The 72089-nt window shown below is 38.7% G+C and overlaps 3 protein-coding genes across 7 annotated transcripts; all 3 read right to left on the bottom strand.

Annotated features, from left to right (window-relative positions):
- Positions 1-35893: 35893 nt before the first annotated feature.
- On the bottom strand, positions 35894-42245 carry znf326 (zinc finger protein 326). The gene is made up of 11 exons (XM_079460176.1): positions 41432-42245; positions 41228-41300; positions 40740-41091; positions 39924-40095; positions 38174-38200; positions 38015-38096; positions 37666-37813; positions 37476-37575; positions 37159-37289; positions 36976-37071; positions 35894-36889 (listed from the first exon to the last, which is right to left on the bottom strand). Exons 1-11 carry the CDS (start codon positions 41457-41459, stop codon positions 36782-36784), a joined length of 1317 nt encoding a protein of 438 aa, XP_079316302.1. The 5' UTR covers positions 41460-42245; the 3' UTR covers positions 35894-36781.
- Positions 42246-45260: 3015 nt separating this feature from the next.
- On the bottom strand, positions 45261-55973 carry lrrc8db (leucine rich repeat containing 8 VRAC subunit Db). Of its 4 annotated transcripts, none has more exons than XM_079460910.1 (2): positions 55854-55973; positions 45261-48145 (listed from the first exon to the last, which is right to left on the bottom strand). In XM_079460910.1, exon 2 carries the CDS (start codon positions 48141-48143, stop codon positions 45612-45614), a length of 2532 nt encoding a protein of 843 aa, XP_079317036.1. In that variant the 5' UTR covers positions 48144-48145; positions 55854-55973; the 3' UTR covers positions 45261-45611. The 4 variants fall into 4 exon arrangements, with proteins under 4 accessions (XP_079317036.1, XP_079317035.1, XP_079317037.1 ...); XM_079460909.1 differs by lacking the exon at positions 55854-55973 and adding an exon at positions 55282-55779; XM_079460911.1 differs by lacking the exon at positions 55854-55973 and adding an exon at positions 55690-55779.
- A 1959-nt stretch (positions 55974-57932) lies between these two features.
- On the bottom strand, positions 57933-69420 carry lrrc8c (leucine rich repeat containing 8 VRAC subunit C). Of its 2 annotated transcripts, XM_079460913.1 has the most exons (4): positions 69189-69307; positions 65852-65912; positions 64958-65099; positions 57940-62639 (listed from the first exon to the last, which is right to left on the bottom strand). In XM_079460913.1, exons 3-4 carry the CDS (start codon positions 65093-65095, stop codon positions 60399-60401), a joined length of 2379 nt encoding a protein of 792 aa, XP_079317039.1. In that variant the 5' UTR covers positions 65096-65099; positions 65852-65912; positions 69189-69307; the 3' UTR covers positions 57940-60398. The 2 variants fall into 2 exon arrangements, with proteins under 2 accessions (XP_079317038.1, XP_079317039.1); XM_079460912.1 differs by lacking the exon at positions 65852-65912 and having other exon boundaries at positions 57933-62639; positions 69189-69420.
- Between the last annotated feature and the right edge of the window lie 2669 nt (positions 69421-72089).

Here is a 72089-nt window from a genome sequence, read left to right as displayed (position 1 = left end):
TACTTATAACACACCTGTCTTTGGCGAATACTTGAGACAAAAAAAAACACGTACACTAACCCTCTTCTCTCAACAGGTAGTGGTCTAGCTTTTGTTGAAACTAGTAACTTCGTATTAGCACCTATTTTACTATTGCTCTCTGTATGACATATCGCTTATACTCTTTGTAAGTCCATTTGGATAAAAGCGTCTGCTCAATGACTAAATGTAAATGAGTAGACTAATCCTGGACTAAAATAAATGGGCTGTCTTAAATTCTTATATCTTAAAGGGGTCATATGGCGCAAACACGTGTTTTGATGTGTCTTTGGTGTGTTACAAGTTGCCCATGCATGTTTTAACACGTAAAATTGCAAAGATTCTATCTAAAAGCGAATGCTCACGCAGACCAGCCTGAAATGGCTCGTGTAACCCCCACAAATCTACGTCACTTTGTGGTATGATTTGTCCGCCCAAATGTATGTTCCAAATATGGCAATAGGCATCACACGTTTGTAATATTCGACCAATGACTACGCACTGGTTTACTGGCCAATCATAGCACACCTCGCTTTTCAGAGCGATGAGCTTTGTAAATAATCTGCTCTTTTCAGAGAGGCAGGGCAAAGAGGAGATACAAACATACACGGTATGTGGAAAATACAGCGTTTTTTTACCTTAAATCGTGGATCCACATTGCATTACATCTAAAAAAATGATAATATTCGTTTTAGCCGTGTCATATGACCCCTTTAAAAAATAGCAGTCATAAAATGCAGCCAAGTTATGTTTTTTTGTAAGCAACATTTGTAAAAACTACTTAAATGCCATATTTTAACTAGACCTAGTTCTGGCTTAATTAAATCCCTTTCCAAGAAACCGCCCCTAATAGTACACTAGCAAATCGACTCCCATTAGTAAAAACCCCTGTTTTATTTCTATTTTAGGAAACTTGTCCATGACAGTCAATAAATGTGAAAAACAGGAAAATTGTTGAGATATCTTCAATGTGCAAATGTGCGACTTTCAGTATATAATCAGTAGATTGCCATGAATTTTTACAAAGACCTCACGATAGTTAAGTCATTTCTGTTTGATGTTTTAACAGGTAGGGACAGAAGCGTAGATCTCATTATGTACTTGCTATCAAAGCTTTCCTGTGTAAATGCAGCCTCAAGCTGTCAGAGCCTCAACTTTGACAGCTCAATTAGGTTCAGAAAATGACTGCAGGTGACGTTAATTATCAAGAGTTAACACACGCGCGAACACACCTCCCATCACAACCTCATTATAATATAACACAATGGACAATCTAACTTTTGGAGTTGAAGACAGTGATAATACTTGTAATTATTACAACAAAAGATCGTAAACACTGCCATAAACAAGCCATAAACAAGTACAGAATTTAATCTCAAGAAATCATGTTGGGATGTGATGATCTGTGGTCAGATCATTCATGAGCTCAGCTGTCACTCCCATTCTCATCCTCTGCTCCCAGAGAAGAAGCCAGCATCAGTCCTCATCCACACCTACAGTATTGTTAATGGGTGCCATCGCGGTAATGAGCCGGCTCGCACACTGTATAAACAATGAGCCGGTGTGCGGCCCGGTTTGAGCGACAGGGTCGCGTACCTTGCCTTTAGCTGAATTAAAAGAGGATCGCCAATGACGACTCGCAATATTGCAATGCCCGTTTGCATATGCGCAGTGATATTAAAAGGGATCAGCTTTTCCCAGTGAGACACAACAATCAACGTAAAGGGAACAGCATGGTTTAATATCCCAAATTACTCCCAGGGAGTGACCTCCTCACATTGAGCTTGATTGCAGAGCCTTAATTAGGTGGCACTCCCAACTCTCTCCAGCTCACAGCTTTTTCCTTCTTTTTTTCCGCTTATGTAGAACTGGGGGTTTAGTCACAAATTCAATATTTACCTTGCACTACAGTGCTTGTACTAAGTCAGGTGGGGGGAGCGGGTGGGCAGGAGGTTGGGGGAGATAAAATTAATCAAATCTGCTCTTCAGGATTCAGGTGCAAACCAATTTACAAGCTGGCATTTAAAGGACTTTAATTAATATTTTGTCACAATCCATTCCTCACCCATCTCTGAAACCAAAGTGCTCAATACATTTACCACCGAAACCAGTTCAGTTAGAAATCATTCCCAAAAAGATCAAAATACTCACTTTAAATTGACGTTGTAAACAATATTAAAGACTTTATTATTATTTTAGTAATGTAAATTTTCTTCAATGACACGTTTTCTGATTTTGTGGTCTTTAAACAAAGCATTTGTCACAAGTAGGAATTGCTTCGACAGAACCTCATAGCCCAGTTTTGTAGGCCTCAGAGTTTCTCCAACCCCAGCAAGTAAAATGAAGTCAGACGCAAGCATATGACCTGCATGGCCGAATGCTGTTGTGGATTTTTTCACCTTCTGCGGCTCTCCAGGGTGAAAGGTCAACTGTCACAGGGGCCAGGGAGGTTCCCCTTAGGGCATGCTGCCTGGAGAACTTCTCTTGAAGCTGAGACACCTCTGCCTGGTTTCATAGCGCTGCCCCAAACTGCCCTGGGGCATGAATGCAATTCGGTATTTATGGGACTGCTGGACTATCGCTGGACGTACAAACCGCAATCCCGGTCTCTGTCCCAGAGGAAAAAGCTGCTGAGGCCTGACCTAAAGTCCAGAGCTTTATCAACATCCTGACTCTCTGTGATGAGTCCACCCTAAATATTGATAGGTGAGGGGGAAAATACCTTTTTTATATGGGGTCATTATTTAATAATAGCTTAGGCCACAGGATGTGATTCTCGCTACAGCAGCACTGTAATTCCAAACCACAACTGAAACCGTGGTTTGTCTCACCACTTAGATAATTTGTTGTGGTGCGGAACTCCATTATACTCTCCTGTTCGCTACAGATTCACCAGACTGCTGTGTTCACCCATTTCCCGAGCAACTTTAACTTTATCTGCTCAGTCTGATTAATAAACAATCCTTTCAGTCCAGTTTTATGAACAGGATTAAACGGATTCCATGGAAGAATCTGTCTATAAATTGGACTTCTCTCAGGACAGGAAGTTTCGTGATCAAGAGATAAGGAGAGCTAAGGTGAATGTTATGATTTTATGCGATTAACACTTATTCCCACACAATTTCAAATTGATCCTCAAATAAACCAACAGAAAATGTATAATTGGTCATTTTGTATATCAACGTAAAAAAACAGCCGAATTATATCCTCTTTCAGACTAAATTGTGTTACGTTTTACACCCATTTGATTAATGAACCGATCCAGCAAAACTGTTTGCTCTGTTTCTGCTTAGGGAAAAGCATATTAGCAAAAATAAATGTTGGTGAGCGCTACAAGAGGCCGTTTACATATGTCTCGGGCAAATTGGTGGTAATGAGTCAAGAGACTGAGCCGCTTCACATATATTAAAACAGCGATCATTAAGGCATTTGGGCTTAGATTAATCCTGTTAATGACATACCGGTGCCACTGGGAATAAAAGGGCGGCCCCAGATGTCGAGCTGTGGCTCAACTCGACACACTGCAAATCTCTGCTCTCCGTCTCGCATACTCTTCTCTCACTCTCTCCTGCAGCAGGCAGGGATGGACACTACCGCCACTTCAAATGCAAACGAGGGGACAGCATCGCAGAAGACTACTAATGAGAGCAATACGAGAAGAGGGGGTGGTGGTTAAGATGAATAAATTTTAAAAAGCGATCTGAACCGCAGATAAGAAACGGCGGCAGGAACCCTGATGTCCCCAATTAGGAGGGATGTCACCCTCTGTCCACAGAGCTGTAATAAAACCCTCACTCTGTATTCACCATCACACGGCTCCAACACTGTTAACATTCTAATGTCCTGGGCGTGCATGGTAACACTAATTACTTAGCCATTTGGCTGACTCCAGAATCCTCCAAATGGAAGTCTGATCTCCAGCTTAAGACCGTTACATTAAGAAATAATAAGTCATATTTACTGATCCAGCCAGTAGTCTTATTTCTGATTCAACCAGTTCACTCTTCTTATTGACTGATGGGATATACGCCTATGAAAGGAAATGACTGGGTGAATTTTAACAAGAACATGATCCCCGGATTTTTTTTTATTTCCTTTTCGTTCCATTATTCCCCCCACACTTTCCCCATATAAAGCTGCTGTTTGAGAGAGCTGTTTGAGAATCTATGCAAATCCTCCCATTCCAATCTTAACAGGCAAATCCAATCATTTAAAGCAATCTCCAAAAACCATTTCTGCCAATATTAAAATTTATGGTCACTTGAAGATTTTATTTGGGGGGGGGAATCCCATCATCTGTTGCCATTCCCTCTGCCTGACTTCTGCTCGGGGATAAAAACACCTTGTTTCCAAAGAAGCGTCACATTTGAAATTACACAGAAATGAACATGCTGTGGTTCCACCCTCGCCAAATAAAAATATCTCTTGAGTTCTGAAGACACTGTTTTGTTTTCAGGGCTAGGTGTACCCCAAAAAGAAAGGGTAAACTCGTTTTTTTGTTTTTGAATGCAAACAGGAGATGCATATTGTTTAGGGGCAGCAATACAAGAGGAAGCTTTCGATAAAGTGAAAAGATGACATTGTATCCTCGCATCTGAAGCGGGCAGCACCAGCAGCGTGAGACAGAAAAGAAGAGGAGCCAATGTAATGGTTGTATTACCGTGCTCAGTCATGTATTATTAATGTTAACGTGATCAAGGCAGGTGGACGAGCCCAGGAGACAACGCTGCCTAATGAACACAGCCGTCTTTCTCTCTGTGGAACAGGCCCTGGCAGCTGTTACTGTTTCACAGCAAGTTGTTAGCCTCTGTACCTGAGTGGGCCCAACCACCCCACACACACATTTAATTTACAAATAATCTACAGCCACCCACAATTGACACAGTTCATATTGAAGTTCTGGTGTCTGCTAGGTGACCATCACATAATGCATTTTTAATGAATAAATGACTTCCCAGGAGATTCCTATGACATACAACAACACATCCTACTCTATTTTATATTGAATTTGTTTATTTTAGCTTCATAAAAATAAGAGTAAAATCTTGCTTGATTTATTCATATTAAAAAAGTGATGTTACATACACAGATGTGTTATGAATATATCGTATGATGTGTTTAAATATAAATGTTTGTTAATCCCTGCTCTAAAGATATGTCAATAATCAATATCTGGCCCCAAAGAAAGCTATATTTAGACGTCCTTTTGGAGCATCTGATGCATTTTACAGGTTGCCGTTACTTAAACAATGTCCACCACTTTCTAGGAGAGTAGTAAACAAGTTTATTCTTAGAGTCAGAAGACACTGGAACTTTGGAACGCTCAATTATTTATGTGTGGGCCGTACACAATTTATAAAGCTTAAAAGGTAGCCATGAAAAACTGTGCAGCGCAGCATCCTTTGTCAAGGCCTTGAACAAATGTCGAATAGAAGCCTGCGTGTTTTACCTGCAGTAACTTGCACGAGCTTACATCATTAGTTGAGCGTGAAGCAAACACACACATGGGAGAAAGAGAAGTGTTCAAATCAATTCCGGCCAGACCATATCGGAATATGGCACAAATGGTCACTTTAAACTGTCCGGGACTGCAGAGGTTGGCCCTGTCTTTTCGGTTCTGCATTTCTGCTACAGTTTAAAGACAAAGCTCTGTCAGGGTTTGTTTTTAGGTCACATACTGCCCCCTGGTGCATGGAAAGATGATGGCAGTAATAAATCAGTGCAGAGTATACATCATTTATGGATTTTTTAAATTATTTTTCAACCAAGGAAAATAATAGAAATAAGTATATATGGGTCAAAGACATTAAGATTTCCCCATCAAAAGAAACGTAAGAAAGGGATTTATGTCCATAAAAACCACATTAAATGTACGTAAAATGGTCAAAATTTGGTTGAAATGATGTTACAGTGTCATTCAGTGTAACACAATATGTATGTACAAATTCAAACAACATGCTTATTCTGACTTATACATATTAAAAGAATGAGGAAGCATATTACATTGTATTGTGCTTTAAATGGGGAAAAATTTAACCTAACAAAACCTAAAATGGCAAATTTTAATGAATATTTTACAATGACAACTAATTAGTATTTGGGGTGAAAGTAATTAGTCTTTTAATGTGTCATAAATTGATTTTTGTTGTAAATATGGCGGACAAGATTGTTACACTGAATGACATTTTAGTGGGTGTATTCAGTAAATCAGGGAAATATATGATATAAATTTTTTGCTCAGAAACACCAAAATGTAATTAAATTTAACAGAAAACTTTTTTTAACAACAACAGTTTAAAGTAGTATAATACTTTTTTCGTCTTTGACCCATATATAAATTATATACATCATAATTAAATGCGAACAGGCAAACAAGGTTCAAGAATATCATTGCTGGAATTTAGTAGATCTTTGCTTAGATACTCATGTCCAAAAGTCCAGTATGCATTAGGATTAAAAATCCTTGTCAATAACATGGTTTATTTGATTTGTAATTTCCAGGAACTGCTGCCATTTGGTGGGTAAGTGTGGGCCTGCAACAAGATATACAATGTTGTTACATTACTTAAATTCATTTAAAAATATTGTTTTTCATTTGCATAGCAGCCGATACGAATGTTTATTCATCAGCATTATATTTTATTTGCTAAAATATAATGGTTAAATAAAATGCAGACCCATTCTAAGCTTTCATTATTAAAAATGTCATTCTTTCACAGTCTGTAACGTTTGTTGTCTCTAACATCATTTTTAAGAACATTATATCATTATATTTTAGTGTTATATTGATAAAATATCACACTAATGAAACATATAAATTGGTATATATATAAATTGGTTTCAAAATTCAGAATTGCATTCTGTAGCTTATGAATCAGTAGTTATAGTAATGTTCTTAAATAAAATATAATCCTGCATTTGGCAGATGTCATTCTGTCCTAAGAGCTTGTCAGTGATGGTTGTCTTTGTATTACATAATATTGAAATCAAGAACTGCCTACTGAAAGCATAACTCCTCTGCTTTAGACATCCTCATATTTTAGAGTGTCTTTTCCAACCATATAATAAAGGAACTGAGCACTTAAAATGTAAGGTTGAGCAGCTCAATAACATTTGCCTGGCTTATGTATAATAGGATGCAAGTGTATTGAGATGGCCTCCAAAGTAACCAAGTACCATTGTAACAAGTGCCATTGTAACTATTTTGTTTGTGGACAGGCTTATAGTAAACAACTAAAACACCTAAAATCCAAATGTATTGTCAAATAAACTAAATCATTACCTAATTGCAGAAATGTTTGTTTGATGATTAGGTTATGGGTGAGGGTTATGGGACAGAATATGCAGTTTTGTCTATGAAAAATTTCCACAATATCTTACATAAAACAAACATGTGTGTGTTTGAGTGTTAAACATGGGAAGCTTGTCTCTAAAGAGAGATCCCTTTGTAATAGCTCAAATATGGCTGTTTCTATCAACAATACTATATTGCATCAGTTATAAAACCAACCATGGAGTAATTACAGATCTCGCTGAATTCAGGTCAAACTATAACAGTTGCACTGCTGAGATGTTATATGATTGCAATCATCTGATCATACATTGTTAAAAACCAAAACTAATTCTCAGACTTATTTGCAGCCAAGTCTCAAACAGAGACAGAAGAATCAAACAGACGCCCTCATTCGCACAAGCACAGGAGGAGAATCTTATTATCTGCTTCACAGACTTTGTGCCAACAATTGAAATGTCACTTGATCCCTGTCATTACCTCCCAATAAATCAAATATGAAATGTTGCCATGAGCGTGCGATGGTGTTGGATTTTTGTAGCATTAAATTAAATTGTATGCATTCCATTCTGTTGTCTACACAGTTTCATGTTTACTTTTTTGGCGTGTTGTTTGCCAGCATGTAATGTCTTTCATGCATCACTTGTCTGGATAAAGCATAAATCTTTTCAATAAACTTGGCTGTAAATAAAAGTTCCTTCTAGCACAGTGTATTCAAGGGCCTTTCTAGCAGTTCAGAATCACATATCACACATCGCGCTTCTGTTGGACTAAGGCTAAGCAGATACAATAGATATCAGCAAAAAAAGGCAGTGGAATATAAACACAAAAATTGTCAGGCCTCCTAGGGAAATATAATCTGATTGAACCAAAGCAATTTTGATGTGATAAACAAAAAGTTCATTTTGACCAGCTTCAAGGCAGCATTGAGTTTTTTATGTTTGTCTCCATGTTTGTGCGGTGGTGGCAATAGTGAGGTCACTTGACACTGGGCAGCAGTTAGTTGCTATATAGATATTTTGATCATATTGATATACTGTCTTGTTATGTGTGTATGTCAGATCAGTGGAATACAAAGCACATGCACCCGATGTCTTGCTATGTCACACCATAGGACACATGTGCGTATATTTGTCAACTTCCCAAGTGTGTGTACGTGCACGTTTACATACATACGATTCATTTTTGGGCATTTTTCTGGCTCTATATAATATGTATTACATGATTCATATATTGAAAGTTAATATAAAGACAAATACATTGTCTTCACTTAAGGGGACGTACTTTTAAAAGTTGCCATTTAACATAGTGTGAACCAGGGTCGGTGCTAGGGGTCGGAACTGAACTGAAGCCCAGAGAGTTTTTTATGTAAAGCTCAGAATGTTTAATTACCATGCCATGAGCGAATCGCTTAGGGGCCGTTTACATTTTGCATCTTTTGCACGTGTGCCCATGGGCAAATGTGAGTGGGTCCTTCTCTGTAAAAAATGTAGAGTGTAAAAACAACGGAACTTCCCAGCAGCTTCTGTGGTGTAGTCAGTAAGACGATATGATCTAATATGAGTGCAAGATCAAATCTACCTTTTGCCAAACTACATGTACACCACATATTAGATCATAGAGACATTTATTTTCAACAACATGAAAATATTTGAAAATGGCTAACAGGTGTTCAATAATAAAGTGTATGGTGAGGTTAAGGGTAGTAGAAAGTTCTTTATTGTCCCAATTAGTTGCATCTTCTTAATAATTCGAATATATATAATCATTCACACTCTTATTATTATTGTATAATGTACAACATTATTTTGTTTACCTTGCTGTGTCAGAACGGAATGAAGTTCAATTTGAATGGACTCTGCACGGCCTCTGAATTCAATCTAATTGAGATGGCCAAACAAATGAAGGAAGGCGGGATTTGCAATGGACAGAAGCCAGGTTAAGAGCAATAAATTACTCACCATCTGTATGATCTTCATTTTTCCCCAAAACACAAATGAAGGTAGTTTTTAGAAGCTTTCTGACTCGTCCTTAGATTGCAACGCAACCAATCTACAAAGCTCTAAAGTGCTAAGTGCGTGAAGAAATTGTAAAATTGTCCACGCGACTCCGGGGGCTACTGACTATATTCAAAAGCTTCCTGATTTGAGTGTTGGCATTTTTTGAGGCAGTTGTTAAACTACTTGAGTGTGAGTAATTAATGGCAGAATTATCATTTTGGGCCGGAGTGCCCCTTTAAGGTCTGTTTTAACTATGAAGAGCCAGAGCGATGTAAGTAGATAAATGTTTAAGGTTTGACAACTGTTTTATCATTGAAATGTTATGGCTGCTCACATGTAAAAACGCTGACTGTCGCTTTTTCCCTCTTTCTGGCGCTTGGGAGTTTACGCTCCCTTGGGGTCTGCCGTTACTATTTGAGCGCGTTTGACGCGCATCAACATTTAAATAGCAAACCTGCGAAAACACACGGAGGTTTCCTGTTAAAAGTTTTTGCATATGACTTGTTACGCAACTTTATTCGAACACGTATGTGGAGGTCTCTGCGCCAAGCCCAGGATATCCACTCACCTTCGAACCGCCCCTGGTGTGAACACTAATTGAATTATAACAAATATTATACATGTTACTTCAGTTTGTCTTTACCTTTTTTTGTATCGTAAATCCTGTAATACAAAGAGACGAACTAACATCTACTATAACTTAAGTAGAGTGGTGTCATGTTAGATGGTAATTTCACCCTTCCAGCGAATTCGTAAACGGATGGTTTTACAATTCACCACAAGTTACGTTTTCCATATTTCTTAATGTTTTAAACATCGTTGTTTATGTTGTCACACAGCTAGCAAGGTTTTCTCCACAGTTCTACAGCATCTCACGGCCCAGCTTTTATCTATCGATGAAAGGCAAAGCAGAGCATCTATTTGAAGAAAGCCACCTGATCAGCCAGGAGCTCCCCACTCGATAATTGCTGTTCTTATCATAACAGGAAAACGTAAAAGCTTTTCAAAACCCCAAAAGCCCAAACGCAAGATGTTTAGCTCGGTGTGACTTCTGTGTGCAAACAACAATCATGTCTCACACCCTGCTCAGGGCCCCAGTTGTCATGAGGAGAAGAGTTGTCACTGACAAAACCAAGCAGGGGAGCAGCATCTGTGAAATCCCTCTTTTCTCCAACGCTATTCTCTCCCTAATCAATATCAAGAGCAACAACATGCAGAAAGGCAGAGGGAGGAAAGCAAACATTGTGTTTTCAGTGGGGGAAGAAAATTAGCGTGCGACGAGATTCTTCAACGCACCTGTCATCATCTGCTCTGGCTCTTAATGAGAGCACTTCTATTCCTGATCACATCGTATTTGTTTTATTCCAGTCCCTTTGAACAGCTAGGAGATATTGCGCTTTCTTTGATCATCGCATCTTTCGGAATTCAAAATAAGAAATGAGTTTTTCTCTTTGTCCCATTGTAACTGCACAACCTCCTCCCTTGCTGTGAATACTTTGTTTGTTTACCACACAAGACCTATTGCTAGAATTAGCTGGAGACGAGAAAGAGTAAAATAATGATAGAATTAAAGATGAAAAAGAAAAAAGAAGAAGGGAAAAGAAGAGAGGTACGGAGCTCTGGAGCTTTGCGGGAGCAGAAGCGTGGGGTGCAAAAATTTCTTCATTAATGTTTATGCACTTAACAAAGAGAAAGAGTCTTGAAAAGAGGTATAACACTGACACGAGAAATTGCAGCTTAACAGGGATATTTTGAAGGCAGACATATTCTAATGATGACCCTTGGCATGCTGCATGTGGCACTTGGGACTGCCCCCTGTGTGAGGAAGGCTGTTGTAAATTAATCCTTTTCTCATTTCAAACAGAATATCACCCGGCCCCTGATCACAGCATCAGGACCCCTTTCGTAGGAGCCCATTGAAAAAAAATTATTGCAGCCCCTCCACCCCAGATGAGCGAGTGAGTCTACAAGTCCTCTCCTCTCACTTCAGGAACACTCAGTGACCAAAGGACGAGAGAGGTCTAGAGTTTCTCCGTCTGTTATTCCATGTTTAAAGATTTAAACCATTGGTGTATGATAGGATTGTTTGATGTTCGAAAACACAGTGACTGGGTACAGGACAGTAAGGAAGATAAGAAATAAAGGGAGAGAAAAAGTGTGACCAAAACTGCAAGCACAAATGGGGTAGTGAAATAGAGGTGAACTAAGGAGTAGCTTTATCAAAAAGAATAATTTTTCTCAAAGTCACAGCAGAAGAGAAAAGGCTAGAAAGTGGAGAGGAGGGAATTGGAAGAAGCAGTGCAGCCACCCCAACAAAGGAAGATAAAAGCAGAGAGGTTGAATCTGGGGCCGGGACAGACTATGAAGTTGAGATTACTCTGCCAGAGACCACAAGTTCTGATGCTCCTTTAACCACAAAAAATCTTTCATTCTTCACACCAGAAAAAGTATTTTTTTGCAGTGGAAGGACACAGCGTAATTGCATCCCAGCCTCAAACAAGAGAGACTGTTCCAAAAAATCGCCTGCTGACAAAGTGTACCTCACCTTGGGTGACCTTGAGTTGATATATTTTGGGGAAATTGAAAATTCGTTTTTATCTACGACCTATACAAACAACAATAAATCCACCTTTGTTTCTGTACAAATTGTGTTTTACCTTGAGGAGCTAGTTTATAGCCGGGAAGATGCCCAACGGACCTGCCCCGGTTTTCCCGGAGGAAATGCAATCCTAGGGGGTTGTTCTCATTGTAAGGTCTCCTTCTCACTTTGCATTTGGTTGGTAGATGGGAGCCACTATAGCAAAGAGAATTCAGATTATCCCTAAACAGTTTGGATACATAAAAAATCTTTGATGGTTTAATTTGTTTAAATCAAAAGCAACAATCCTACTTTTTATTTTAATGATGACATACAACACTAAAACTGATGACAATAAGGAAACACAGCTCTTTAGTAGGCTGGTGAAATGGTAATTACAGCAAGCAACTGGGAACATATTTTTTATTCCTTTCAGCGGGATTTGTCAAATTTAAATTGATGTAATTTAACATCATGCTAATCGGTATATTAAATTATACTCAATTTAATTTACCAGTGATATATGGAAACATGGGTCAATAAAGTATGTTATCTATTTATTTATTTTTTGTCAAATATAGCTTAAAAGCAAACATTAGAGACATGTTTCCAGAGAACACAAAAGTTTTTACAACTGTGTTCTTTGTGGTACACAAAATGGTAAAAATGTTGTTGTCTGCAATGAGTCGTGTCTCACGTCGCTAAAAAGATTGGCTTTGCCTTTCTTGAATCCCACCTATCTAACCCACGTTGCTTTATGATTGGCTTTGCCTTTTCTCACTAACGCTGCAGCTGATACCCTTGTACAAAGTATTAAGCGCCAAAGCAAAGCTGTGTCTGTCAACAAGACACGATGAGCATGATTATGTAGGCTAATGTTAAGAAATCATTCGTACCAACAGTTTATTGACAGAAAATACGGGACAAGTTGCTTTACATATTGATTGAGGAACAGTGTTTTTCCAACAATCCCCTATTAACCAGATGAGTTAAACACTTAAAAGGATAATTCAGAGGCTAAACTACATTTCCCCATGTTTTACTCAACCTTAAAGCATCATGACTTTCTTCTTGAAGAATAATGCAGTCGGAGTTATAATACCACACATAAGTGGTAGAATGGGAGTGAAAGCGGGGCAATTTTTTTAAGCTCCAAAAAGTGCATCCATCGATCAAAGAACTGCTAAACATGGCTATGTGGTCTTTACAAAAGGTCTTCTGAAGCGAATCGATGCGTTTGTTTAAGATAAATATCGATATTGACAGCGCTATTAATGATACTATTTATAACTCTGCAACTTCTTGTCAACCACCAGTCAGTAGAGTATTAGTAGTATCTCTCTAATATCTACAAATATTTTACTATAACAATCCTTTCTGTCTATAAGTAATATATCAATATACTAATATAATAAAATATAAAAACTAGTTGGAATCTAGATTACAAATTAATGAGATTTAGTTGACATGTAGTTGCAAAGTTACTTATAATGTCTAAACTGGACTATTCAAATATAGTATTACCCAAACGACTTTTGAGTTTAAACCTTACATTTACAATTAGACATTTAGCAGACGCTTTTATCCAAAGCCACTTACAAAGAGTTCAGGAAGCAATAAGCAATAAGCAATAAAAAGCATAAAAGAGCAATAGTACAATAGGTGCTAATACAAATGTACTAGTTTCAACAAAAGCTAGACCACTACCTGTTCAGAGAAGAGAGAGGGTTAGTGTACATTTGTCTGTCAAGTATTCACAGAAGCGTTGGGTTTTAAGTAGTTTTCAGATCCATAACTCTATTATCCTTTCATCTTCATTTCTTTATGTTATAGAAGTCACACATATGACTGACCGCCTTGGTTTGAGACATGCTCCTGAGGTTTGCCATATTTTCCTTCCTTTCTCACATACCCATGCAGATTGTTTACACTGATCTTTAAGTGGTGAAAATTTTATTTCAGTCTTTTGTCCTTTCAGTCCTTAAAGTGTAAAGTGATATGTACAGTGGCTTGTTTCCTCTCTGGACATTAATTCCCTACACCTTATAGTAAATACATTTTCCTACATCCATTCCTCCGGGCACAGCAGCCGGAACTGTACATTTAGTTATTACATTTTCAACCACATTTCACAGTTCTAAAACATTTCTAAGAACATAACCAGTGGAAATACTCATATGTATTGTAACTTTCAAGATCAGTTCGTCAGCATTTGTCAACTCGCTATGATATCTTCAGGTCATAGCGTTTCTTTGTCCTATAATCCTGTATATGAGAGAAAACAGCAATGCATTGTGACGGAAAGACTGAATTGTGTTTGGGTAACCTCATTCACATCAAGGTCACCAGCTGCACCAGCAGCAAAATGGCATCTTCAGAAAGGTCTATGAAATGTTACTATCCTGTCTTGTCAAAGGCTTGATCAAACAGGCCACTGGAAAGGACAGATCACATGGGGCTGAACTAGAGGGAGCTGTTTGGGTGCTGAGCTGTGACAAGTCCTCGGAGTTGGAAGAATGGTAAGTCGCTGCACTTAGGTGAGTTAGGGATCAAATGCCAGCAAAGATGTGAAACCAAAGGGAACATGGTTTGGTTAGGCACCTTTACCCATTTAGAGACAGGTGAGTGGGAAACATAGCCTTTTACTGTGGATGGAATGGAGGGTAGGAGCAGGTCAGGAGGCAATCATCATTCTTACACCTTCCAGTCAGCGTGTGGTACCTTTCATCAGGGAGCAGCTCACTGTCAATGCAGCACTGATGTAGCAGTGCACAGAAGTCATGGCTTCAGACATCACAGACATATAAATGCTTACATTTTAAAGATTGAAAAATGGAGATCAATGGAAGCCGCAAAATAAAGCAGATAACATAGTTAACATAGGCCTACCAGATTCACACATCTATATGCACATACATCCTATACAGAGCCGATCCTTACTATACACGGACTACGCAGGTTGCGTAGGGCCCCTGCACCACCAGTGGGCTCCCTTGAGTACCAGATCCAAGACACAATTTTTATTACTTGCGGATTAAACTTTAGAGGAATCCTTTGGAAATTTCCTTTTTTAATACTAAATTTATTTAATTACTGCTACATACTCAGATATTATGCAGTAATTATGCAGGAAGTACAATAAAAATAACGATCCATTACTGTGAATAAATAACAAGTTTTTAATTACTTATTTATTATTAATTTACTTTCCATTTATCAATCGTCAAACTGCGCATTCATGCAAACTGCATTAAAATAAAACATCACAACGTCAATTTAATTTAGTCGAAAGCGTTCGCCTGTACGCGCACCGGTATCACGGAGGAGATTAAGAGCATAAGCGGACGAGCTGGACCATAAGTGAGAGAGGACCAGGCCTGGCTTTTATTTATGGTTTGTGTGTGTCGCCGGCAGTCGCCCGTGAGGGCGCTGTTGGCTGTCTATTTACGTTTTTATTTATTAATTAAAAGTTGTTTTATGTTTGCGGGTTCCCTCCCCCTTCCTTTCTTTTATTGAACTGTGTTACAGTCGTCAAACTTCGGCGTCATTTAAACTTCATACAACTTAATAAACAAAGACAATTTATTTTACATTAATTGTTCGAAATTCTAAATATAACTTTACAAACAAAGCCATTTACAAACTCATCAAAACTAAAAAATTGGAGCCTTGGGCTTGTTTCCCGGCAATAATACTGTCCAAACGAGGAGGGATGGGTGATAGTGAAATGCGAAGTGTGTTGCAAATGTCCAGCCTGCTTCGTAACTTTGTTTTTGTCGCTGTCACTGTTTTTCAGTGCTGGATGCTTAGTTTCAAGATGTCGAAGCAATTTTGAGGGCTTCATTGACTCTTTCGCCAATTTATCTCCACATATTACACACATAGGGTTTGGAGCTTGTGAGCTGCCGGTATCGACAAACCCATAATTTAGATATGAATCGTCGTATTTTCGGTTAAAGGTGGCTTTCTTTTTCTTGTAAGTAACGTAAGCAGTCTCTGAATCACAATCACTTTGTCTTTTCTTACCTCCTCCACTAAAGAATCCATTGAGTGATGTTTGTTTGGCACTCGTTTTAATTCTGGTTGAACATTCTCTTCATTGCACAAAAAACGTGCCCTCTGTGTTCTCTTGATGTTTATGTATAGACCGTTTCATCGGACACACGATGAATGTTAATTTGATTGCATAAACAATTGGTTGAATGGGTCCATTTGGTTGCATTTAAACAAACTGTATGATACATTGACATCAGAAATAATCTACAGGCACTATTGTTTGTGAATGTGTACCGGAAGTTAAAAGGATCCTTGGGTATAGAGCGATGTATGGCTTAATATATGAACAATGACATTGACTTTATTTCACTATTATAGTGTAATAAGTGTATGTTCAAGGTAAGCGTGCATTCAATCATAGCTTTAAACTGCCTATTAAAGACTATTTAAAGACTATTTAAAACATCACCATCCACCATTTGCGTATACTTTATACATAGTGAGAATATACTGATAAACACAATAAAAAGATGCTTGCGGTTTGATTTATTCTTTCGGCAGCTCTGCAGCACAGCCCCAACAAAGCGGTACTACCAGGTGCCAAAGCAGACAACCTAAAATTAACTTTTGCACAGAAAGCATTAACAATCGTGTGGGCCATTCATAAACGTGTACAAGCGGCCATCCAGTGCCTCCACCTTTAAAACACTGGATTTCAGAAAATTCCAAGAGGATTCCAAACTTCTCACCTGTGCTTAAATACAGTGCCCTCCACAATTATTGCCATCCCTGTTTAAGATGTGGTCGTGGACTTCTAAAAATTCTCCTTTTTTTTAAACAACATAGAGCCCAAATGCAAAAAAAGATAAAAATCCAACCTTTCATTTAAGTACATTACTTTGGTGGTAAAAAAAACACACATTTAGAAAAAAAACCTTGAAATCATGTGTCCCACAATTATTGGCACCCATGATGTTAATACTTTGTACAACCCCCTTTTGCCAACAGACAGCACTTAATCTCCTCCTATAACATTTCACAAGATTGGAGAACACAGAGAGAGGGATCTTTGACCATTCTTCTTTGCACAATCTTTCTAGATCTTCCAGTGTCCTGGGTCCTCTCTTATGCACTCTCCTCTTTAGCTCGCCCCACAGGTTTTCTATTGGGTTGAGGTCTGGGGACTGAGATGGCCATGGGGGGACCTTGAGTTTGTGACTGCTGAACCATTTTAGTGTTGCCACATGTTTTGGATCATTATCCTGCTTAAAGACCCAATGATGACCCATCTTCAGCTTTCTGGCAGAGGCCATCAGGTTTTTATTTAAAATGTCCTGGTAGTTCAAAGCGCTCATAATGCCATGCACCCTAACAAGGTTCCCAGGGCCTTTGGAAGAGAAACAGGCCCACAGCATCACAGATCCTCCACCATACTTCATGGTGGGCATGAGGTGCTTTTCGGCATACTCATCTTTTGTTTTACGCCAGACCCACTTAGTGTTTGTTGCCAAAAAGCTCAATCTTAGTCTCATTTGCATACAAACCCAATTGAAGTCCCAGTGCCGCTTAGCAAACTCCAGACGTTTACGTTTGTGAGTGTTAGTGAGAAAAGGCTTTTTCCTTGCATGCCTCCCAAACAGCTTGATGGCATGCAGAAAGTGTCTGATGATTGTTTTGGAGACTTTGTGACCCCAAGATGCCACTCTTTGATGCATTTCTGTGACAGTGAGTTTAGGACTTTTTTTACTTCTCTTACCATCCTCCTCACTGTGCATTGTGGCAAGATAAACTTGGGACCTCTTACAGCCTTGTTTGTCACTGTTCCAGTTGTTTTAATCTTCATAATGATACCTCTGATTGTAGATACAGGCAAGTTAAGGCGAGTGGCTATTTTCTTGTAGCCATTGCCTGACTTATGAAGGTCGACACACATCTGCCTTACTTGAATGGTGTGTTCTCTTGTCTTTGCCATGTTGACAAATGGGTAAGAGAATTAGGCCTCTGTGTCACGTCATATTTATACCCCAGGGAAACAGGAAGTCATGAATTACTAATTAAAAGTTCCTAGATACCCTGACCAACTTTAGCAACTACAGAAAAATATATTAAAAAAAAACAATTAAATTTCTCAGCGGAATTGTTAGGGGTGCCAATAATTGTAGGACACGTGATTTCAAGTTTTTATTTTTCTAAATGTTAGATTTTTTACCACCAAAGTAATGTACTCAAATGAAAGGTTGTATTTTTATCTTTTTTTGCATTTGGGTTCTATGTTGTTTAAAAAAAGGAGAATTTTTAGATGTCCACGACCACATCTTAAACAGGGGTGCCAATAATTGTGGAGGGTACTGTAGGTACCTAATTCACATGGACCATGCCACCTCATGACATATACAAACGATTAAACCAAATTCCATCTTTGTCTAGACTAAACATCATGATAGGAAAAGTTTTTTCCTCATGTTAAGTTTGAATTTGTTACAAATAAATAATAAAATAATTTAGAATCAATATTTTGTGTCCAATAAGTTCCTCAAGTTGTTCTTTATCTGTTGAGCTGAAATATTGAAGGGTCGACCTGGCAGCTTTGTCTCTCCTTTCCTGGTCAGTCATCTATTTAGTCCTGCATTTCTAGCCAACAGTTTGACTATTAACTTGATATATTCTTAGGTTAGGTAATTTAATTTTTCATAGGTTTTGAAAAAATTTGATCTAATTCTGAATATCTGGGACATACCTTAGAACACACAGACCAAGGACCAATTAGCAAGCAATCCCTGAAGAGAAACCCTCATGTTTAACACAGCTAATGAAAAACAGAAGTCAGATTAATGCCACTGGTGACCCCAGCTGAGCCCTGACAGGGTCTGTGCAGGGGCAAGAGGGTGGATGGACCTTGACAGTGCTAAGCAGTCTCCATTGCATGAACATTAACCCTGCGCTGCCCTCCTCTCCAACACATCTGGCACAGAATGGGACTAAAATCAACTCTCAGTGGGCAATGCCCCTTTTTACCAAGGCATGCTGGGACAGATCTGGTATGAGTGCTCCAGTGCCAAGTTGCTATATTTATAGAGAAAAAGAGATCAATGCCAACTAACTCTGCATCATTTCCCATGCAAAAAAAGGCTTAAGCAATAAATCCTTTTAGCAATATGTAATGATGAAGCAGTGTTTCCACCCAACTTTGAATTCAGTAGATGACAACATTTCTAATGTGTGAGCAAATTTCATATTCTTACCATCATATGTAATATTCTGAAAACATGAAAACTGTATATGAAAAGTATTATTCAATAAATGGTAAAAACATAATCGCTGTGCATCCACCACTGGTAGGCCTGGTTGACTTGGTGCAAGTTCAGTAGGACATGACTAAATGAGACTTTTTAGTACATGAGTCTCCAGCATTCTTCCTGCAATGGAAGTGCAACATTGAAAATAAATGGATTAATGAAAATATTAACTAGGTTTGTGGAAAAACGGCTGATCAAAAATAGACTACAGCATTTTGAGTTTCTTCAACAATAATCAACAATCAAATATTTTCAAAGATAATGTAGCAGTACTGTTTACTTCTGTTGGGGCTATTTAATATGAAGGGGGAGTGCCCTTTAATTGCGTTCCTTGCGTATATAGGGGTGTCGCTATGTGTGTGCGTTCTCTCTGCGTCATTTGAGCGAGACACCGTGTTTCCAGCAGGACGCGTAAATGAATGTTTGTACGGTAAGAGCTGTGGCAGTGACTATACTAGCATGGTTTGTTCGTGGGCTAGCCTCACAGGGATTACATGATTTTATTTGTTAAAGGTTGGACAGAGGAACCTTGAGGGATGCTGTCGATTTAATGCGTATTTAATAAACAGAAGTTTTGGTGCCGTGTGAATCGCACTACAGGTATTTTTTAACAGTTGACTAATATAGAATTGCTAGTAGCTGGGCTGGCCAAATTACTATTTTGTAATATTTTATATTTAAGGTGCGGGCCAACGTGCAAGGGACGTTACAGTGGGCTCTGGGTTCATCTAAACCTCTTTGGGGATGTTCCTTTTGCTGTCTGCATTGTTTTTGCTGCCTATTCCGACATCATCGGACTTGTGACAGTGATTAAACCTCTGGTTTAAAGTGAGACGGGATTGTCCCGGGTGTGTCTGCTCTATTGAACGGGCAGACAAGTGTCATTAACTCTTTCAGTACCCTGTTTAATAGATACTGGTTCCATGGTGTCAACCATTACAGAAAATTGTTTTCGGTTGAGGTTTGAGCCATGGGGGCAGGATCGCCTGCAGTCGTGTCACTGGCTGCAGCTCCTTGCCGCTAACGGGCTTGAAATTCCATATATCAGCTACCTTGAATTAGACATTGAATTGTGCGGTATTACAGTTCCTGATTGTGGTGTGCTGGTGGTCCGTGATCCCCCGGTGGTGGCACTGACACTCCGGGCATTCTGGGAATGAATGTGCTCAGTCGCTGCTACCGGGAGCTTTTCGGTTGTCATGGATCCACTTTTTTCGAGTTACCGTTCGTGGCTCAGGATTTCGAAATTGCCTGGGCATTTCAAGATTGTCAACAGGTCACTCATGCTTCAGATCACAGCAGTAACGCTAAGGTAAGAGGGCGTAGTGTGTGACGCATTACAGGCGGTACTTTGAAGTTTGTGACTGCAACGTGTTCATCCTCCCTTGCGGGCAAAGCTGTGTTATTTGAGCCCCTTGAGAACGGTTTGCTTGCGGGATTATGGGCATCACCCTCTTTAGTGCAGGTTAATGGTGGTACTGTTTTGGTCCCTGTCGTTAATGTCAGCACCATCTATGTAGTGCTTTATCCTACTACAATCATAGGAAAGTTGGGAGAAGTACATTTGGTGGGTCTACTCAGTTGTCTGACTGAAGTCTCATCGGTGACCACTCGGGTGGCTTCTTGCAACGCCTCCGTAATGTCAGAACCGTTAGAATTGATCGATTTAGGAGGGTTATCGGTTGAGGAACAGGAGCAGGTTAGACTTCTCCTTCATGAGTACCAAAACATGTTCTCAAGGCATGAAGGGGATTTGGGTTGTACTAACCTTCTCTCCCATGAAATCCCCTTGACAGATGATATTCCGGTCCGACAACGTTATAAACATATCCCACCGTCAGGGTCCGAGTTGGTAAAGACCCACATTAAAGCCCATATGCCTCTCCAGTTGTTTTGGTGAGGAAGAAGGACGGTAACCTGCGCATGTGCGTAGACTACCGTCAGCTCAACTCCAAGACACGTAAGGATGTGTTTCCGTTGCCTCGTATTGAGGAAACATTGGATTCATTGGCAGGGGCCAACTGGTTTTCTACTTTAGATCTGGCCAGTGGGTACAATCAAGTCCCTGTCACTGAATCCAATCGTCCGAAGACCGCCTTTTGCACGCCCTTTGGGCTATTTGAATGGAATCCGATGCACTTTGAATTGTGCAACGCATCAAGCACGTTCCAACGCTTGATGGAGCGGCTCTTTGGTGACCAGCGGCACCAATCTGTCATGTTATACCTTGACGATATCATAGTGTTTTCCTCATCCGTGCAACAACATCTGCAGAGGCTAAAGGTGGTGCTGGGTTGCTTAAGAGTCGAAGGCCTCAAAGTAAAGCTTGAGAAATGTATGTTTTTTCGTGAGAAGGTAAGGTATTTGGGGCATGTAATTTCGGCCCAGGGAGTGGCGACAGACCCAAGTAAGGTTGAGGCCGTAGCTCAGTGACCTTGTCCTAGGACAGTGTCAGAGTTGCGGACCTTCTTGGTTTTGTCAGCTACTATTGGCGTTTTGTAGAGGGGTTCGCTACACTAGCGGCCCCATTACACAAAATAGTGACCGAATTAACTTGAGGTAAGTCAGGTAAGCGTAGTCAGGACTTGACAGTTGTGTGGTCCTCACAGTGCGAGGAGGCATTTCAGACTTTGAAACGCAAACTTACGACTGCACCAGTTTTGGCATATGCAGATTTTACGCAACCTTTCATACTGGAAGTCGATGCCAGCTATGCAGGGCTCGGGCGGCGTTGTCGCAGGAGGTTAATGGGAAGGTTAGACCAGTTGCCTATGCTAGCCGGCTGAGCGAAACACTGCCAAGTTTAGCTCTATGAGGCTTGAGTTTCTGGCCCTTAAGTGGGCCTTGGCCGAAAAATACAGAGAATACCTGTTAGGGAATAAGTACATTGTACGTACAGATAATAACCTGTTGAGTCATCTGGCTACAGCCAAGCTGGGTGCTATAGAGCAGATGTGGGCAGCTGAATTTGCCGCATTTGACTTTGAAATTCAGTACTGGTCAGGTAGAACTTACCAGAATGCTGATGCACTGTCACGGCTACCTTTCGGTGGGGCAGACGGTTGACATCTGTGATTCATCAGGGTCGGTTGTGCCGGAGCTGTTGAGGTGAGCTGTGAGTATAGAACCAGTGCAGGCTACCACGTTGAGTGCAATTCAGGTTTTGCCGAGCCGTTCAGCACCTGATCTTCAGGCAGACCCTGTTGTAGGGGAACCCTTAAGGTTTTGGAGGAAAGGGCAATGCCCAGGGCCGCAAGAGCGGAGACTTTTCACTAAACCGGTGACTATGCTCCTTCGCCAATGGGATCGGTTAGTACAGCAGGAGGGCCTATTGAATCGCAGGGCTTTACGTCCTGACGGAATTGATGCTCCAGTTAGTAGTTCCAGAGATTTTGCAGTTAGATGTGTTAAGATCATTACACCAGGATCATGGACATAAGGTGGCGTTGAACGCACCCTTGAGTTGGCACGGCAGCGCTGCTACTGGCCGGACAGGTCCGCTGATGTGTGAACGGTGCGAACGGTGTCAGCAAGCCAAATATGTGGCACTAGTCGCCCGAAGCTACATGGGGCATGTAGTCTCCCGCCCAAATGAAATAGTGGCTATTGATTTTACAGTGTTGGAGCCATCTCAACCCGAGCAGGAGAATGTGTTGATAATGACTGATGTTTTCAGCAAATTTACCGTGGCGATTCCTATTTGGGACCAGCAGCGGTCCTGGTGGAGGAGTCTTTTTTAAGTTTGGGGTTCCTGGCCAGATTCACTTCACTTTGAGTCCAATTTGATCCAGCAGTTGTGCAGCTTCTACAACGTGGGTCGGTCTCGCACCAGTCCGTACCATCCAGCCGGTAACGGCCAGTGTGAGAGGTTTAATCGGACCCTACACAATTTGCTGCAAACCATGCCTACAGAGAGGAAAAGGGACTGGGCATCATGCCTGGCGCAAGTGTTGTTTTGTTATAATACCACTCCCCACCAGGCCACTGGTGAATCCCCTCATTTTTTTATGTTTGGGCAAGAATCAAGGTTGCCTATAGATTTCTCGCTTGGCCAGATACGAGAGTCTGTGGCAGGCCGAGTACACAGGTGGATGTAGGAGCCCTAGGCGCGGCTACAGGACTCTCCCAGAGAGTCTGGCTGAGTCACTGGTGCCTTTGGAGGCCCAGTTAGAACTGGAAGATGGGGATATGGCTTTTGTTATATCCAGGGCCCCTTTGTTGGCTTGTGAGAGGACCGCTGTAAGTATACTTCCATCAGAAGAACTTGCCACTGCTTCTCATGTGACTGAGTTGGAGGTAGTGCCTATTGCGGAGGCCAGCATAGGTCCAGTGCCTGTACTAAGGCCCTATTCCCCAGGACCGTCTGATCCTTCGGTGATGTCTCCATGCCGCACAGGACGAGTATGGGCGGGTCAACATTCCAATTTGCATCACTTACGGGTGGGTACTCCAGACGCTCCAGTATGTGGTGTTAATACCATCGCTGTCTAGTATAGGCCCTTGAATTAGGGTCTTGTGGGGTAATACCCTTTAGATGTTTCACCGTAGGGACGATGATGACAAAGGGTGGAGTAGGCTGTAGCAGTACTGTTTACTTCTGTTGGGGTTATTTAATATGAAGGGGGAGTGCCCTTTAATTGCGTTCCTTGCGTATATAGGGGTGTCGCTATGTGTGTGCGTTCTCTCTGCGTCGTTTGAGCGAGACACCGCGTTTCCGGAGGGACGCGTAAATGAATGTTTGTACGGTAAGAGCTGTGGCAGTGACTATACTAGCATGGTTTGTTTGTGGGCTTGCCTCACAGGGATTAAATGATTTTATTTGTTGAAGGTTGGACAGAGGAACCTTGTGGGATGCTGTCGATTTCATGTGTGTTTAATACACAGCAGTTTTCGTGCCATGTGAATCGCACTACATGTATGTTTTAACAGTTGAGTAATATAGAATTGCTTGCAGCTGGGCTGGCCAAATTAATATTTTGTTATATTTTATATTTAAGGTGCAGGCCAACGGGCAAGGGACGTTACAGTGGGCTCTGTGTTCATCTAAACCTCTGTGGGGATGTTCCTTTTGCTGTCTGCATTGTTTTTGCTGCCTGTTCCGAGTTGATTGTCGTTGTGTGGTTTATATTTTTTTCCTTATTGACTTGAGTTGTGCTAAGTTTATTATCCATTTATATATTTTGTGTGTGATTCAAGTCTATTTTTTGGTTTTATTTCCTTTTTTGCATCGGCGACCAAAGGGCAGCCTTTAAAAGGTGTTTCTCATTTTTTTGTAATCTTGTTGGCTGTTTTGCCCATTTCTGTCCATCCTGGCATTGTCGGGCACACCTCGAGTCGATGAGCCAAACTCATATGGTGAACTCTTTTAAAATTGTCTCTTAGATTGTCTGTTGCTTTGTTTAATAGTTTTGTTATAATTGGTACCGCATGTGTTTTTTGTGCTACTTATTTTCTTCTCTCTTCAGAATTGGGGCAGCCAGTTGCGGAAGATTAGCGTCTCGTCTTGATTGTGGTGTTGGGTTATTTTGCCTGAATGCTGTGCTCACAGTGAGGTGTGGTGTGAGTGTGCACGTATAAATTGCTGATCATTTCTGCCAAGGAGTGCCCATTCTGAAGTGAGTATCTGTGGGTTATTTTGTGTATAGATTCTTTTGTTTTATTTATTGGTGCTGTCTTGAACATAATTTGATACATTATTATTGAGAAAATAAAGTTTTGTATTGTTTTATATTAAACCCATGTCTGATACCTGACTCTGATATAACGAACCTCTGAGCCTTGCTCTAGTTTAAAGGTCATTTCCCTGGAAAAAGGCAAACTTTAGTGTACCTCCAGTAAAAAGCCGCCACAATAAGAAGAACTTTTAGCATCCACAAACTAGCGTCATGGTGTTCTATGTTGATTTGCTTTGACATTGAAGAGCTGAGGCCATGATGGTAATAATTGAGGTCCTCACAGGCAAAGATTGCATGTTCGGCCGGATGACAGACCTTCTCTCTAACAGGGCCTCGTGGCAAGGTTTTGTTAAACCTCATTTTTAACAGGGGCTGTGGGGAACTTTCCTCTCCGTGTCATGCACTATCAAATCTGAACCTGTGGGCATAGACGGGATTGTTATTCCATGTAAAGCATGAACAGATTTACTAAACAGAGCAAACATGCACTCTATCCTATTGTCTGAATTGGAAATGAATTCCAATATAAAAGTCGCTTCTGGATAGAAACTGTCCCAAAGGAAAAGAGCACATTTCCCTAACAGAGAAAGATCCGGTTGCAAAGACGATAGAAAGAAAGGCACAGATTCAGATTCAGCTATCACAATCCAATGGAAAGTTTTTTTAACAGCCATGATCGAGATGGCAAAACAGCAAGTTAAATAAATATTGTATAAATGAATTTATTGTATAATGTGAGCAATCAAATTAGTTACGGGTTTCTGTGCTGTTAGAAGCCAGTGTGGCAATGCATTTTTCAGTACTACCACTTCTACAAAAGCATTTGCCCATAAATATGTCTGGAGGTCTTGGATGAATTTTTAATGGGTGAGCAGAGGAGATGAAAGGGGGAATGGTGGGATCAGGGGGACAAGAGCACTGAGCTGCTGGCACAAAGCAGAGAGGCCCCTCACCTCCAATCTTTCTCTGTGACATCCTCTATGTCTTATTGCAGTAATTACCCTTTAGTTTGTCACAGGCCCAGCCTCTCATTATCAAGACAGGGAACAGGAGCGAGAGCAGGCCCACGGGCTGGTCGGACAGGAGGTACTCAGGATGTCACCTTATACATGATTTGCTTCTAATGCTGAAGCTTAAACACATGCTGTTCATTTTAGAGGGAGGAAACAGTGCTGTTATGAGAGAGAGGTTTTGTTTCTTGTTGTTTTATATGCAGAAAACATTTAAATACATAGTTAAGGAAAATTCTTTATAAAACCAAAACTATTCTAAATATTTGATATACTATATTATGTAGGGGATTCAAAACAGTATTATTTAAACACTATTGTCCACCAAATTTGTAAGAATTATGAGCTTTGATCACAATTGTAAGTAATATATTCTCCACCACCCTTTGTAAGGGAAACAAATATCAGCCCAAATTGGGATTTATTTAATTAATTATGATCAACTATACTTAGCTGGATCAAATTCATGATTTGGGGAAATCCCTTAGCATTATGAGCAGGTAGAAATAATCAGCATGATTATGAGCATGAACTACAAAAAGTTCATTCTCATAGGTCTGTCATCCAAAAAACATCACGTGTGACATAAAACAGGACTTTATTACCTAGACTAGACACACACTAATCTAAAATACACACACATACAGTTTAGCATTGGAAGAAGTTGAAGCAGAGAGAAGAACAGGGCATGGAGTTATGGCAGTATTTGATATTCAGAAGATCAAAAGCCTGAACAAAACATCAGTTTCTTATCGGTATGGCACCTTTGTTAAAAGGATAAATGATGCTTTATTCATCCATTAATGAGACTAAGAATGATACTTGCATGTCTTGCCCATCAAAAGAAAGAAAGTGTCCTGATGCAGTTTGTTAAGGCTCCATTGATCTTGCCTGGGTGTGATCATAGAGAAACAGTTAATGCAAAGGGTCTGTATCTGGAAAGACAAGGCCACAGCCTGGCACAAACTTAGGGGTCCGGATGAAGAGAAAAGAGAGAAAGCACGTGGATGGAAAAGAGTTACCAAAAAACAACAAACATTAAGGAAATCACAAATGCAGCTCAAAGCCCCAAACATGATCTACATATCATCTTGGTTAAATTAGTTAAATAAGACAGACATATTAACAAGAACATCAAAACATGGTAAGGTTATAAATGGATATATGTACATTTCTATATAAATGTATAGGGCTGTATGTCTGTACTTAAGGTGAATAAGGAGAGTGTATCTCCCTACGATCCATTGGGTCATTAAATGTTCTTATCTTGATGGTTGGGTGTGGTTTGCTATGGTCACCAGAGATCTGGTTCTGCGCCTATGTGTTAGTTGCAGATTGGGGGTAGACCCCCTGGTGACTAGCTTGCTTGCTGGGTGAGGGGTGAAGTTGTTATATTTTAGAAATCTAACTAGTTATTGCGTGTCTGACCTGTCTCAGGCACTACAATGAAGAGTTTGGTTCTAAAATTAGATAACTACATTTTAAAGGATTTTCAAATTATCATGTTTTTGTTGTGTTTAATTGTGTTAGTTAGCTGTTTTTTTATGGCTTGAGTCAAAACAAACCAACTGCAGTTTGATTGATATGAGCTGGAATGTTGCAACATGTTTCATGAAAACTTTGAATGTTTTCTCAAAATGTCATTTGGGAACCGAACTCTTCATTTACTGCAGATGTTTTCTACAGAATGACAGACCCTACAGCTCCACTAGGAGCCCCAAAAGTAGCTACAAGACTACTTAGACATATGTTAGCATGTTAGCTTATACATAAATAATTCATGACAAAATAAGGTCTAATTTACGAACCAGGTGCTTTGAAAAGAACTTGATGAAAAGAACAGTTTATTTACTTAATCTTAATCAGTCTTTCGTGTCTAAAACCTTAAAAATAGCATAGCTTGAACATCATAAAGTGATTGACGTGAGATAAGATTTAAAGCAAGTGTTTTATTAAGTAGATGACCTTTAATTATCTGTACAAATTTTAAACACAACATTTCTTCACATGAAAAATGTACAGGGCTCACACGTTCCATTTACACACTATTAGAGTTAAAGTGCAGGGATTCAGGATTTTACGTGAGCACAGCTTGTGTCCTTGTGCCTGAAATCAAATTGCATTTCTTCACTCATTTTTCATTCTGGGTTGAGGCCAAAGCAATTCAGGTGAAAAACATCTGGTGCAAGGACGATCCTGCAACAGTATCCCACCTGGGATCTCATCTACACAATCCATTAGATGCCTTTCAGTTTCCAAACCAGGAGTTTAAATCACCAAACACATGCCAGAGCTTGCAAACAACACCACCAATAGTCAGAGACACCTTAACAATGCGGGATTCTCTTCATCAGCCAATGTTAGTAATGAGCAACAGTCCCTTCTTCAGTACTGAGTCCATCTTCTTCCCATGTGTCTTGAAAGAAGATTGAATAATAGCGGCAGTGAATTTTGGCAACGGTTTAAAGCATTCTCATTCTAAGACATCTGTCTTTTTTCTGAATGGTCAGATGTCAAACCATTTACATTTTTGGCATTTAGACATGGGTTGGGTTATCTCATGAGTGGTATTGATATGCTCAGGTTTTGACTAGCCTATTCCTATAAAGAGCCATTCATTAATTGTAGTGGCTTTGTGCCAGCAAATGAAAAGGACATGGGTTTGATTCCTATTCCTATATATTTATAAAATGTACAGTCTGAATGCACAAATCCTTTGGATAGAGGTGTTGGCTTAATCCATGTGTAAAGCCCATTGTGGATCTATTAGTGGAGAGTCACGTTGCACTTTTAAAACAAATCCTGACTATAGGATGGTAGTATCATACATCATGGGGCATGAGGAAATACTTCTAAAAACGTTTGAGTTAGTCGAAATACAGGTCACCCAAGAAAATACAGTGGAAGAGTCTTCGAGTCATAAGTCCTGAGTTTAAGCACTTAACCTCAGTCTGCTCAAGCGGGAATCCCTCTACAATTAGAAATGTGTAAACTGCAAAAACTTTCTGTAGAAATTACAGTATTAGTGTCAGCAGTTTGCCATACTGTGGATTTATATTTATGTAATTTACTGGCAACAGTTTGTTCAAAGATAATTGATCATTAAATATTAACAAGTTTTTATCCTTACAGAAAAAATCCTTACATAAAATAACAGCCTCATGCAAAGCATTCTGGGAACCAAAATTAGAAAAAAAACAGAAAAATGTTTATGTGGATTTCTGGTTCCCAGAATGCTTTGCATGAGGCTGTTATTTTATAGTTTTTAACTACAGCAAGTGTACAGTGAACAGTAAGTCACTTGGCGCTTCTGCTTAATGGCAATTTGTGTGGGTCCTATATTTACCTAATTTGCATCTAATTAGTTTTACATTGAGATATTCAAATATTGATATACATTGTATATTTTACAGATGAGCAATACAAAATGTATTACTTTGGATAAAGTTTGAGGATTGGCAGTGTGACAGTTCTGGTAGCTGGTACACTCTCATCAGTGCATAGATTTAATGTAATTTGGTTTCCTACAAGCCAAATAAAATGCAATGAGCTTCTGGAACATCTGGGTTGAGAGATGGGTAGCTGTACTCAAGATATCTCAAGATAATGATAAGACAAACAAATTGAGAATGCATGTCTGTAAAATGTATGCCGTATGTATGCATGCATGCTGTGTAATTGTATAACTACGCTTTTTGGGTACTTCGTATTCTTCCAATCACCCCATCAGGGTTTATTCTGTGATATGCTTTGTAATAATGGCCGGTAATTTGTAAGTACCCCTGCAAAAGTCAGGCAAGTCTTATTGTTCAATTTCAGAGCTCGATCAATAAAGCAGATTGTTTAAAACCTTCAACCCCATCCTCCAACACAGACCAGAACCCTCCTTTATCTTTTCCTCTCTTTCCACCCCTCACCTCTTTGCTCTCTCACTTGTTCTGTCTGGCTCTCAATGTTTTCACATCAGCAACACTTAGCTTCCAGGCCTCGCTAAGGCATGAAACTGCTCACATTCTTTAGTGATAATAAATTTATGACCCAAACCTAGGAGGGAGGAGTATTAAACGAGCAAGCGAATCGCAGCAGTTCACTTTACCAAGCCAGCATATCCTTTTCATCAACAAAAATAACTCTTCAAAGGCAGTAAAAGCATGCTTAGAAAGTAAAGAGCAATTTGAGCGCATACAGAGAGAATCGTAGTGGTGGGGGTGGGACAGATATGATCCAGTATGAAACATCCCCACAACTCTCATCTAAAAGCTAAACCCAGCCTTTGAAAAACATACAGGGCCTTTAATAATTCAGTCTTTGGAGAGATTGAGTAGCTTCTTTAGCGTAAAAATCTGCAATCTCCTGACATAAGATCAGTCCCCAAGGGGCCTTCATTGCTTGACTCCTTGAGTTCTCACATCAGTACCTAGAACTTGCATTCTCAACAGGATCCTCCACATGTCCCAAGATTGTCTTGAATATCAATAAATATTGTAAAAACATTGACACTGTGCACAAATAGGAAAAAGTTTCATTTATTGGCGCTTATCAAAGTTGACTACCAACTTAAGTGCTGTACCACACAAATACTAGGCTGTAAATATTTTACAAATTTGCACCCTAAACACATTCATATTTTATCAGGCTTTTCAAGCAGTTTATTCTCAAAGCAAAGTGTTGGACTGCATAATTATTTCAGTTTAGCATGTTTTTTCTGACCTATTACTTACATAAATACAAGAATTTGAGTTATTGCTCCTACGAGGGCTAATTTGAGTGAAGAGCATGCATTAATTAATATAACCTAGATGGAAAATAGGATATCCCCAAATAAACTTCTGGTGAACATCCAGGATGATTGCCGCCTTCAAAGGAAATTGGGACAGTTATTGCACGAAAATGTGCTTCGTATTTTATGCCTTCAGAATCCCTCACTTCAAACTGGCAGGTAGACTGACTTTACACAAAGCTTAACTTAAAGGGGTCATATGACGCGAATACATGTTTTGCTTCGTCTTTGGTGTGTTATAAGTTGCCAATGCTTTAGACAAGTAAAATTGCAAAAATGTAAGTGTCAGAACAAAAGATGCATTCTATCTAAAAGCGAATTCTTATCCAGATCTGCCTGAAATGCCTCGTGTAACCACACCCCCACAAATCTACGTCAGTTCGTGGTATGATTTGACTAAGACCGCCCAAATGTAAACGCAAGTAAGGTGGGCGTACCTGTCAGTACAATTGCTTTGCAACCTGATTTTCCAAATATGGTAAGAGGCGTTATAATTCCGTAACGCACTTTCAGTTTTCTACCAATCACTACGCATTGGTTAACTGGGCAATCACCACAATCAATGAAGCTTTGTAAATAATCTGCACATTTCAGAGAGGCGGGGCAAAGAGGAGATATACACATACACAGTATGTGGAAAATACAGCGGTTTTCAACCTTAAATCAAATGATAAACAAATGATAATATTTGTTTTAGCCGTGTTTAGCCTTCAACATTTAATTTAACCCGTTTTAAATCACAGAAGCTACAAATAATTCATTTTCCAGGAACAAGAAAGGTCAGAAGATGCATCTAAAACATGGGGGGCAACATATATCAGATATCAATTCAAAGACATGATATACTATGATAGACTTGAGTTTTGTCGCCAAGAAAACAAGCTGCGAAACAATATAATTTCATACAAATATTTTGTTAATCTTACAAAACACTAAAAGACAAATTTTGGAGCCAACAGCAGGTAAAGTGAAATTGCTCTTCTGCCAGACCTTCTTTCCTTCTGTAACAAATGTATTGTGTGCTCATGCTCACCCAATCCATCACTTTTACCCGAGCCATGAAGAAAAGCACTTTCCTGGGGTGTGTGTTTTTATTTTTGCCAGCACTGCTGTTCCTACGGCACTCGAGAGACCACACTGATGGACACTCTGGTCAACGTAGGCAGGTTGCTGAGGGATGAAGGAATACACTCGCTACGTATCGGCCACAGTTCCCTCTGTAGACCACTTCCGTGTCCCTTGTGCCTCAGTAGACTGACTCATACTTATGATAACCTGTACACTTCAAAATCCCCCAATGGGCCATGAGTCTGTCGGTATGGTTCCATGATAAACAAGAGTGATGCTGTTAAAAGTACAAGGGTGTTGATGTTGTTCACGAGTGAGCAATCAAGCAAGAACAGAAAAAACTGTACAAAACAGAATGCAAAGAAAATGCTTGTAGAAATAAATGGATAACCAAAATTTGAAAATAATTTTACATTGAGGCAAAACATTGCATTCATAAAACAACAGACACACTCCTCAATTGTCATTACATTTCCAGGAAATGTCATTTAGATGTGTTAATGCTCGCTTTTGTGCAAGCCTTTAATAATCTGGGGGTATGTGTGACTGTGCATTTGGAACAATTATGCTCTATTAAATCTATTTAATTTAAAGTCTGTTCCAAGTTCCCTCTGACAAAGTGAAATTTGATTTCTAAAACATTCTCGCGTTTTTGCAGCACAAAGAAGCCGCCGGGGATCCGGGGAGCGATCGCTGGAGAGGGAAGCGGGCTGTAAGGCAAATCTAGGTGATGTGTATGTTCTAAGAGTGCCCCTGGGTCTATCCTGGGTAAGCAGGATCTGACAAAAAGATCTGTAAGGAGGAAAAAATCCTCCACTCTGCTCAAGCATGGGAAATTAAGCCCAGCTAAAGATTCTTACTGAAAACATACTCTCAAACTCTTTCTCTCTTCTTTCTTTTTCAACATCTTCTCTCCCCACACTCGCAGAAGACATTTCCAATTGTTTCATTAGATAAACTCCCAGCAGCACCTGCAGTTAAGACCGGTGGGTTCTGGCGCTGTCCCAGACTGGTCTCCCTCGGGTATTTGTTCAAAGGTAAAACTGTGTTGAGCCTCCCGGGGATGTTTAACTGATTGCAACAACGAGTATTTAGAGTATTAACTTCTGTGGGAATTCAACACGTTTGATGCTGTCAAAAGCTGAATTGAACTGTCAGGTAACTATACATTTTAAAAATTCATTTAATCAAATTTAGCTTCCTTAAAGTCTCAAGTTAATCAAATTAGCTTTATGAGTCAACTGAATTTAAGAGATTAGCTGTTAAATCCAGTTCAATATCATTTAAGTTTAATTAACATTATAAACCTAATTTGATTTAACTTCAGTTGGTTTTTACAGTGTAGTGGTCATGATTCGAAGGTTTTATCTCTTTGAATAAACATACATTGCTATTGGTGAGATCACCCAAAGTCAGTAATCGGGATACAATGACTTGCTTTACCTTATCAAAACATAATCAGGGTATAAAGATGCTGGTGTTTCATTAGCTATGCATGTGTATAGAGTTAAGCTTCTGCGAAAAAGAGAAAAACTGAGAGGGGAATTATTTGAAAATTGGAACAGATTACTTTTAAGTGACTGAAATCATAGGGGGTTTGTTGGTGCTTGTCTGATGAGTGATCATGGAGAATTGGACAGAAGTCTCTCCCACGGTGACAGTATGGAGTATGATGAAATATAGAGTATAGAGTTAGTATAAGAGTTTTACAAAAGAGAACAGTTATGTGTCAGTTGACATCAAATATCAAAAACCTAACTGACACTGGAATAAATCTTTTATAAATGTAAAACAAATCCTGAAGATTGCAAAGTTATGCTATAGTGCCCTCTGTCTTTTAGAACTAGCACATGCAGTCCTTTATTAGCACCAGAAAGAAACTCCAAGTTTATTATAGACCAAACTTTATTAGAGATAAGCTAAAGTAAATTCTCAATATAGATACCCCAGCTCCTGACCTCATGCAATCAGCAAGGGATATCAAACACAAGCAGACCTTTGTGTCCTTGAGCTTTGCAAGAAAACTGTTACAGACCTGGAAGTTAATTCAATAAGTTTACATTTTGAATAATTTATTATCAAAAATGTGCATGTTTAAGAAGACATACAGCACATTTTAAGTTATTTCTTGTGGAAAAGCCATGTCTAGATGGTGCCCTACAGGTGTATAATTTGTGTTGAGCTGTTCTGACCTTTTCCAGCCCTGTTTGGGCCAATGATTTTCTCCTGTCTCGGTGCAGTGCTGACCTTCTGAAAGGCAGCTGTGTGGTTAAAGCAGTCAATTTTCAAGGCCCTTGTAGCTCGAATCAAAACTCCATTATGGATTTTACCTCCGGGGGAATCAGGGGCCTTGCAAGGTTTTTCACAATTTTACCCGTGGAAAAAACCTAAAAGGACTGGTCACTCTCTAGAGGGGTGTCTGGGGTTGATGGGACTGAGAGTGTCAGGTGTGTACCCCAGGACACCAGCCTCATCTTCATGTGACAAGCAGGGGGCAGCGCGGAGCGAAAATGGAGCTTTAAAAACATTCGGAAGGCACTGAACCCTTGACATGACAAGGCCAGCACCTGAGGGAGAGGACAGAATCTGAGCGCGGCTATGAGGGGTTGGAAACACCTTCTAGCCAGAGATAAAGAAGAGACACAGGAGAGAGAGACATTGTGGAAATGTGGGCTAGAATAAGTAAGAAAATGGGTGGGGGAAAAGAGAGGCCTCCAAAGAATACAAGTAACAGTTATTAAAAACACTAACAGTTCTCTTCCCTTGAACCATGTGTACTAACAAGCCAGGCGGGGGCTAAAGATTAAGCCAGATCCTATCAGGACATCTGTCACTTTGTGGTGACAAGCTCCTTTAATAAGTGACAGGGCCTTATTGCTTGTGGGTTTGTGTTGGGGGAGGGCCCCTTCATTCCGAGCAATGGTGTGGCCATGCCAGCCATCAAAGTCTCACTCGCAGCGGATGCCCTTTTTAAAACTACTTGTCCCAATTATGGCCAATAAGCAGCAATCCGTGCCCGGAACATCCAGTCAGGGGCAACTGACATCAAAGATGCCAAGCAAAAATGCCCGCATGGGGCTCATGTGGCAATTAGAAGATTTAAGCTGCATTTCATCACCAAATGTTTTCAAAATAAGTCTTAATTTAGGGGGAGTTAGCGAGAAGAAGGACAGTTAGAGATGCAGAGAGAGGGAGCGATGTGCCCCAGGAAATCATTAAAGCATAATTACTACTCATCATCTGAGCATGTGCTTACAAAGTGCCAGTGCTAGATGTGTGCTCCTTTCCCCTGGGCGAAACACACACAGGCACAAATAAATCCAAGGCCATACCCCCGATTGAAGTTTAACAATTAGACTCTCACTCGGTTTAAGGCCCAATTAAAATTAGATCTTTCGGATCTAGAACAGATAAACACTGACTTTAGCTTAAAAATCAACACTTACAGTACATGTCTTTATATATAGTAGTTTTTTCTAATGCAATTTCTGATGCAATAACCAATCAGACAAGGTCTCAATATGATTATTATGCATTAATATCACCAATCAATAAAGCAATAATGGTTTACTTTTGGAAGACACAATATCAACAACATCCACGTATCAGTTCCTGTATCATTGGAGGGAAAGCAATGTCAAAAACGATTATTCCTCAAAGGCATCCATCACAGACACGCTGCATTTTAAGCGTTCTTTCAGGAGGATGGAGGATGTATGATTCTTCCTGTAAGGTAACCAGTGAGCTCAGTAGGATGAGATTGCCATAATAGGTCCGTGTCAGAACTTATCAGTGTCAGACAAAACCGCCTTTCGACAGACCATAGAAACTGATTTACAATGACCTTCACTGTCAGGTCATTACAGGGTCTAATATCAGAGATCTCAAAACTCTTCAGGCTAAAACAAAAAGCCATAAAATAAAGGGTTTCTGGTGTCTGTCAATACACCTGCTTAATACTGTTTATGGTAGACATGGTACATAGTAGACCCAGGTTAGTCCGTAGAAAACAAAAGAAGATATTTTGAAGAACATGTAATGGAGGCCAGTTTACAACATTCTCCAAAATATATTTTGTGTTCTGCTGAAGAAAGAAAGTCAGGTTTGAAATCTACTCACAAGATGGTGAGTAAATGATGACAGAATTTAAAACTCTTTCCAAAGTTTGACAAGATGCACAAAAAACGAGGCCACAAAGACGACACATTTATAGGAAACAGCACAACTTTCTTGTGCAGAACACAAAATAATACATTTTAAAGAAAGTTGTTAACCAGATAACATGGACTTGGCAAGATTGTCAAATATACACATATTGCCTATAAGACAATTTAGCATTGATTAAATGCTCTTAATTTTACTGCTTGAACATTTGGGATAGAACTTTTAAAGGACATGCTGGGTTTAGCAGCAGTGTTGGCAAAGCTGTTCTTGTTTGGTACCTCCAGCAGGGGGAGCCATTACACTCTTTCCAAGCATCTGTACCAGAAATGGCTTGCTAGTAAGCGTACTTCAGAACAGCCATACAAACATGTATAGTACAGATATAGCCAAACACACCTCATTACAGTAGATAAACTACTGTAATGCAGCATTGATGTTGAATAATTGAGACACTTTCAGAAACCCAACCCGTGTCATGTGAAAATTTAATAGTCAACACATATCTTTTCTTTAGAACATACAGTGACAAGGCAAGTTTCCAATCCCAAATATTACAGGATTTAACAAAAATGTAACCCATAAACATCTGCATTCAAATATAATACTGTCAAGTTTCATGTAATTCAGAACAGTGCCAAAACATTTTAATGACAAACTTGCATAAGATACTACAGAGACACAAAAGCTAAATAACTTAAACAAAAAGTACAATAAAAATAGAAAATGCCTACAATGAAAAAGTAGCCAACATTAATAAATGTTGAACTGAATTTGGAACTTGAAAAGCACATCTGAACCACATGTATTAATGCCTGTGCATTTGAGGATATAGAACAAGAAACTGGAAAGAGTATCGCTCTCTTTTTTAAGGACCATTCCATTTTTATTCCAGTCTTTGTCTAATATTATGAGTCACTAATTTCTGCCTCATCATCCTCAGCCTCATAAGATCTCTCCAGATCGTGAGAATCAGAACTTGTGTCTTTCGAATCAGCTGCAAACGGGTCTTCTCCCTGTAAAAAAATAAGATAATATATGTACACATTCAAGATCATCCACTATGACCAAATGATTTGTAATATGCCCAAATTGTTATTACCTTCATGTACATCTCATAGCGCACCTTCACATTATCATTATTGAAAATGGCTTTGGCTGTGACCACACTGTCTCTTTTCAGCTGATCTTTGTAAGCCTTTGAAGTAAACACAAAACACCCCATAAACAAAAAGTCCATCAACCAAAACTGGAGGCTTAGTATATTTACAGGACATATAGTCACCGCTTTGCTCTTGAGGTGAGTATGAGAACGAAGATGCTGCTGTACAGAGCTGAAAACCACAGGAATGTGAGTGTCACATGCACTGCAGTAAACCACCTCCATTCTTCTCATGTAATCATCCTCTGTCACCCCTGCAAAGCCAAATATTAGCCATGCAATAAAATATTAGCTTTTACAATAAATTTGTTTTAAATTGTTTATAAAAAATATAGTAGTTCTAGTTAAATGTTTATACTTGATACGGCCCAAAATTAGTTTTGTATCACTGCTAAATATGGACATCTACGCATAAGTGAATTTGAATTAAAGAGTTATACCTTCCATGATTTTTGCCCACTCATCTTTGCTGTGTCCACAGGTAGACTTTAGTTTATGTAGAGTAGAGACTGTTTTATGAAACTTGTGAACCATGCAATCCTGTACAGCATTAGAACATGTGTGTAAATGTATATCAACCAATTGAATACATTTCTGTTACATAAAAACACATTTTTCAAAAGTTCTTACATGCAAAAAACGGATAACATTGTCATCAAATTTAGCTTGCCGTCGTATGTAGTCGAGAGTTTCCTTGTGATAAGTGCTTCCAAAGTGTTTCTCAATGTCTTTGTCTTCAAACGTGTGGAATTTACAGAAAGCACAAGTAAAAGCCCACCTATAAGAAAACACAAATGCAGCAGTGAATGCTAAAAAGGCATTGACAAAGGAATTGCAAGGCATTGACCTCAACACATCTTTCAGTATACTGTAATAGACTATTTGGAACAAGCACATTGAATTATAATTCAAAATTTGGTCCATTAGAATCTATGTGATTCCTCAATGGAAAAAGTGACAAGGGCACTCAAAAGTTTACCTGTGCTTTTCACCATATTTTTCATGATTCTTCTCTCGTCGCCTTCTGCGTTTTTCTCTAGCTTGAACATTCTTACCACACACTGCGCACAACAATAAACATTAATAATGATGACTTGACTGACTTTTTAAAAACATTTCCAGATAAATAAAAACATACCACGTTCTCGGTCTAGCTCTTGAGTATCTGGAGAAATACAATTGTCCTGTGGAAATTAAAACTTTTCTGTCATAAGACCAGTTCCACATAATTGAACATTGAGTGTGGATTCTTACCTTTAAAATGTTTGGTCCTGGAAAGGAAAAAATGGAAAGCATTCTAAGCACCATAAAAACCTTAAGTTTTCATTTAAAAACTGTAGAAAGGGACTTAAAGGGACAGCTCACCCAAAACAAAAACATTCTCTCATCATTTACCCACCCTCGCATTGTTTCAAATCTATATCAATTTCTTTGTTGTCATGAACACAGAGAAAGATATTTGGAAGAATGCTTGTAACCAAGCTACCATAGTGACTACCATAGTAGGAAAGATTCAATGGTGGTCAAAAGTGCACTAGAACTGTTCAAGTAAGTCTCGCTGCATTCTGCGGTGGACATCCAACATGACCCATGTGACATCCATTCCGCCTACATCAGTGGCGGCATTTCAAAAAAACCTAGGGTATGGCAAAATTGCCTCTGGCCATACAACAAAGACATTCCGGAGTAAAGGAGCCATAAATTATACCACATCATATCTAAACAAAACGCGTACAAGAATCCACAAAACTGAATGAATGCACAAACATACACAAAGACTTACAGATAACAAACCCTACCCTCATATAATTTAAATTTTGATCTTCAAAGCTCTAATATCTGCAGCAAAAGGGCGACTCCAAAAAAAAATCTTTCAAACCATATGCCATTTATACTGTGCGTGACAAACCCACAGCCAGATGTTGTCATTAAAAACCATGTTAATCGAGACTAAAATATAGACCAAACATATAATTCACAGAAAACTGTTTTATATCTAAAACATGTATTACCATGTCGCAGTGCCATTTATTGCATAAATGGCAGCAAGATTGAAGCAGTGCAAAATCTGTGACAAGTTAATCCAAATGAAAACACGGGTAATGTTAATCAAAGGGACGCCCGGATATTTCGTGCAATAAACTGCGACTGCTCAACCCTGGCACATGGAGTACATTTTAGAATTATTCACAGATAATGTAACAAATTATTAATCTTGCAATATTTATACATTATTGCTTGAGCAGATGAAATTGTTATGGGACCGTAAAAATTGCCCATTTTTTGGCATATGTCGATAATACACTTTATTTTTAAAACACCTGTTTTTAAAAGGTTTCTTAAATGGTTTCTTCATTTTGTCGAAAATGAATGGGTGTATGATCTAATATGTGATGTGAAAATCTAGACAAGCTAAAGGTGGATTCAAACCTTGTTGTTGGCGAGAGTGTGGCATTTTTACACTCTAAAATATACATGCTTCCGACGTGCATGCTAAAGATATAAAGTAGTCTAAAATATTTTGATTATCTTTAATGAGCATCAATCTGCACACTTTGTTTCCACTGTTTTGTACATGCAACTGCCATACTCTTTTACATCCAATTATGAATGCCTCTCCATGCCTCTCCAACATTATTCAATTCTTCAAAATATTTCCTACTATGGTAGTCAATAGTGGCCAAGATCTGTTTGGTTACATTATTCTTCTAAATATATATTTTTTGTGTTCATCAGAACAAATACATTTATACAGATGTGAAACAAGTAAGTTAATAAATAAATACAAAAAAAAGTAAATAAAGACACTTTTTCATTTTGGGGTGAACTGTTCCTTTAAATGGAAAATGAATGTTGCCAATTTATAAACAACAAAGCACAATACATACCCACACTCCTGCTTAAGCTAGGAACTGCTCTGACTATCCTCTTCTTTCGAATCAACTTGCACGGAGGTACTGCTTCCATCATCTTCCTTTTGGTCCCTCGAAACACTGGAGCAGCAGGGTTTGAGTAGTTTAGAAGTCTGTTTATGCGAAGAGCGGGACTTTGAGCTGAGCACTGAAGAGGAGAAGACCAAAAGTGTTTTATTTTTCATAAAACTTTTTTATACTTTCCTGTTAAGCAGAGTAAACTGTTGACTTCCTAAAGAGTTTCAAAATATTTGCCTTATTGGTCTGCCATGTCAGCTTCTAGCTAGACCAATGTTATGAGCTTGAGGACTTTTTAGGAAAAAGGCAAGAGACAGGTGTGGTGGAAAGGAGGGCATAAGAGTGTAGGGTAAGAGTGGTACAGATATAACACTACCATTAATATGTTTGTTTGCAATAGACATTAAAGGGGTCATATGACACGGCTAAAACTAATATTATCGTTTGTTTTAGATGTAATGCAATGTGTATACATGATTTAAGGTATAATTTTTTTTTATTTTCCACATATCGTGCATCTCCTCTTTGCCCCGCCTCTCAGAAACGCTGCAATTTATTTTACAAAGCTCATCGCTCTATGATTGGCCAGTAAACCAGTGCATAGTGATTGAACGAATACTGCAATCGTGTGATGTATTTAATGCCTCTTATCATATTTGGAACATTAGGCAAATTGACATGTCTACTACATGCAACTTATAACACACCAAAGACACAGAAAAACACGTATTCGCACAATATGACCCTTTTTAAGTCTAACACATCCAGACTTACTTCTACAGCTTTTTGTCTGTCCTCAGATACAACAGCACCTCTTCCACAATAGTTTCTTTGCATGTGTCCTAGCATGTCTCTTCCCCGTGTGCCAATAGGCGCTGGTCTTGAATGTGATGGAGAGTACAGGCTGGAGGAATCTGAAAGATTGGAGGTAGAGTACTGACTTTCTCTGCTGCTGTCTGAAAAGGGAGACCTGGATCTCGGGGATGCCACGAGGCAGGGTCTGTCCCAGTCTGCTGCCCAGGTGCCTGAATAGGTGTCACCGTACCCTCTGTTAGAATTTTCATAATCTGTAACAGCATCTTCAGCGCTCAAAGTCCCAAGTCCAAAATAATCAAAGGTACCATATCTGGGGCAAAAAATTAATTACAATATACGAAAATAGAAAAAAAGAACAACATTAAAAAGAGAAGATGTATTTACTTAATTATTTACGGTTTTATAAGAAAAGCAAAATGACAGGAAGTTTCTTTAACAATATTCACCTGGTAGAGCCATTACTCTCAAATGACTCTGAGGTTCCAAATAATCCAAATAATGGCTGGCTGTGACATTTGCCTGCACAAATAAACAATAATGATGATGATTATTCTAAATACAATATCCGAAAGCAAACAAAATAATATCTTTAAACAAACAGCACAATATAACCTAAACATAAAATAAGACATTGAGAGGCATTTCTTTACCCGAGTTTTCAGCTTTTGATGGGAACATTTCTTCTTTAAAAGTCCTTTCCGTAGAATGAAGAATGTTATAGCCTTATATTATGCTGATCTTTTTAATCTTGTTGAGTATTTCCATGCACCACTCTCCTCCCAAACACTTCACGTTAAGACTTCCACGTTAAGACTATTGTTTGATAACCCCTATTTGTGTGCCCTTGTCTTTATTTAACGTCTACGCATAGTTTATAGCTTATTTCCCCAATAAAACAGTGATTCGGTGATGATCAATTATTTCTAATCAACGATTTAATAATAGCCTGCGTTTTTCGTTTGAGGATTGTTTTTAACACACAAAAGTTGTTTTCTAAATTTCATTTAAACAAATCTCGTGTAACTTACAATATAAACAAGCGCGAGTCAGTCAATCGTTCCGCTTTAAAGTAAAGCTGGTACCACTGAAATCATTCCCCTGGAAACAAACTAAACAACCTGACCAGTTAAAGGCTTTTTTCCACAACAAAGCCGCTACTTGCGCATATGGAGCACAAACTTGTCTTCCTCCAGAGGACGAATGCCTTCTCACAAATGGAGTCCGCCATTGAGTTGCATGGATGATATGCACATTTAGAGTGTAATTGTTTGATGTATTTTGCAGGGTCTTGTGCCTTGTATGCAAATAATAATTAATTAATTCGGTTATATCTATTTGGCGATTACATAATAGTTTTCAGTAATTCAACACTACTGTGATTGTGCAATTCCGAAAAGCGTGCTGAAAAGATTCAGGGACCACGTGACAACGCTATAGTCTTGACTCTTGTTCGACTTGATGCCGAAAGGTCTGACCGGCGGATGACAGCAAAGTACCGCGAGAGCGATTCGAAAAAAGATAAAAGGTCTGCTTCCGAATCGCTCTCGCTGTATGTTGATGTCATTCCCGGATCGGATTTTGCGGAACAACCCTTAACTTAGACAACAATACACCCGAATAACCTCAGATATTTTAAAAACCGCTTTTTTTAAAATACACACCGAGTAATACAAATAAGGCAATTACTGTGTACGTATGTAGCCTACCTAACCAATTTGAGGGTAAAATCAGGTCATATTTTATGCAGATGCACTCCGCCGGCTTCTTTATTTTCAGTGTTTTTATGGATCAAATAAAAGATTAACGTTAACGAATAAAATATCACTTATATAGACATTAAATAGTTCGTTTAACCCTTGCATGGTGTTCGGGTATGTGCATATGAAAATGCACATTCAAATTAAGACTCATTGACCATGGCTTTTATTTCTGTGAAGAACATCAGGACAAATTTACACCCCCTACACATTTATATTACATAGCCCACAGGATGTTCACTGTAACTCATTTTTCGTCAATTCCTTGTTACTGGTCATCTTTGGTCAAACTTCACCAATAAATTAAACTAAGAGGAGCAAAATGTTTTTAAAAAAATCAGGACGTTACTATCATTCACCTCTAGAGGGAGCACAACCATAAACTACGGCGAAGAGAACAGACAGTGACCAAAATTCTATATGGATCCAATCTACACATAAAGAAAAATGTAGAATTACCAGTTCTATTAATTAAAGGAGATTAATGGACCCATGGATTTTGCGATTGTAATATGCGCAAATATTGAATATATTTTTTATTTGAATTTTTGACTATTTGTCTGGTTTGATTGTAAGATCCTTTATTTATTACGTTTGTGCCTGCTGAAATGTATCTTGTTTATTTAAAATTTTTGCAAATCCCAGACACAGTATATTTCAAGGTATTTATTATATAAAAAATTGCAAGTCGAATTTTTAAAACATACGATTAGGAGCAAAGCAGTTTCAAAGAAGGGAAGGCGAAAACAGCAAGGGGTGCATTAGGCTACATTCAAGTTCACCTTAAAGTAGCTGAAAAAGAAAACATGAACATTTGTCACTATTTCAAAAATATCAGTTTGAATGACCTTAAGTGTTTCGTGTACCTCAAAGTACACATCATTTCATTTAGGTGGAATCAATAGATTTATCATTGTTACACTAGGCTATAGAAAAGTAATACAATTCTACATAAATAAAACAGATTTTCAAACAAACCATGATTTGTCCATAATTCTTTCAGGTTTCCCAGATCATTTTAATAGTGCAACAGAAAGTTAATACATACAGTATTTTGATGTTTATCACCGGAAACACATTAAAAGTAATCTTAACATATATGTCAAATAAATCAATAGTTACAAATTATTGTTAGTCACACATGTTTTAAACATGAATGATTTTAAAACCTGGCAAGACCTCAAGAAGGTTCTTGAAGGGTCACAACGACACCAATTACAAATTAGACCCTACAGCATTTCAGAAGGATAAATAGAACAGAGGGGGGTTACAGTGATTCCACAAAATGGCTAGACAACTCATTTGAAATGTGGTTAGAACACTCTTCTCTTAGTTTGTCATGAAATGTTATGGATCTCAACAAAAGAAAACAAAAACAACAGACACAATCCAAATGAATTCAATGAATATTAAGTTCCACGTCTGCATACGAACCTTGTGAAATCTCAATATTTCCTATATATTGTATAAATCATACTATTGGTGCATCGTCATGTTTGTCTTTGGGCGTTGCAAATATTAACCAATAAGCAGTTTTAAGAAGAGCTTGTCAACTTTGACCACACAGTGTTTATTGGAAAAATAGTGGGGTTTTTTTCATTTTCTGTTAAGTGTCAGTTTTGGAGATACAAGCTTTTAATCTGACAGCATTACAGAAAAGCAAGTAAGCCATCCAATAAATACGAAGGACACAATGACCGTTTTACGCATAGAGCTGAATCATTAGTGACTCTTGTTCATAGAGAAATAAAAAAACAACCACTGAGGTTCAGGTTAGGGTTTATCCAACACTTTCCTCACAAGTTAAAGGCATGGGCATGCACAATGCACAGTATGTGGTGCTAACAGCGACATACACTTTACATTACTTGTCAGTACGGCTAAGTTTCTGTAAGCAGATTGTCGTCGTAGATATGACATCAGAATATATACAGGGTCAGTACGTTCACTTTACATGTCAGATAGAGCTTTGGAGGAGCAAGGACCATGCATTGTATGCACATTAGAAGGCCTGTCCCATCATAACATGGTGTTGTACAAATCATGCACAAGCCATATCAAGTCACTTGTGCATTATTTTTGTTACCAACATGAAAAAAGGATGTTAGTGGTAACATGTTCATGTGTTGACAGTAATGTGCAATGCAAATAATTATTTTAGATGTGCCTATTAGATGTTGCTGCAAAATCATGGCTAATTCATGTATGACATTATTATTCAGTTAAAGATGCTGAGTTAACAAAAATGTGTGCAAATATTGTTCATAAAAGATGGAACAGGCCAGAACTAAATTGTGCATATACTATACTGTACACTTGAGTTTCATTAAGCCCCAAGATGGATATGGTGAGTCTGTACTAAATGTGAACATTGAGGTTTTAGTCTATACTTCACTCAAACCACGTGAGTTTTAATCTATCAAGCTGACCATGTAGTACTCGTATTTCACTTTTTCTTTTTAACACTTTTGTCCAAGAATTATAAATGTTAATTGTTCTGAGCTATTTAAAAAAAAGAAACAACATACAATGTGATGCAGTGTGCCTACAGCTGGTGAAAACATTAATTAACAGAAATGGTAACAGTAAAATCTGATTTATAGCTACACCGTAACATAGCTAAGACCTTGACAAAGAAATTTTTTACCATGAAGACAGACATAATAATTCTAAACATTTGAAAAGTTCTGAAAACCTTTAAGATATTTTTCTTTCTATGCACCAAGCATAGTTACATTCCACAAGTTTCATATTTGCTTACTGGAAATTTGTTGTGGGCTTTGTTTGTTCAGAGATTGATAACAAATCACTTTTCATACTTAACCAAATGTATAGACCAAGTCTTCTGGATATAAAAAGCCACAGAATTATTGCATGCTTCTCATTTCACAAATTGGGCTTCCTAGTTTCCTGTACTTGCATCCTAATTTCCAGATCATAAGCTGAAAATGGTGGAGTGGGAAAACAAGGAAGCAGCAATTTACCTTTTGAGAAGCACCCAGTGACTTTCCCCTTTTCTATAACTGTTGGACTTTACAGTACAACCAATTAATAATTTTCTTCTATTCCACAATCACACTCCGTTTGCAAAAGTAGCATTGGTTTCCTGACTGATGCTCTCTTTGACCTCTAGGGGAAGTGAATCAAAAAGGTGGTCCTCCACGATGAGGCCGCTTCGGCGCACGAGCCGGCATTGGCCAAGTTGTGCAGGCAGACGATCCAAGCAGTTCCCTTTTAGCTCAAGATGAGTTAGCTGCGACAACTGCCCGATTTTCTCTGGCAACGAAGAGATGCAGTTGTACCCAAGAGACAGACTACGCAACTTTGTGCATTTGAACAGCTGCTTGGGCGCCACTTCCACCTTGTTTCCTGTGATGGCAAAATGCTGAAGGTTCTGAAGAAAGCCCACCTCTGGAGGGATCACTACAATGGAGTTATGACTAACATCCAGGTATCTCAGCTTGAGGAGATTAAACAGAGTGGTAGGTAAGGTCTCTAGTTTGTTATGTGAAAAATAGAGAAACTCTATGTTTTTGACATGACTTATGGACAACGGAATGGAAATTATCTTATTGTGCCATAGTTTAAGGCAGTTAAGTCTTTTGAGATGCTGGAAGCTGATAACCTCCTCAATGGTACGAATGTTGTTGGTTTTCAAGTCCAACTCCTGCAGGTTGGTCAAACTGAAAATCGCATGTGGTATCCTCTCCAGTTCACAATTGTGTAGCTCAAGCTCAGAAAGGTTTATCATCTTTTTCAGGATGTTTAATACCACAAGTTTAGTACCATCATTGTGTACCACAAGTTTGATCAGATGGGGTGATAAGTCTGTAATGTTTGTTGGAATCTTGGTGAGGTTGCTCTTCAAATGTAGAATCTTGAGATGCCTCAGGTCCCTGAGGGATTCTAATCCTATCATTTTGTTGTTCTCAGAGTTCAGGTTTCCGACCAAGTAGAGTTCTCTCAAGTTCTTTAGCATGTAAACCCAGGTGGGAATCTCCGCTACATCCGTAAACTTGACATGAAGGCACCGTAGGTGATCACGGAGAAAACTAAACGCAGTCTGTTCGACTTTGGCGGGGCAGTGGTAAAAGTGCAACTCATGGAGGTTGACCATTTGGGAAATTTTTGCTGTGATCCGTGCCTCAGGAATGAGCTCTAGTTTTAGGACGTCTAAATCAGTGTGGTCGAAGACAGCATCAGGCACACCTGAGAGCATGAAAAGATGCAGCTCAAGTTTATCCTGTGCATTGCGAGTCACGTGTTGCCGTAGTTTCTCAAATGTCCACTCGTGATTTAAACTGATTTGCCGCAGTTTGTTCTCGCTTACCTCTGAGAGAAAGACACCAAAGCGCTTTGAGTATAACTGGTCATACTGGTCTACCATGTGAAGGAGGAAAGCAAAGTCATTCTTCACATCTGGAATATCGCTAAAACTACTTTCCTCTCTAACTTTCTCAAAGGAGTACTCCTTAAGAGGCCGTCTAAACAGCCAAAACAGTGTATAAATGCAAACCAAGCCATAAACGAAAATGAGGACAATGTAGCTTACAAGGAGCTTTTTCAACATGTGAGCCATGTTATGGGTACATTTAAATTTGGTGTAGCCAGTTAAATGTTTAATGTCTGGCTCACAGTCATGGTCAAAATGAATGGATGTGACAAACGTCATTGTGTAACATAGGATCAAAATAAATTTTACAGTTTTTATTATAGTCTGAGCTACATACAGTTTGTAGATCAAGTCACTGTCCTCGACATGTGTGCGAAACTTCCTTACTTTCTCGAAAAGGGCTTTAGCCTGCTCTCCATCTTTTTTATCGAGTATAGTCATGCTTGGTACTTCGATGACTGGCTTCTCTGCAGAAAACTTAATACCAGATTTTCCAAGCATGGGTGTCGACTGATTCGGACTTCCCTCTTCACTGCTGGTGGAAAGATGCTTTGGTAATGTAGAGGCTCCAGTGAGTCTTTGCTTATTCTCTTCAGAGTCCTCACAGGCTGTCTCAGACAACGCCTTGGTTGTCCAAGGGGACTCGAAACACTTACCCAAAATAGACACAAAATGCTCAATTTTGGAACTAGTCTTTGGATACTTGAACCAAAAGTTACTGCTTACCATAAGTACAATAGTGTGTATGAGGGCGAGATATGGAAAGTACTTTGAATACCACGGGAGTGCAACATGGTAGCACATCTGATTAACAAACACATACTGCTGAAAATCCAGGTTTGTTCTAAGACCTGTAGGCTTAGTATGACCGACAGCAGAGGAGTGTGGGAGATGATTCTGCTGGACAACACTGTCGGTTTGTTCTTTGCTTGTCAAAGAGGCAGCTGCCAATGTCATATGGCCGCCTCCTGTCCCTGAGCCTAAGGCTTTCTCTGGTGGCTTTTCCGGGGACATGGAATTGGGGTCCTCCCACGATTCCAGAACAGGAAGGCAAACCACCTGATCTTTGGTTAACTGCATGGTCCCGGCAAAAATGGCCAGCATTAGCATGACCACACCCAGGTAATCCATGAAGACGTCCCACCATGGTTTCAGTATTCGATAGGTTGGCTGGATGTCATTTAGGGAGGCAACTTCTGTGAGGGTAAACATTCCTAAATAAAGACAGAAAAACTTGTTTTTAGCTTATAATAAAAAGTATACAGTAAATGGAATTATTTCATTTTAGAGGGGACTCACAAACATATCAGAATCAACCATCCCACTGTTAAAGGCTTTTCTTTTTTGTTTTCGAAGCTTTAACTATGTTTTTTGGGTGTTCAACAATGGATGTTCATGTTTCTAGTTTAAAAAAACACTTTTTAGTTAACATATTTCAAGTCTATTGTTCACCGCTGTCCGTCTTCTTACAAAGCAATCTTCTTTTTATGAGTTTCTAAGTCCTTCTTTCCAAAACGCTCTGTTTGGTAAAGCTGACCCAGTTTGTCGTTATTGGTTCCCTGCTTACAGCATGTGTATGAAGATGTCCCACCCACACCATATCAGCGAGCTTCCCATTCTCAGGCTGTTGTGGTTGGTCGGTCCCGCTCTCAGTGCATGTGTATTCATAAGCTTTAGCTTTTAGCAATAAACAGTATGGCGAAAACTTCACTTCGTCAGATAAAAACATGCAGATCGATAGAGGTGTAATGGAGGTCTGCTAGTGCATGTGCAAATATCAATCTTTGTTAGAGATCGCGATTTTTTTAGAGGGAAATGCCACCGGACCAATTGGTGTGATGGCCTCAGACCGGTTAAAATAACACTTATATCAGAAGCGCTAGTTTTGCCTTTTTATATTGGACCTAAGATGGATAATAAAAAAAGCAAATTGACCAGGAGACATTTGCAAGCAGGACTTCAAAGGACGTTTCATAGAAGTGTTTTAGAGGATTGCGCACACACAATATCTGTGTTTTACACAAAACAGCTTTCATAGCCAATGTTAAAGTAATGGAAGCTGTTATTTGACCGTTGGTTATCTTACAATGTGTGTAGCTGAATTCTTATTACCATCTGTAAGACTTTGGTTAAACTGATTAAGCGCGCAGCTCAGTCAAATGTTTACAATCTCTGAAAACCAAACATTACTCCAGCAGCTCTTCCTCATCTCTAAGGAGGGCCTTGCCCCTTTTTTGCATATTCCTGGTGCTGGAGGTTACTCAAAAACTGGGAATAGTGACATCATGTACCCGGGAAGTAAAGGGCTGTAGTCCGATTCCAGCCGTTCTCTGTAGTCCTTGAAAATCGAATTCTGATAAAGTCAATATCTCACTTGGCATTGAACTTTGAGCATTATCATTTTGCAGATTTATGCTCTAACAGCAACTAACTAAAGTTTGAAATTTGGCATCACAGGGAACGGCACCTTTAAGATTAAATCTGACAAATACAGGCTTGTCACAAAGAAATCTTACTCTCATGTTCCAGTAAACAAATGTACAAAGGAGTGGTCTAATACACCAGTAAAGATAACAAATATCTCCTATTGCTTGGAAGATATCCTAGTGTCTCTGCCCTGTATCACTCACCGCAGCATAGCACTTTATCAGTGATCAGGCACTAAAGCACTGCTTTAGACATCCTTATTGGATTATCAGTCTTAGTGCGTCCATACTTTAGAAAATGAAGACATTAGTACTTGAGTGGTGAACTTGGCCAAAGACAAAGTTATCTTTAATATCAAGTTGCAAGGCCCTCCTCTGATATTCCTGCATTTTAAGAGAGAAATATTGATTTGCACAGCTCGTCTTTCACATTGCTAATTCTCACTCATAAACATCTAATAAAAAAAGAATGACCTTCTCACTGACAAGAAACGATTGAATGTCATTGTGATTAATTACGTAGTCTTTTTCTTGGACAATCAGGCTGTAATATAAATCATTAGTGTCAATGTTTTGTTAAACAATTATTTATCATTGAATCATATACTTCCTTAAGCAATGAGTTAAGATTTCAACCATGCGGACAATGAAGATTCACCACAGAGATCAAGGGAAGGAAAGGCTTGACTTCTAGACGTCTAGACTTGCTTTGTCCAGGACAATCACATTCCTTCCATTCATCACACCAACCAAGTCACAAGCAAGTTCTTCTTTTGCTTTAAGCTGTTTTAAAGAACCCACTTTCAAGCTTTACGCTGGCTTTGATGTGGACATGTCAATTGTAAGGAAGACGTCCAAATGGATAATGGATATAAAACTTCTCAAGAGCAATTTCTGAAGGAGACACAAATAATAGTCAAAATTGTACTTATAAAGATATGTGAACACAGAGGAAAACCTTGCTGTTATCATTAATTGTCATGATTCTGCCTCATCATGTCATGTCTTTCTTGGTCTAGTGACAGGATCATGACAGAACCTCATGTTTTGTGTGGAGAGAGACATGTTATTGTTGGTTCTGACATAACATCTCTGGTCTCGTCTTTGGCCCCGTCCCCCTTTGTTTAGCTTTCCATTAACCTCTTGTTAGTGTTTCATTCCACACACCTACCTAGTGTTAATTCATCTCTTATAGTTCCCCCATTTAATGCCCTTGTGTTTGCAGTCATGTGCTCGTTCGTTTTGCCTACATGACTCTTTGTCTTGCGCGATAACCTATGGATTACGCCCAGCCTTCTTGGAATTATACCCGGTCTAGTTGTTGTGGTTCTTTAGTGTAGTCCCAGTCGTGTCAAGTTTCATTTAGTGTCTTGTTCTCTTGTTTTTTGCCCCCATGTGGGTAGTGTTTTGTTCCTTTGCCGTCTCTGTTATGTTTACCCATCATGTGCCTTTGCTTTGTGTTTTTAAAGTTTATAAAAAGTTTGTTTCCTGCCCATCGCTGTCTGCGCCTGGGTCCTCATTTGGAGAAATACATCTTTAGTCAGCATTTTTTGCCACAACTAATTAACGAATCTGCATCAACTACATTAAAGAGAATCACTTCATTTAAAATGAATAAAATCGCCTATTTACTGGAGTTCACCAACCACTGATGAACTGAGCTGCATACCTGACTTGAGTGTGTAACGTAGGTGATATAAACGGGGAAACCAGGCAGTGGGCCAAACCACTGTGAAGCAGGGGAGGTGGAACGCAACTGTTTCTTAACTGAAAATGCATTTTTGGTGTTTTTCTACTTACACAATTATTTTAGGTATACATAAATATATATTTCACAATAGACGGTGCGATTTGTAATGATTTTGGGGAGGGACAACCATCGGATGGGGGGAGGACGTGATACAAAGTTTTTATTTTACCAGGATACGTGTGAATGCGGCTTGTTTTGACAATGCTGTGTGCTGTACATGAAACTTCAAAAACCCAAAGGAGAAACTATATAGTGCAAAAGTGGCCTAAAAGGGCTAATAGACAGCTGCAAAGAAGGGGGCTGGAAAAGAAACTGCAGCAAACAACACTATATTTTTCCTCTGCAATAATTAGGGTCTAATTTGTACAATTACATAGAAGCTTATTTAGACAAGTCAGACTGCCATAAACAACAATTACTACTGTGTGTGTGGTACCATGGAGTTCATGGTTTCTTAAAGAATGCACAGTTATTAACATTTGCACATATTTTACATGACAGTACTGATAAAGACACACACTGAAATCAAAAAGATTCTGACTGGATATTCCAATGGTGATCTACTTTGGTAGATAAGTCATTTTATAAGCTTAGCCTTCTGTAGAACTAATCATTTCTTTGATGGTACATTAATGTGACAAAGGAACATTCAGTTCTTAAAATTAAAAATGGTAAATAAAAGGACTATCAAATGGTAACCACTAGCTAGACTGTGCGTAATATCAAGTCATGTAATAAATGTAATGCTCATAGTGTGACAATGTTGGAGGCCCTTTATAACAAGACTTCAGAGAATGTCTGATCTCATGGCCTTTTCCCACAGTTGGCCCAGCTTTTAGACACCAGTTCCCAACATAAGAGCTCGAAGATTAATCAGGGTTACACAAACTGTAGCTTTATAAGCTGAAAAATGGTTTGAAGTATCTATTTAATAGCCTATTTTGGTGCAATAACACACAGAAATATATGGCAGAACTTTACAATCAAGTTGTTTTCAATTATTTATGCAGTAGCTAGTCTCGCGTAGTCAGACCTTGATACTGAATGTCTGGGAACTTTAATCGTTTCGAAAGGCCAAGAACCACAAAAAAGCAAATAAAGCAAGCAATAACATTTGGTTTTGTGCCGCGTTATATTAAGGTATTTACTCGAAAGACATGGATTCTCATCGTATCCGCATTACATCTTCGATCAGATTATTTTTTGGTTGCTTTTAGGCAGACTGTTTAGAACGTGATACGCAGGAGTATAGAATTCAACCAATCCGAGGACTACTTCCAGTCTGCTGAAGTGCTTCCAGTTAAGTATGCCATATGCATCAGACATTCAGCCAGCGGTCGGTGCTGGTGATGCATGAATCTAAAATTATGCAGTAGTTAACATTAACTTACAAAGAGTGATATAGGCGTGAGTGGGGCACAGACTAACACAGGGTTAATTGTAACACTGACGTTTATAATGTTATATTCAGTTGTTGTCCAATTTGTGCTTTCTGTATTCTGTTAATTTTTGTGTTTTATGTAGATTTATGTAGCAGACCTAATATAATCTTAATCACGGTTTTGTTGCCTTAAATACTACAGTAGCAGCATACTAAAACATGTCAGCCACTTCTAGCAACTGTTAACTAAGCTTTGAAAAAGGTTTACACAGCGGGGGTATTTGTGACACAGTAGCTGCATTTCCATTACCCTTCTAAAAGTGGAAATTGAAATAGCGCATTGACAACACGCCCAATGGAAAAAGGTAAATTTCACAAAAACTCCTATGTATCGCAAATTCACGCTCGAATTAGGTTTTTTTTAAGGCAATGCGATTAAGGCACATTTTGCAATATATAAAACTGCAATGGAAACTATTTTAGTCGTATTTACAAGTCATGTGGCATACAAAAAAATCATAAGGCTATCAAATATAGACATTTCACTTCACAGTAGGTGGCACTATGCACTAAAGTTGGTTTGCAACCTGCCATAAAACGTACAAAGAAGAAGTATGGACAGATTTATGGCGAGAATAAACAAAATACACTTTAATCGCATAACATAATTTAATGGAAACGCAGTCATTCCGCAATATTGTTTTATCAACAGCCAAGTTTTGCGCAAATCTACATTTACACTTAGGTTTTTTGTTAGACGCTTTTATGCAAAGTTGCTTTCGTGTAGCTCAGTGGTAAGAGCATTGGGTTAACAACACAAGGTTGTGGGTTCGATTCCGGGGGATTACAGATACCTATGTAAAATGTATAGGATAATGCTATGTAAGTCGCTTTGGATAAAAGCGTCTGCCATATATGTAAATGTACATTGCATTATCCTATACATTTATACATAGGTATGTGCAATCCCCTGGGATCGAACCCACACCCTTTCATTGTTAACACAATGCTCTTACCACTGAGCTAGAGGAAAACTGTAATGGAAACCTGGCTTTTGTTCCAATCTGTAATGGAAACCTAGCTATTGTTTCAACTAAGTGTTAAAGGCACCATATGTAAATTTGGACCGCTAAATGGTGCACTTTCGAAAACTACAACAAAAGGCGAAGCTAAATGACGTAATGTAGGAGAGTGGAATTATGGGACATGTCGTTTTCACCATCCAGAGGCGTATGGAGATCGGCCATCATGTGCACGGACGAGGTAATGAATGAATTTTATTTTATTTAATGAATTAGCTTGCAAGAAACGTGGAATGTAATGTTACGTTAGCCCACGAATGATATTGGACTTTGTCAATTGATTTGGTAGCGTGATGCTACACAGTTTTACGTGTTTAAAACAGTCATTGTTAAGAAGTAAACTATGTTAAAAAAGATAAAAAATCCCAATCTGCGCCCCTAGATAAACACATTTTTTTAATTCTGTCATCATTTACTCACCCTCATGTAATTTCAAACCTGTATAAATTACTTTGTTCTGATGAACACAGAGAAAGATATTTGGAAGGATGTTCAGAATTTTCACTTCTGGAACATCATTGACTACCATAGTAGAAAAAATGTAATGGTAGTCAAAGGTGCCGCAGAACTGTTTGTTTTCCTAAATTCTTCGAAATATCTAATTTTGTGTTCAACATAACCAATTAAAAACAATATTACGCTACTATGGTACTGGATGGTGTCCCAAAATTGCTAACATTCTTCCAAAAATCTTTGTGTACAACAGAATAAAGAAATGTGTACAGGTTTGAAACAACCTGAGGGTTGAAAAATTGCATACAACCTGTATTATATGTTTTAACAATACCATTCACTTAAGCATACTGTATCAGAGATTCATATTTCCGCCACAAAATTTTGATTTATTACTTTGTTTTATATAATACAATTATTGATATTGGTTGCACCACATGATAAGTGATTACTATCACAGCTAACCTCACTTGACCTCAGTCTGAGCCTTTACCACGTAACTAGGTCATGGTTGCAGCTTTTATTCTCAATCGCTGGAAAATTGGAAATGACAATTCTGGTAACCAATCATATCTCTTTGTGTTATCCTGAGATTTCATCAGAGTTGGGAAAACACTGTGTGTGTCTCTGGGTTAGTCTCATATGTACAGATGATGGATAATTTGGCATAAACATAAGATAATTTTTTATAGTAAAACAAAGTGTTATTTAATAGTACATGAACACGTGTCCTAAACCTGAAATCTAAATGAGTAAATATCAGCAGAACTAAATAAGAATATTTGCGGAATGCAGAATTTATTGTGGAAACGTTGACGTAGCAAAACCCGCTCGGTCAAATGGAAGAAGTTAAAGTAACAAGGTCAGCCAAAATGTTTAATGTTTACTGTCCATCCATATGGGAACCCCATATCAGTGAATGTGTCTCAAAACAACCAACCCGTGATTACATAACCTCACATTTAGATTTCAAATCAAACTGTAGCTGCTGGATATAAAACTTGCCTGTGTGAAATGCCTGTGTGTATAAAATCATGATAAAATGTTATTAAACATCTATCATATAACTTCATAGCAGAGGTCTGCATGTTGTTTTAACTGTAAGGCTGTATATCAACATGTCCAACTATTTGTCTATGCCTCCAAAAAGTGCTTAAGAATTCGCAATAGACTATGCCTATAACACGACCTTAGGACACAGGCAAACGGAGCAAGTATGCAATATTCCAGAAATGTCTGCGCCATAGAATATACTTACTGTCTCATATAAACGTCATCCACACTGCCATTACAGAAATTACGATATTAATTACACACTTCATCCTTTGCAGTAAAGTGAACACTGTTGTAGAAAATAAGCGGTCGACTCGCGTGGGAGACGTCATTTGTAGCTGCGTCCATGTTATTGTGTTCCGGTACCGGCTAGTTAAAGTGAGGGTCACGGTATTTCTATGACACGGCTTGCTTACTAATAATGCATAAAGTACGAGCGGAACGTTATTTACAGGACCGAACTAGAATATATCCTATGAACGCAATCCGGTGTCTTGTGGTGTCTTCTCAGTTGTGTGCAGATTAACGTCACACACAAACAACAATTCCATTCAAAGGCTGATGATACTGCCGTGTTCTAGTAGGTAAGCAACGGTACGAAAGGTCAACTTACTAATAATTCACCCGGCAGGGCTTCATATAAGGAACCCCGCTCCTCTCATTATTATGGTACAGTCAGTGCAAAGCGCAAAGCGTCAGAGTCAACCAGTCTGCACCAGTTCTGTACACCGCATCCGCCACCTTTAAACCCCCGATCACGCAGACAAATGTACTTACCTCACACCAGGGCTGTCATTTTAAAAACGCCGAAGCCTCCAAGATTTCTATGCGTTTGAAATGATGAATGAAAAAAGAAATGCGTGTAATGGACAGAAATTCAGCAGATTGAGGAAGTGCGTGTGGGCGGAGCTAAAGTTTACAGGAGGATACAGCACCACACACCTGACCGTGTTCTAAAGTTACTAAGCAACAAAACCCATTTACACTTGAATGGTTACACGGCTGGTTGACCTTAAACATATTACAATAACTGGCACATTTTTATGAAGAGGTAGAATTAAAACGATCTTCAACTCATCTATTGAGTTTACTTTGGGGAAATTTGGTCAGATTTTAGAGCAAATGGGAAACTTTTGTAAGATGAGCATCAGCATTTTTTGCAGATAATGTGTGTAATTATGAGCAAACAGGGTTGGTTAATGTTTAAACTAAACGTTTATGATCAACCAGCTAAATGGCATGTTCTGTAAATTGTTTAATATCTAATTAGGTTTATTTAACATACACACTTTGCAAAAAAAACCTTTGCCTTAACCCACCACACTTGACAATCAGGTGTACGTGTATTTTCATTCCACACAACATATTGTATATAGGTCATAAAGGCCTAGTTTAACAGACACGCCTTAGCTTAAGCCAGGACAATGCCTTAGTCGAATTAAGATATTTATGTCACTTTTATAAAATGCCTTGGAAGAATACATTAATGGTATGCATCTCAAGACAAAACAACGGCACTGATATATCTTAAGATATTTCTGTGCAGGTTATATTCAGTTAAGACAGGTCGCACATTCATTCTGGGACTAGCCTTAAAGTGGCTCTAACTTTTAACACAGTTTCTGTGTATCTCATGTTAATAACATGATGTGTATCTCATGTTAATCTTGTATTCTGTACACAGAATAGTATCTCACCCTTCAAATATCCACAGAGTCTTTAGTTTGATCACATTTATAAAAAACAGATACAGCTGTAGGCTATGATTATTTCCGAAAACATGCGACGCGTGTGAGGGGAGTAGGCGGAACTAAAGCATGTGCGCACACATTGCCAAGAAAACACTGAGATCAGTTTCACTCACCGCGTGTGGTTCATGTCCAGAATATTTTAGCGCTGGGACCGCCGCTCCATCTATCGGTTTCAAATTATCTCCAAATCCAGCGTTACATATAACATCCATCACACAAATGCAGTGAACAAACAACACAGCTGAACTTCGCGAACATAGTGCACTGTCTCCTGCACACAAGTGAAAGGTGTACGCAAGACTTGTATGCATGCTCCGTCTCTCGCTCTCCATGATTGATGTGTGGGCGTGCCGCGTGCTTTTCCGGGAGAATTGTCGAATAAGGGACTAAGAAAAGTTGTTGCGTAACGATTTTTCATGTTCGAAAAAAACATGAAGGTTTTCCAAAACCTGTACGAACACTGGGGGAGTGTATCGAACACAGAAATACTACGTTATACGTCCTACTCGTTTTTTGACAAGTTTACCATGTTAAGCATGAGAAGACAGCACGTTTAACATTGTAAAGAAGTCAGAATGCATGACACACCGTTGCGCCACCCCTTTAAGCCTTGTCTGCGAAACAGGGCCTAAATGTTGAGGTGAAAAATAAGCCTCTGGTTCACGGGCAGCAGGGGGATAACGGAAGCTAGACATTATCGTTAATAGCGTTCTCAATATGGATATTTCTCTTAAATGCATCGATTCGCTTCAGAAGACCTTTGTTAAGACGTTGGAGCTGTGTTGAGCTGTTCTTTAATCGGTGGAGGCACTTTTTGGAGCTTAACATAATTGCCCCCCATTCACTCCCATTCTACCGCTTGGAAGTAAAAGGATAGCCTATATGCTAACATAACTATTACTGCATTATTCTTCAAGAAGAACGTCGTATTCAGTTAACGGCTGTGTCCAACCAAAAACACGCTGTTTCTGCTGGAAACAATTGGAAAAAAAATCACGCCGTACGCCGGCAGAAACGTCTCCATGGACACAGCCCCTGACTTGAAGGCGAGTAAAACAAGGGGGAAAATTTGTTTAGATTATAAATCACCCTGAACAACCCACTTAACATCTTTCAGTATATTTTTATTTAAATATGAGGCATATTTCTTAAAACACAAACTTAGATTAATAAAACAATGCCTTCATAAGAAATGAATTTACCATTGAGTAATGAAGTCCTGTCATCTTCCTGTGTGGAATGAATTTGGGAATCCATACAGGCAGTAGTATTGAGCTCTACCGCAAATTATACATGGACAAAAACACTACTACACCAATAAAAAAATACGGGTGTGATATAACTCTCCATTTAGTAATATGAAACATTAATTTAACAGAATAGCAGGGACAAAAGGAAAATGAATTTTATTTATCCTGTTTTACACAATTAAAAACACTTTAGTTTAGTGTAAATAATACAAACCTGGATTACAGAAAAACAACACCACAGCATGTATTAGTTTTTCTTTGCATAAAATTAAAGCTGTTACTATATAAACAATTTTAAAAAGTCTGAAATACTTTGGTATTGACTATGAGCTTTAATAATCAGAAAGACCAACCTTCCAAGAGAGGCCTCCTGTCAAGCTTAATTATGAACACTCCACAGCTCAATCATTTGAGTATTTAATACTAGCAACATACTTCTGGCAAAACACACAAAAACTACTCATCTACACTCTGCTAAATATGTATGAATTCCAAGACATTGGTTAAACATTAGTGAAACACTGATTTGAAGATACTTATTTTATACGACAGAGGAGTGTGACTGGCAGTCTGTAGAGAAAGGCCACATGCTGATCTCAGTACATAAAACGAGTCACCTCCCACAAGAAATCAGATCAGAGACAATGTAATTGCCGTGTACATATCATCAGGACAAAACATCTAATTTATCATTAGTAGTAAGTAAAAAGAGATATTAAAAGTATACCCGACTTTATTATAGTTTTTAAATAAAGCCGGTGTCCGATTTCTCTTGGCCGTTGTTGATGTTCAAATCACCAAAACAGACACACCCCTACTCCCATCTTTTGCTTTTGTCAGTGCTCGGCTTTACTAATATCCGTCCTGTGTCCTGTGCACCTTACTGCTGATTGGCTACAGGGTTGTTTTGGTCCTCGGCCCGACTTTGTCTAAACAAGCGTATTCGGAAATCGGACACCCCGCCTTTAAGGACATCATGTAAGTGCACTTATACAACAATGTTAGACCTTAATGTATAGTCAATATATTTGTAACTTTATGCAAAAACACATTTTGGAGTGACAGTGATGTCGTACAATGCAAGCTATATTAATTTAATAAATAGTTTAAGCGGCTGTTATGAAAGGGATAATGTACGACAGTGTGATCACACTGAAGGGGCTTAATTCGCGATAACAGCTGGCTACTTGTACATTTTTCCGCTTATAACACAGCAACTTGCAACATGTGAAAAAAGCGGACATGAAATATGAATTTGAAATATTATATTGGCAAATTTTTACCGAAGAAAAGTCGGTTTACTTTCGGTTTTAAAATAAGAAACGATGTTCAAATGCTATAATATAATATCCTATTTGTTATTAAAATAAATTTATATTTCATTTGTCAAAAGAAACCTGTCAAAATGATTTGCTGCATCTGGGCTACTGTGTGTTATTAGTTTTGAAAGGTTATCATAATTAACCTGCAAATGTCGCGACTGGCCAATCAGAATCAAGCATTCCAACGAGCCATGTAATAAAGTGTATTAATGTAACATTAAAAAGGTTAGGTAAGAGATATTGGCTCAAATGTTTTTCTTTTGCATCTGGATTATTTATTTAGGCAAATAACAGCAGGATAAAAGCTCCTCATTGATTTTTGAAACACCTGCACTCCAATTGAAGCTGGTACAATATGTTCAAAAGAGGTATACCATAATGTAGTTTTCTCTGACTGGCCATGATCTACAGCTAACAGTTCTCAAACCAGTTATAAATAAGTTATGCACAGAAAAATAAAGACTACATGCATAAGGTTTCCATTGGCTTTAAATGCCTTGAATAGCAGGAAAAAAATACCATAAAAGATTACATAAACGGTATTCCTAGAATACATACCTCAATAAACGCTTAAGTCCTAAATTTTTTAAAATAAGAGAGGAATGTTTCCAGTGCAAATTCTAATATCGACATTTCCAGTGCAAAATCTTTATATGAAATTATGAAAGCAAATGTCAGCCATAAAAGGTAAATGGGCACAATGGAAATGTAGTACATCCCACTGTTTTTATGACTCACTGTCTTACGCTGTGCAAATGCTTACGTCTGTCAAAAAAAGTGTAATTTTTCTTGGCTTTCTCCATAATATATGATTTAAGGCATTAAACGGTGTTCATCCTCAAAAATTGTATGCTTAAAAGGCCAAGCATAAGTCCAGCTTTGAAAATTGCAGTAACCAATACAGATAAACGATACATACAACTAGATAGAGCACTTGAAGTGTCGCCTCTTTAAGAAGCGAGATTAAAACATTTGGCATTAAAGCACAGCAGTGGAACATCACTCTACATCCATTTGTTCCCTGATGTCAGAGGGCAGTGTCTCAAACAGCACATCTTCTACCACAATTCCACTCCGCTTCAAGGAACGACAACAGCCCAGTTCAGCTGGCAGGCACTCAAAGTGATTGCCCTTTAACTCCAAGTGAGCCAATGCACCTAGGTAAGAAATCTTTGGCGAGAGGACAGACAGCATGTTCCTGCCAAGCTTGAGAGTTTTCAGCTTCTTACAGAAGAAGAGTTCATCTGGAATATTTTCAATTTTGTTACAGGTGACAGAGAAATATTGTAGGCTCTGAAGAACACCTATCTCCGGTGGGATGAAACGGATGTCGTTGTTGGACACATCAAGGTAGCGCAGTTTGTTGCAAAGGAACAAGTGCGAAGGCAGGATCTCAATCTTGTTGTGGCTTAAGTAGAGACGCTCCAAGCTGCCAAGTTTTTTTATGTGTTCAGGTATGAAAGCGATGCTGTTGTGCCAAAGCTTCAGACAGGTCAGCTTCCGGAGGTGCTGGAAGCTAAGAATCTCTTCAATGGAACGTATATTGTTCTCCTTCAGATCCAACATCTGCAAATTACTCAGGCTGAAAATGGCATGTGGTATGCGTTCCAGGTCGCAGTGCACTAACTCGAGTTCTGTGAGATGCACCATCTTTTTCAGGTTGTTAAGCATGACCAGCTTGGTGCCATCATTGCAAATGCAGAGACGGTGCAGATGGCTGGCTAAATCTACAAAAGACTGAGGGACCTTGGTGAAGTTGCTCTTGAGTGTCAGGGTCTTGAGTGATTTGAGCTCTCGCAGGGAGTCCAGCGTTACGTTCTTTGACACGTCAGAGCTGAAAGAGCCGATCAGATGGAGTTCCTCCAAGCTCCGCAACACATACATCCACTGTGGAAGTTCGCGCATGTCATCAAACTTCACTCGCAAAACCTTCAGGTTCTCCTTGAGGAACAAGGTGGCTGCACTATGGATCTTGAGTGAGCATTGGTACAGCGAAAGCTCCTGGAGATCCTCAAGTTGGGCAATGGATGCGGGTATGGTAGCATTATTAATGATCTCAAGCTTCAAAGACTGCAGCTCTGTCACCTCAAAAATGGTATCTGGCAGACCTGGAAACATAAAGAGCTGAAGCTCAAGCCTGTTATTGCTATTAGTCTGCAGCTTCTGTCGAAGCTTATCAACTGTCCAATCATGGTTGAGGTTGAGCTGTTTAAGTTTGTTTTCACTGACCTCGGAGAGAAACACAGCAAACCTCTTTGAGTATAACGGATCATACTGATCAATCATGTGTAGCATGAACGCGAAATCGTTCTTTACATCTGGGATGTCATCGATTCCAGTCTCTTGTCTAACATATTCAAAAGAGTACTCCTTCAGAGAACGATAGAATAGCCAGTAGGACGTATAAAGGCACGTGAGTCCATAAACAATCACAAAACACAAATAACAGTAGGAGAGCTTCGAAAACAAGTGAGCTGTAGTGTGATTGCACGAGAACTGCCGATAACCTGTCATGTCCTGTAGGTCCTCCTTACATTTCACGGTAAACTTAACCCTTGACACCAGCACACTGTTGTAGGCAATTATAAGAATAAACTTGAAAACTTTCACAACAGTCTGACGGACATACATCATATACAATATATCACCCTCCTCCACATGCAGCCGGAATTTTTTGACCTTTTCAAACAAGGCCTTGGCCTGCTCGCCTTCCTTCTTGTCAAGGACACTCGGCGAGGGCTTATCGACTACAATTTTGTCAGGAATAGATCTGAGAGATGGACTCTTCTCCAGGGTGCCTTCATCAGCTGGAATATTGAGATTTGACCTACTAGCACTGTTCTTTTTGTTGTCCTTCTCCTCAGGGTTTTCCCCCGATACTTCTGACAAAGCTCTTGTAGTCCACGGAGAGTCAAAACACTTGCCCAGTATGGATACAAAGTGCTCGATTTTTGAACTGGAGCCAGGAAATTTAAACCAAAAATTGCTGCACACAATGAAAATGACGGTATGTATGAGAACCAGGTAAGGAAAGTATTTGGCATACCAATGTAGTGCTTTTTCGTAACACATCTGATTTATGTAGTTATACTGCTGAATGTCTAAGTTGGTCTTCAGTCCTTTAAGCTCTGTGACAGGCACAGATGACACAGGAGTTATGGAAACAGGTGGACTAATCAGCTCAGTGTCGTTTAGTTGGAATGTCCGTTGAGGAAGACATATGATTTTGTCTTGCATTACCTGAGAGGATACAAGAGGGCAGATATCAACATCAACACAATCAAATCCAGACATATTAAGGCCATGTCCATGTTTGCCTTTTCTGAATATATTCTTATTCATTTGCATGTCTTTTACAAAAATAATCACAATGAAAGATTATGAACCCCAAAGGCACACTTTAAAGAGCAAATAAATAAACACCAATAACATAACCATAAACCACCACAGATGAGTCTCATCGGAACCCACTGTAATGTTGTTTGAAACAGTATATCCGAGGAGGAGCATCTTTTCTGACTATTTTGGTGCTCTGACATCAGTGTTGTGACTCAGACAGGAAATGAGAGATCCTTGCAGTAGCGACTAGAACTCAAGATGGAGACTACTGTTTTACCAGGAAAGACTGCTTAATAGCTGCTCAACCTTGTGTTAAAGCTTGTTCTCAAACTTTTTAGGCCAAGTACAGCCTTTGATCAAATAAAAATGAAGATAAGTAACACCTATGTCCTCTCAGATTATCTTTGCCTTGTGATTTTTTTAGCAAACTGAAATCTTTAGGCGGACTTTGTGACACATGCCGTACTTTATGACTCATATGAGTACTTGGTAGTTAAGAATAATTCAAAAAGGAATTTCAAAGGAGAATTTTTTTAATAGCGAATTGATTGGAAGTAAAGAAAACAGCTGTTGCATTTTAACAGCTGAAGGGGAGGAGTTAACGGATGCTCCGCCTGATCCATCTAATTTACAGTCATTTGAGATAGATCGTCATTTCAGGGTGGATTTTCAGATTTTAACAGAAGATTATGAGGGTACATGAATTTTAAAAAGAAAATGACCCACATTGATAAGCTTTTTACTATAGACGCTGCAATATTTCAAGAAAAAATAATAATTGTAATTAAGAATTACACTGGGATTGTAAAGATTGTCTGTATGAAAGTGACTGGCTCGTCTTATCATTTTTGCTATATCGAATGCAAAAACTTTGAAGCTTATAATTCCAGGGGGTGGGGTGTTGTGGTCTGTAGATGAACAGAGGTCCTAGGGTTATCATACGTCTTCAGAGTGAGCAATTCATGAGTATCCCTTTAACTCACCCACATGTCATCTACTCTCTGCATGTGTTTTGTAGAACACAAAAGATAATATTAAATAACAAAAATGTCTTCTAATGAGTCATATACAAGCTTTGAACAAAAATTATTTGGTGAAACATCCCTTAAAGAAATTGTAAATAGAATAGTATATAGATAATAAATAAAACGTGTAGAACAATTTTTGAAATGTCATTTTTGTCAATGTCAAAAGTAGTATAGGAAGCCCTCTGTATTCAATTTAAGATCACCCTTCCCCCCTTTTCCTGTAAAACGGTTTTAGTTTGTCTGGTAATTACACCCTGTGTTTGTAGTCAAGCCACATGCTTTTTCTGGAAAGGTAAGGAAAACACAAGGAAAATTGACTAAAGAAAGAGGGAAAGAGCCTTAAGAGAACCTCTATGCAGCACTATAGAGTGGCAGAACACAACCGCCTGATTGCTGAGTAAGGCTTCTAAAGGAAATATCATCTTCTCTGCAGTAAAATTGATGTGTGGTGCAGCAGCCCCATGTGGCTAATAAAATGTGCATTATGAAGAACGGGGCAACACCAAAGTGCCCTCAGTCAAACGTGGTCTTTTAGCAAAAACCATGTTGACTCCTCTCATCGAACCAAGGGACTATACAATGGTTTCAGTAAAAATAATTAATTTGAATAATAATTACTGCCTTAACTGGGATCATTATGAACATCTAGTCTTAGTTTACAAATGGCAATACATTAAACGACTGTCACTTTTATGAAAACCTCCAAGGAGAATGAAGGATTTTCCCACCCTAAGTTAGTTCCTGTTAATGTTGTGTATTGTGCATCTACAGGAACTTAAACTGAAAGGCAACTGTGCTGCTTGAAACTCCACCCGCAAGTTTATGAGGCTGAGTAGCTAGACTACGGGGGCCATTTTTGTGTTTATAGAGGGGCCGATCGTAAAAGGGGGAATGGTAATCTTTTCGTGTGGGGTGACTGGAATTTAGCTTGTTTTCCGTTAGCAAACTCCCACTTCTTTATGCAGTATGCTCTGCCCAACCGTGCCCTGTTCATGCACAGAAGAGGCAGTAGAAATCCATCTATGGTGTGAGATCAAGTTAGTTTTAATTTCATTGCTGTAGATCAAGAACATCTGTGCTTTTTAGCAGTAAAAATGGTTAAATTAAAAGACTGGTAGCTCATTTTCCTATGATTGCTTTATGACCGCAAAGCCATGGCAACACCATATAAAAAAGAAATGTAATGGCTACCTGCAGAGTGCACCCAAACACGCCTATCATGAGCATGATCACAGACAGGTAGTCTGTAAACACATCCCACCATGGCTTTAAAACCCTGAAAGCTGGCTGTTGTTCCGTAAACTGCCGGAATTCTGTCACTGGGATCATGTTCCTGTGAAGGCACAATGAGAAATAATGTACAATTTATGATTCAGAACATTTTAACATTAATATTTTAACAATATTGATAATGTTGACAAAAGATATGACTCTCTTAAAAAAACAGTTCACTATAAAATACAAATTCAAGCATTTACACACCCTTGTGTCATTCCAAACCTGAATGACTTTCTTTTGGGCAACACTAGATAAGGTATTTTGAAGAGCATTAATGAGGAAACCGAACAAAATTAACCAATAGCCAAAAAGGCCTTAGGTTGTTTGCATAGGAACAGCATATTTGAATATTTTTGTGCATTTGACTATTTAAATTAGCAGTTTAAGCTGTGAGACTCAAACCACAAGCACCACTACCATCTATCAGCTGATAATTATTATTTAGGTTCTAGTTTTATGATAATCACTTAATTTATTTTAAAAAGTAACATTTCTATTTAAACTCACAAACTCCAAAAGACGCTCTTGGAAAAAAAGGTTTGACGTAACATGCATCCTTTGCATTCTAATGATTCCTAATGAAAAACTTCCTCCAGGCTTGCTATAATCCATTTGTAGCTGGACTTGCATGATATTGTATGCAAGACAACTTGTTTCATTAATAATTGAGAATAGTGCTGCACTGGCCTTTGCCGAACCCATTTAAAAACTTGCTTCATGCGCCTTAAACCTTATAAAAAGCTTGCACAGATCAAGAAGAAAAGAGTAGAACTATTCTTGTGTATATCACTTTAAAGTGCACGTTACCTCGATGTCAAAATGGTCTTTATTGCAACGTGCGACGTAGCTTTCCTTAAATTTGAACGATCTGCAAAGATATTAATAAAAAAAGATCAATTAAGATATTGTCTCCCAAAATAAAGAGTCGACTCCGAACCACCAAATCGAGTCATTCCGTTTTTGAATCTTTTGTGGGTGATTTCCAGACGTCACAAATGGACACAGTTGCATAATCCCCGCCTACCCGCAAAACACGAACACAGTGACCTGCCCACAGACACTTCTGATAGTTGTGTTTTTACATCCTGTCGAGAAGATGCTGTGTTCTGTGCAGCAAAATAAATCACGTTGTTGTTTTTACTTCCAAATCCAAAGGAAGATTATGTAAGAACCAGAGGATGAAAATATTTTCCCCACGATTGCACAGCATTATAATAAAACCTTTTGTTTTCTCATTTTACTGACTGTTGCTGCAACAGGGCTATAGACTGCAACAGGGCCAAACTGATCAATATAGAATCTTTGTGCATTATAAATTGAATGCGCAGAAACCTTCTATTGTGCAAGCGGTAGATCCAGTTACTCTATTTTGCCCCTCCTCCTTCAGCCATTCGCTGATCTATCAGTGCCCCCGCCCTACAAAGATGCAATATGCGGGTAAGAGTCGCATTCATTAATAGTAGGCCTATATTGAGGAAGGAGAAGGACCAACAGAGCAGACGAGCGAACCGCTCACTCTTGCAACTGAAAAAAATATGTTTCATAATAAATATGCCTGCATAATGCAAGAATTTCCACGGCTAAGGTACAAAAAAGTAACGATAAAGAAATATGTTGCCTGTATTGTATTCAGTGTGAAGATAATAACATTTGCAACACACCACTGAGCTACAGGAAAGCTACTGTTTAACTGTGGTTCTGTTTGCTTACATAAGTGTCATTATCTTTATAACACAAATCAATAACCTTACAGTGTACGAAATGTAGACCAATCGGAGCACAGCAGGCTCATGGAAGGGGTCTAGAGAAATTGAATCTTCAAACTGCTTAGTATGAACCGTTTAGAGATCTTTGAGAAATTATAAAATGATAAATGCATATTTTAAGAAAATTACAGCTTTTTTTCCCCTTTTGTGCATATAAACCTGTTGTACAATATTAGAACACATAAAAATATAGCATAATGTGCACGTTAATCACCACATGGATCCTCTCTTTTCTTGTAGTATAAAGTAGGTTTATTATGGAACAATTCACAAAAAGTAGTGCTTTCACGATTAAGAAATGTGGCATGTAAAAAGGGCTGCTCGATTATGACAAAAATCATAATCGCAATTATTTTGGCCAATTTTAAGATTCCGATTATTTAACACCTTTAAAACAACATAGAAAATAAAAAACTTGGCTATTAAACTCTGAATTTAACTGAAAAATAAATTTAAGAAATAGCACTGCTGAACCACTGTAAAGAAAAGGGTTCTCTGTGGATTTATACTACAAGAAAAGAGAGGATCCACGCCAAATGGAATGCAGCACAATAATCGTTTACCTCGTTTGTTTTGTTTTTGTAATTGATGAAGGCCAAAATTGTGGATTACGATTCATTTACGATTAATTGCACAGCCCTACATGTAAATATGAAAGTTGACGATTTATTGTCTATTAGATCATTTCCGAGACCACCCTTGTATTATAAGGATTCACAATAATTGCGGTTATCTGAAATAATTGCGATGACGTCAAATAATAATTCTGACAGCCCTACTATCAAGTACTCAGAGAGAACCACGTATTGCTAACAGCATTATATTATTCATCAAGCCTACTTTCTGATGCTAAGTGTTTTAGTCCAAATTGTACTTCCACTAAAAAGGAACATAGATTCTTACATTATTATTACACAAATACAAATAAAAGGTGATCTTTAAAATGCAGTATCGCTTGATCATTGTGAATGGTTAAGTAAATGAACGACAGACAAGACCTAAGCTGATAATAAAAACCCGTTCTGTGTTGCTGTAATGTTAACTGTTCAATAGAGTTTACATTAGAGTAAACACAAACCGTTTTTTAGGATAAAACATACCTAAACACCCACACGGTTTAAAATTTTTCAAAAAGAAAGTCGAGCAGCTAAGCTTGCATATTTAGATGCAAGTGAACAAATTGTTTGTGTAGTGTACACTACCCATCATGCGTAACTACCACAATTATAAAAAGGAAACCTAGGGGTAAACGAACTTGCATATGCAACGTGCTTCAACAGGCAGGGTTCTTCACCCAGTGCAAAATATTTGGACATCTTAGAACAGCTGCAGCCGTTCAAGGGTCTGGAACTCCTGTTTTCCCCCACTCACTCTTCACACTGAAATGTTTATGACGTGTTAAATACCACTAAAACGTGCTCACAGGACCAATATGCTTTGCATAAATGGAAATGTTGAATAAGGTAACATTTTATTATGGATTACTGATGTAGGCCTACTAGCTATATCAGGATGGTGTTGGCAAGACATCGTGGAAAAATTAGTTCCGACTAAGAAATAAACAGTAGAGGGACGGATATGGGAGATGTTTGCACATTGCTGCAGACCTGGTGTCAAAAATCTAAGTGCTTCATTTGGTGTCCTAAAAAACTCCATCTCTTTGAGCAGCTCTCCTGACAGGAAATGGGGTGATTCACAAAAACAGTCGTGGAAAAAACTGTGTATAACTGAACCACATCCACTCAGTAGAATGAAGAGCTCACGGTGATATCAGCAAAAGCATGAGCACGGAATATTTGGATTCATATGCTACGTGGAGCTCATTTCCTTTACTGGTAATTACGGAAAGCAAACAAACAACAATTCCTTATCACGGGATAAGTAACAAAAACATTCGTTCGTGTTCATTTCATGACTCTTATCATGTTAATTTCATTTTAAATGTTTTCTCAATGAGGCCTGTATCTATGGGATTTCAACCAACGATATTTGTATATGCACGATAAAAAAACGTCACGTCAAATATTCCTAGAACTTTACTGACAAAAATAACTTCACACTGTAAGCTAAATATATAATCACTTCTATTGTATCCTCGTTTTTTTCTTGAGTATCTGATTAAACGAAGTAAGTTTTTTTCTCCATTCAACCTATTGTATTCCTTTCGCGCCACTAACCGTGCTTGAACAATAACTGTCCCACGTTTTTCTCCCCGAGGGTCTTAGAGAAGTTAAACGCTGTCCCAGACGTAATCTTTCAACGTTACCACAAACAACTACTACGTCATATGTATCGAACATCCAACAAACATTTTAAATTGTTAACGTCAGATCCCAAAACAGAAGTCAATGAGAGTAACAGACTCCGTTTGCACTCACCCTTAAACGTATTAAAGCAGCGTTGTCCTTAAACAGCTGAAGATCAGAGACGGTGCTAACATGTCCTTGCGGCTGCGGTACTCAGTCAGTTCTGTACTCCAGCTGCTATAGGCTGATCTGACTGGGCGGGGTCTTCAATACACGGGTAAATAAGAGACAATAGCGTGCACAGAATCGTCTTTCTCACTTTCCGTTTACATTTTGCGCTTATCATTGTGTCGTGTTCCTATCTGTCCGTGACCTATAAGAGCCGTATTGTTAACAGTCTCAAGAGAACAGCCACACCATAATAGCTAGCTGGTGATAAAAATAACAACTAAATAAAACCATTTCCTTTGCGTCACGTTACGTTTCAGGGTCTGGAAAACTTATTTTTGTTTTCAAAGAAGTAAAAAACAGAGTCAATGTGGACAAGATGTTTAGATGTTACACTTTGATTTAACACTCAATAATTCACACAAGGTTTCTGACTTATTTATGACCTGTTGTTCATAAATACCAGTGAAGTTATTTTAACACGATTAAATTGGTTTTTATTTTCAATGTTTAAGGAAACGGAAGCAAATAAGCTAGGAAAGTAGATGAATGCAAGCTGCTCATTTAGCCTCCTCCACACCAGCCATAGCAGACGTTAATGAATATGTCAGCCCACTGTCTCCATAGCCTGTGTACTAGATCATTTGTTTACAGCTTGTCTGGTCGCCTGCACCATCTGCCTCAGGGTTACTTACATATTCTCCCTTTGTTGAACAGAAATGCTCTAACGCCGGAAATGTAACTTTTTCCTGTTTTTCCCTTCTCAGATAACCTAACCCAGACTTTTGTACTAATGCATTGGAAACGTGGCCCTATACCCCTCACTGTAAAAAAATAGGTAAAAAACTGAAATATACCGTAAAATATTTAGTTTCCTGTAAAATTATAAGATGTAAGAATATGTATAAAAAAAATTCCGTAAATTTGTTAGAATTTTTAGAAATCTGAAAAAACGTACATTTTCTGGCAGCTTTTAAGCTTGTAAAATAACGGTATCCCTATGTTGTTTCTTTACATTTACAAATTTTCTGTAATTTTACTTTTTGTGACTCAAGATGACATAAGTATCTTGCATTAAAACATCCATTTGAGTGAATCACAACCTGAATTGCAAAGAAGCTGAGGTAGTAACACCACCAGACAAATTAGAATTTTAAATGCAAGCTTTGGTCTTATAAAGCATAGACAGTGTTACAAATGGATAGTATCATGTGAAGGACAGAATTTTCAGACAGTTATTTTAGAGTTATTTATTTTTCACAGGTGGACCGGTCTAACTATAAGAGATTAATTGTACTGTAGCATTCACCTATTTACTGTAAAACTCCATTCTAACCCTGTAAGAACATACTCAGGGGGTGACTTGGTCCATTGAAATTTGACAGTAACTTACATTGTACGCAAAGAAGGGAACCTTGACATACAAATGTTCTGCTGAGACTGGCTATCATGTGTAAAAAGGGGTTAAAATCAGCCATAACTCCAGGATGAGCGGAGTCTTTTGAAATGCAGTTGGCCTTCTTCTGAAGTCGGCCATTATAGATGTCATGGAGTATGGGTAGTGACATACCAATCACATGCTCAGCTGCCCTCACTACCCTCTGCATGTCATTCCTGTTCTCTTCTGTACAGCTTGAGTACCCTGTTAACTTACTGTTAACCTATTGTTAGCAGTAAGTTAACAGGGTCTCTATGGCGGAACGAAAGAAGTTGGGCAGCAAGTTTTGAGGTAGGCGAGGTCAGCCGAGAAGTGCAGGCCGAGGAATTCTAACCTCTAAACCTCCTCTCCATGTATGTAGAGGGCAGAGTGCTGTGTCAAGGTCTTTGAACATACAGTTAGAAATTTCCATATGCATGTTTTTTGTATTTGGCGCTCATATACAGTGTCTCTGAATTGTCAAATCGCCTCTCAAAATGCTTGCTATGGATGCGAAAAACACAGAAAATCTAACGCAGTCTGAACTTTTTTATGACAGTCGAAAATATCGGAGGCACTGTGTAAAGGTGATTGACACAACGGGAGAAATTTCGGACACAAATTTCAGACTCAATGTGCAATGGCCTTCACTCAAAAGGTCCAGTATCCACAGAGAGCTGCATAAGCCTAGGCTGTTTAGTTTTTGAGCCAGTTTATGGGCAAGAACTGTATTAAAGGATGAACTGAAATCTACAAATAGCATTCTCAAAAAGGTTTTTCCCCTTTCAAGGTGAGTGAGTGCTGTGTGGAGAGCTGTGAAGACGGCATCCTCTGTTGATCTGTTTGCTCAATATGCAAACTGATGTGTATCAAGGTCAGCTGGGATGGCAGATTTAATATGAGAGAGAATGAGCCTCTCAAAACATTTAGTGATGATGGGGATTAAGGAGACTGGTCAATAGTCTTTAAGGCAGTTCACTGTGCTTTTTTCGGAAACTGAATAATTATTGCAGATGTCAGTCATATTGACGATGGATTGTAGAATAGAGAAAATGGTGGTGAATATCCCTGCTAGCTGGTTTGCACAGGTTGTCAGGATTCTGGATTTCTTTATAAATGCTTGAAAACATTACAGTTAACATTCAGATAATTGGGTTTATTGCAGAGGGCTATTGACTAAGTTAAAACTTGAAAATCAGGAAAAAACGTGGCAGTATTCAGTGACAGGGTTACTAAGGTGAGTTCATTATATTATTGTCAATCAATAAATAAATAAACATTGTATTTATATAGTACCTTCAAAACCACAGAGTGTAGCAAAGTGCTGTACAGTGTACAATCACATACAGTAATAAAAATATAAAATACAGTAAAAAGAAAATGATAAATATTCTTAATACTAATTTACATATTAGTAAAAGCCTCATCAAACAAATATGTCTTAAGAA

The sequence above is a fragment of the Barbatula barbatula genome (assembly GCF_947034865.1).
Source record: "Barbatula barbatula genome assembly, chromosome: 7".
Classification (NCBI taxonomy): domain Eukaryota; kingdom Metazoa; phylum Chordata; class Actinopteri; order Cypriniformes; family Nemacheilidae; genus Barbatula; species Barbatula barbatula.
Note: the sequence above shows the minus strand (reverse complement) of the source record. Positions and strands in the feature narration are given on the sequence as shown.

What these genes read in the sequence shown, in the direction of transcription:
- lrrc8db (XM_079460910.1), bottom strand. Translation starts at nt 48,143, where the DNA reads ATGTTTACCCTCACAGAAGTTGCCTCCCTAAATGACATCCAGCCAACC.
- lrrc8c (XM_079460912.1), bottom strand. Translation starts at nt 65,095, where the DNA reads ATGATCCCAGTGACAGAATTCCGGCAGTTTACGGAACAACAGCCAGCT. An exon ending in TGTTTGGGTGCACTCTGCAG is followed by an intron (nt 62,640 to 64,957) that starts GTAGCCATTACA and finishes GTATCCTCTCAG; the next exon opens with GTAATGCAAGACAAAATCAT.
- znf326 (XM_079460176.1), bottom strand. Translation starts at nt 41,459, where the DNA reads ATGTTCCCATCAAAAGCTGAAAACTCGG. An exon ending in ATCAAAAGCTGAAAACTCGG is followed by an intron (nt 41,301 to 41,431) that starts GTAAAGAAATGC and finishes TTATTTGTGCAG; the next exon opens with GCAAATGTCACAGCCAGCCA. An exon ending in TAGCTTAAGCAGGAGTGTGG is followed by an intron (nt 38,201 to 39,923) that starts GTATGTATTGTG and finishes GTATTTCTCCAG; the next exon opens with ATACTCAAGAGCTAGACCGA.